General features: G+C 41.1%; 1 protein-coding gene across 5 annotated transcripts; it reads right to left on the bottom strand.

Annotated features, from left to right (window-relative positions):
* Positions 1-32,631: 32,631 nt before the first annotated feature.
* Positions 32,632-41,282, bottom strand: LOC116763384 (serine/threonine-protein kinase Sgk1). 5 transcript variants are annotated; one of them, XM_032651015.1, is made up of 12 exons: positions 41,092-41,282; positions 38,153-38,228; positions 37,345-37,420; positions 36,824-36,928; positions 36,636-36,719; positions 36,404-36,535; positions 36,022-36,134; positions 35,542-35,665; positions 35,012-35,107; positions 34,380-34,535; positions 34,186-34,275; positions 32,632-33,846 (listed from the first exon to the last, which is right to left on the bottom strand). In XM_032651015.1, exons 1-12 carry the CDS (start codon positions 41,123-41,125, stop codon positions 33,679-33,681), a joined length of 1,254 nt encoding a protein of 417 aa, XP_032506906.1. In that variant the 5' UTR covers positions 41,126-41,282; the 3' UTR covers positions 32,632-33,678. The 5 variants fall into 5 exon arrangements, with proteins under 5 accessions (XP_032506906.1, XP_032506904.1, XP_032506907.1 ...); XM_032651013.1 differs by lacking the exon at positions 41,092-41,282 and adding an exon at positions 39,304-41,059; XM_032651016.1 differs by lacking the exon at positions 41,092-41,282 and adding an exon at positions 39,889-41,057.
* Positions 41,283-72,089: the final 30,807 nt, after the last annotated feature.

Genomic DNA, 72,089 nt, shown 5'->3' with positions numbered 1-72,089 from the left:
TTTCAGTTTCCATGGCTGGTTGAGTAGCAGGATGTGCCTATGTGATCAGCACCCCATGAAAGCCTCAGACCCTGAGACTTGAGCAGCCTTTCCTGGGCATAGACTCTGCATGGGTGTGACTACAGTTCTCTGCCAGAGAGAAAGCACATCCTGTGTGGTCTTAGATGAGGAAAGACTCAGAAGTCCCTCCTTGCTTAATTGTATTCCACCGATGCAGCATTTCTTTTCCTGCTGTTTTGGCTCTGTATTCATTGCCGTAATAAACCTTATCCATGAGTATGACCTGCCGTTGAGTCTGACAAGTCTTCCTAGTGCGTCACTGAACTTGAAGCAATAAAGGGAATATCAGGGCTTCCCTGGTGGCGCAGTGGTTGAGAGTCTGCCTGCCAATGCAGGGGACACGGGTTCGTGCCCCGGTCCGGGAAGACCCCACATGCCGCGAAGCGGCTGGGCCCGTGGGCCATGGCTGCTGAGCCTGCGCGTCCGGAGCCTGTGCTCCACAACGGGAGAGGCCACAACAGTGAGAGGACCGTGTACTGTAAAAAAAAAGAAAAAAAAAAAGAGAGAGAATATCAAAACATCATATTATTAGTTCTATCATCTACTGGACAAAATTCCCCAAATGTTCAAATATATAAATATTTACACTTTGGTAATTCACAAATCCAAACATACTCATCTGCGTTATAAGACTTCCTTACCTCAGGAATTGTTTATCTAAAACAATTAAACAATATTTAGCATGTACATATTACCTTATTCAAAAGTATTTTAGTCATCAATCTACTATAACTTTAATCATCTGTTTTTGTATTTCAACCCCTAAGAGATATATAGTAATACGTGGTATTAATGTTTCTTTTCTATGTAAATGTTCTGCTATAACGTTAGTGCATTTTGGTTTGGTTTCTGCCAAAGGAGTAAAATTCCCAATATCACGCTCAAGAAGGTTCTTGCGTGATCATCTTGTGCCAAACATTGTTTTGTCAAAATCTGAGCTCTATGTACATACATTCATCAACAGCCAATATTGTTCTTCACAGTCTGTACAGTGTTCATATTTTTTTCAAGTCACATTTCAATTCAAACACGTACCACTATGATTGAGGTCTTATGAGTAGGCTTGCTAGATTATTACAATTCTCTTGGTCCATCATTTATATGAAGCTGGAGGAACCCAGGTAACTTAGCCACCTAGCTTACAGCTTACTGGGAAATAGGGTTCCATCTCTTAAGCACCACTGGAGCAGGAACCTCATAGATCTTGTTCAATACTATATTCTCAGGACCTAGAACAGTGTTTGCTTCATATTAGATATTCAAAAATTATTTGATGAATAAGGAAATGAGTTTTTCCAGTTAGTAATATCATCCTATATTATAAACTTTCCTCTTAATGAATCATAAAAGAAGCTATCCATTTTTCAAACACCAAATGGAGATGGTCAGCCCGGAGTTACCATCGATTTTCTTACTGTCTCATGGTGTATCTGTTAAGCACCAATCCTGCATAGATCCCAGGACCTTTATCCCCTGATGCAGTGGTATGCACTGATTCTGAATCTGTCTCTCACAGATCACAGAGGTGCCCCAACTTTGGCTTCTGTATTAGTTTCTTGGGGCTGCCATAAAACTGGGTGGCTTAGAAGTACATTTGCTCCACAGTTATGAAGGTCAGAAGTCTGGAAACAAGGGGCTGGCAGAGCCGTGCTCCCTCTGAAGGCTCTAAGGAAAAGTCAATTCCAGGCCTGGTAGTTCTCTGGCTTGTGACTGCATAACTCCAGTCTTCACATGTATAAAGTCTCTCTATGTGTGTATCCATTTCTAAATTTCTTCTTTTTATAAGGATGCCACTCATATTGAATTAGGGGCTACCCTACTCTAGTATGACCTCATCTTAACGGAAATGACCTTATTTTCTAATAAGGTCACATTCTGAAGTACTGGGTATTAGAACTTTACAGAATTTGATGGAAGACACAATGCAATCCACTGCAGGTTCTAATGTACAGCTATTAGTTCATACCCACTGGCTCAGCCATTGTCTCCAAATCATCCTGAAGTTCAGAGGACCTTCTAAATCTTAGCCACCAACCTCCACGTCCTACTGTTGAGTCCAGGTCAAACTTTCCTCCCAAGATTTTTTCCCTGGTGGGGTCCATGGTGACTTTTCCATAGAAAAGCCATGTGCCTGCCCTGAGAGATAACCTTAAAAGGGATTTTCAGTTAAATTCATCTCTCAGGGTGACTACATGGCCTTTGTATATTTTGCATATTGCTCCCCTGTTAAATGTAATGCAAACCAAGAAGAGAGGCAAAGAGCAGTGTCACCTTAAGCCCATCAAAATATCCCAACCCTCTGGCTGCAGCAATTTGCTCATTGATACACAAGTGATACAGACCAGTCAGAACCAGACTTTTGTTTGCATTTGTGGGGAGGAAAGTTCTCTCCTTTCTCTGAACCTGGAGTTCAGAGCATTTAACCCTGAATCTCCATCACACACGGAGATGCTTTGCTTAGAATAAATCTGCCACAGCCAGAAGTGGTGTCCAGAGTTAGACAGATTGGGTCTTAAGACATTCTTTAAGCTTCTGGTTCAAGCCCTATCTGATGACCTTTTTTTTTTTTTTTAGTTACATGAAATTCTCTTTTTGTTCTTTTTTTTCCCCTAATGAAGCCTCTTTGAGTTAGGTTTCTAAAGATATTTAAAAGAATGATAACTAGTGAATACCTGTCATCTGGGGAGCCTACTTCTCACCTTAAACCTTCCCCATCTCCTACCTTAGCGTCTCCTAAAGGGATGATAAAATGTAGTGTTAGGATGATCCTTCTGTGGTAAAACCAGCCTCCTCTTCTTATTGCTTCTCAACTAGGCCTGGTAGCATCGCAATCAAAAGCAAAACGACCAAGACTGGAAAAATATCCAGGAGTTACAAAGATTCTTGCAGATACTAAGAGCAGTGAGTTTAGAGCTGGAGGTGGTTGTGTACGTGCCACCAGCAGGATTCAAACAGAACTTTTCCTGGAAGCATTCCCTCAGTTGTCCTGTCGAGTTAAAAGGAAGTAGGTTAAAGGTTGAGGTAGAGGAGGAGATAAAATAGATAATGAATATTTTTGCACTAAAACTTAAATTGAGAAATAAGAGTGAAACACCAAGAACATATATATTAACTATTATTCAACGGAGTCAAGATCTCAGGAACTTTTTTCTATATAATCATAGCACTGCAAATATTCTGATACAATAATACAATAAAAATCTCAGAAGAAATTAGAGAAAAAGGAAAGATAAATCAAAGAGGTTGGACATAAATCACAGCAATATCTTTTTCGATCCATCTCTCAGAGTACTGGAAATAAAAACAAACATGAGCAAATGGGACCTAATTAAACTCAAAAGCTTTTGCACAGCAAAGGAAACCACAAAGAAAATGAAAAGACAACCCACAGAATGGGAGAAAATATTCGCAAATGATGGGACCGACAGGGGCTTAGTTTCCAAAATTTACAAACAGCTTTTGCAGCTCAATATCCAGAAAACAAACAAGCCGATCAAAAAATGGGCAGAAGGGGCTTCCCTGGTGGTGCAGTGGTTGAGAGTCTGCCTGCCGATGCAGGGGACATGGGTTCGCGCCCCGGTCCGGGAAGATCCCACATACCGCGGAGTGGCTGGGCCCGTGAAGCCATGGCTGCGGAGCCTGCGCATCCGGAGCCTGTGCTCCGCAACGGGAGAGACAACGACAGTGAGAGGCCCGCGTACCGCAAAAAAAAAAAAAAAAAAAAAAAAAAAAAAAAAAAAAAATGGGCAGAAGACCTAAATAGACATTTCTCCAAAGAAGACATACAGATGGCCAAGAGGCACATGAAAAGATGCTCAACATCACTAATTATTAGAGAAATGCAAATCAAAACTACAATGAGATATCTTCTTACACCAGTTAGAATGGTCATCATCAAAAAATCTACAAACAGTAAATGCTGGAGAGGGTGTGGAGAAAAGGGAAACCCTCCTACACTGTTCGTGGGAATGTAAAATGGTACAGCCACTATGGAGAACAGTATGGTGGTTCCTTAAAAAACTAAAAATAGAGCTACCCTATGATCCAACAATCTCACTCCTGGGCATATATCTGGAGAAAAGCATTGTTTGAAAGGGTACGTGAACCCAATTTCATTACAGCACTGTTTACAATAACCAAGATATGGAAACAACCTAAATGTCCATTGACAGGTGAATGGATAAAGAATATGTGGTACGTACACACAGTAGAATATTACCCATTAAAAAGAATGAAATAATGCCATTTGCAGAGAAACGTGGATGAACCTGGAGATTACCATACGAAGTGAAGTAAGTCAGACAGAGAAAGACGAGTATCATAGGATATCACTTATATTCCGAATCTAAAAAAATAGATACAAATGAAATTATTTACAAAACAGAAACAGACTCAGACTTAGAGAATGAATTTATGGTTACCAGCGGGCAAAGCTTGCGGGGAGGGAAAGACTGGGAGTTTGGGACGGACATGTACACACTGTTATATTTAAAATAGATTACCAACAAGGACCTACTATAAAAAATAAAAAATAACTTAAAAGGAAGAGGCTGGAATAAGAAACTTGAAAGTCCTCATGAGTAAAAAAGAAATTGCATGAGCTTTGGAATCAGAGTTGAGTTGAAATCTTAGTTCTATGACTGTAAACAAGTTATTTAATCTAAGACTTCCTTTGTCTGCAAAATGAGGTTAATCATATCTACCTTGTATTGAGGTTGTGACAATTAAATGAGAGCGAAATGTATGTAAAATGTGTGGTAGAGGAGGAACTCAATTGTAATTATCATTGTTCTGTTTTATAAAGAAAGAGTGTTCATATTCAAAGATGATACATTTGATCATTTTAGAATGAATTAGGGTTATGAATTATGTGGCAAGTATGAAATTGTTAAGACCTAAATCCATGAAAGCCTTACGTGTGTAGAATAAATGAGATAAAGCAATTTAACTAGAGTCTTAAAGGAAAAAAGTATTAATGCAACATGAAACATTTTTAGTTCCACCAAACAGGACTACCCTAGGGCAAAGAGCTGAAGATTTTTTAACACACCAATTATTGGCTTTGTATGATCCCTACACTAGGAATCAGTATCTGGCATGAAGCAGCTATCTACTATCTAGCTCATCATCTCTAAAAAGGTTGGCACCAGAACTCTGCCCAGGCAGGATGATTCTACAATAGATGGTGACAGCCTCAGCCAATCAGAGCCCCTCCTTTAAGGTGCCTGAATGGGAGACATTCAGAAACGGATACAGTAAGTGACACAGAAGAGAGGCGCACACAGAATAGCTGTTAAGCAGAAGCCAAGAGGGGTAGAAATCACAAATAAACAAGCGTCAGTCATTAACCACAGGAGCAGGAGAAGTGCCCAGAGGAGGAACTGCTGAAGCAAAACGCTGGGACAGGAAGCAACTGGCACCTGCCAGGGACATGGCTGGGAGTTGCCCTGGGCTCCAGGGAGTCAGGCACAGCCCAGGACCTTTGTCGTGGGCTTGGCGAGGGGGTCCTTCCCGGGGAGACCTGGCTGTGCTGCTGCTCTCAGGGCTTCCTGTCCCCTTCACTTCTCAACACATCCTCACAACAATCCGCCTGAGAACTGAGATACCCCAAATGTGCCTCTGTCTCTCGGGAACTGAGGAGTATAATTGACACCCCTCCTAATTGCACCACCAGGAACTTTGGCTTGAGTGATGCTGGGACGCTCTCCTGTCACCTGAGAGACTGGTGAACCTGCCTCACCTGAACAGCAGATCAAGAAAACAATGCCTGCTCCGACGGAGTCCTGTTTTCTCGATTTTCCCTTAGCAGTGGCTCTATTTGTGTAACACTGTATAGTTTCCACACATTCTCACACTCATTGTCGCGTTTGATTCTCATGGTTTTTTTTGAGGCAGCAGAGCAATGAACGTGCTTCCCTTCTACTGATGAGGTAGATCTGGAGATGTGCATAAGGTCAATGGCTAGTTCGAGATTTCCCGAGATCAGGAAGCTGTTTATTACGGCAAACGTTGGATGACAGTGGAAAGCAGTGAGAACACTGGGCCAAACTGAATCGAAGGAGATACAAACGAAGGCAGGATGGGATGCACATACGGCACTTAAGGGTGGATGTAATCAGAGGTGTCCCAGGCCAATTCCACTCCCTACCGTGACCAGAGTACATCCCAATTATCCACAGGTCTGAGGACTCCCGCAGTCCAACCTGTCTAGCATTTGTCCCATCTCCTTTCACTCTCAAAATTATCCCAATTTGAATGGCAGATTATATGGTCCACTCATTATGAACCTGAAGTATTGTGAGTTTATAAATTGAGGAATATAAAAATGTACTGTTTCTATATATCTAGGATAGAAAAGCATATTTAGAAAAAAATATCTTTTGGAAAATTGTCAATGCAAGCTTCAAAATCAAAAGGTTTGTTTTTTTAAATAAATTTTTAAATTTTATTTATTTTTATTTTTGGCTGCATTATGTCTGTTGCTGTGCGCAGGCTTTCTCTAGTTGTGGCGAGTGGGGGCTATTCTTGGTTGTGGTGCGCGGGCTTCTCATTGCAGTGGCTTCTCTTATTGCAGAGCACAGGCTCTAGGCATGTGGGCTTCAGTAGTTGTGGCACGCGGGCTCAGTAGTTGTGACTCGGGGGCTCTAGAGCACAGGCTCAGTAGTTGTGGCTCAGGGCCTTAGTCGCTCTGCGGCATGTGGGATCTTCCCGGACCAGGGCTTGAACCCGTGTCCCCTGCATTGACAGGCGGATTCTTAACCACTGCATCACCAAGGAAGCCCAAGATATAGTTCTTTTTTAAGTAGACTAATGAATCAGTCAGAGCAATGACTTGAATATTTCAGTTCATGTTTCTGCAGACTGTGTCCACTGCATTTGTGGGATGGGGGTCAAAATTCTGGTCTTCGTATGAGATAGAAATTATACACATCTGCTTCTTGCTATTTGTAAAATATTTAATTGCAATGTCTCGAACTCATTCTATATTCAGAAGGACAATTTTTCAGTAGATTGAGATAAAAGTACTTAAAAGTGTGATTTCATAACAGCTTGAGTTATACTTAAAGGAGTGACTAAGATCGCCTGACTGTAGGAGCAGATGTCGGTTATGGGCACCCATATTCACTTGTCCATTTTTACAGAAATACGTATTTTCTTCGTGTGTATGTCTCAGAATCTAAGTCTGAGATAATCACTTTGCCAAGGTGACTTGAATCTCCTACTTTGGAATCAAGTCAGTCCACATTTTTATCATCCTCGCTGTTATTTACAGCAACCCAATCATTCTTCCAGCTTCAGTTCAACCCTGAAGCCAATCCATTTTATACAACGCCGGAAGGTTAATTTTCCTAGAATACTAGTTTTATTATCACTTCTCTGCTCAAAAATATTCAGAGCTCCCCCACCCTGTGTCATTAAAAGAAATTCCAGACTCATCCCTTTGAATGACCTTCTAAGTGTTCCATTAGTAGATCTCATCCTCTCTCTCCCAACACTCATGCGGCTCTACTATTGAGAGTTTTCGTTTTTGAATTTGATCATACGCCAGGCTTATATTACCATTTAATTTTTGGGGGGGTGCTAGATCTCATTTTCTGAACAGAATTGAGAGGTCTGTGGTGACAACGTCCTGGTATTTTTCCTTCTCAGGCAGAGGCAATTTACAACTGATCTTCTAGACTCTAAGCTTCTTGAGCACGGGAATTAATCACTTTGTCCACAGAATCTAGCAAAACATCTGATGCCAATTTATGTTCAGTAAATTACTGAATTGAACGCGTTAGGGGTAGGTACTTAGTACACAAGCTGAACAATTCACCTTTTGGCCAGCAGATGCCGCTACACTTAAGGTGTTTAAGCCTTAGTTTAGCTATTAAAAGGCTTAAACTATTTTCAAACAGTAAAGGTTTACCTTATATTATTATAAATTTCTAGAATTTCTTTTTCATTGTTTTTAGCAGTAGTGCTTTGACCAGTCCCAAATTGTGCGTTTCCTTCTAATCTTTTTCCATGCAAAGTTTTTTTCGCTGGGCTCACAGACCATGATAATGGTTGTAACGATGCCTGAAATGTATAGAGTGCTTACTATGTGTCAGGTGCAGGACTGAGCACTTCACATGTACTACCTCATTAAAGGCTCATGACATGTCTATGAAGTAGGAACTCTTATGACGCTCATTTTACTAAAGAGGATACTGCAAGAGATTAAGAAATTTAGTAAAAAGTCTCATAGCTGCAAAGTGACAGAACCAGAATTCAAACCCAGGCGTTTAGACAATTTAAGCTTTTCTTCTGTCATGGTATAGTTTTTGTAAACATGATTTTACTAAATTTTTAACCTGAGTGCCTATATGTTTGTTTACCACAAATAATATATTTTAAAGCAGGGTGGGCTCATGCCCTTCAAGATTCTGATAAGCATCTCTTATGCTTATTAGATTGCTACATGTTTTAAATAACATGTATAATTCCTGTGTACAAGGGAGATACCCAGGAAAACTGACTAACTCTGCTACGCTTTTTAACTAGAAGAAAAAGGATGATTGCACTCTAAAACTTTAAAACCCAAGCTCCTCTCTCAGCTCCAAACTGTACTCGAAGTCTCTGGTGATAAACACCATTATAATGATTAGTTTTGGTGAATTGAATGGGAGAAGCTCAAGGAGGCTTCAGGGGCACTGAAAACTTTGCATATCTTGCTCTTGGTTATGGTTTCGTGTGTGTGTGTATGTGTGTGTGTGTGTGTGTGTGTGTGTGCATTCACTAATCCGTACACCTGTGAATTATGCAATTCACTGCATGTAAGGACAATGGGAAATTCCCAACTAGCATCTGGCCTTAAGGAGTCTGGCCTTAAAGAGTAAATTGTGATGGTCCATTTCCCAAATAGGTGGCAAAGGAAACTGAATCACAGACACACATAACACCCCTGGACCTTTCAAACTATTTGGAGAGGTAAACCCCAAGAAAAAGCTAGATTTCTAACTAATTAAGCAGATGAGGGCTTAGAGCATCAAGATTTGCTTTAAGTGTTAATGTAAAGTGATCTCATTTGTAACAACTGGCTAAACAGAACCTCTCTGAGTCAGCTAAAATTAGAACCACGTTTGACCATCACTAGCTCAGCTATACATTTCTGATTTTTAAAAAAGCATTACTAAAATGAGTCATCAGCCAAATGCTTTCACAAGATTGAACAACCGATTAAGAGAAATAGCTTGGCTGGTTTGTGCTTCTTCAATTTACAGGTTTCTAAAAATTGCCCTTTCTGTCAAATACCTCATTTCTCTCCTTGACTTTTCTCTTTCATACGTACTTCATGTTACTGTGTGTCTGACAGTTCATTAAAGATCAAATTTAAAGCCAAGGAACCAGTCAATAAGATACTACAAAGGCCTAGAAGGCTAATCTCTGATATAAGGCTTCCGCACCTTCCAATAACTTACATTTGTGTTTAGAGCTGCCAGGGATTTTTTTTTTTTTTTTAATGTGTAGAGAGACAGAGCAACTGGTCTACCCCAAGTCCCTCAGTGTAGCCGTCCAAATAGTAATAATCATGATAATAATAATAACAGCAGCAGCAGCGGCGTTAGCAGCAAATTCTGTAATAGTTACCATCTGAGGAGGAAAGAGTTGCTTTGGCATACAGTTGCCCCTCTGTATCAGTGGGTTCTGCATCTGTGCATCAGAAGTATTTTTTTAAAATCCCAGAAAGTCCCCAAAAGCAAAATTTGAGTTTACCACATGCTGGTAACTATTTACATAGCATTTATATTGTATTAGGTATTTATAAGTAATCTGGAGATGATTTAAAGTATATGGTAGGATGCACACAGGTTATATGCAAATACTATGTCATTTTATATAAGGGACTTGGGCATCCATGGATTTTAGTATTTGGAGGTTGGGGGAGATCCTGGAACCAATCCCTCACAGCTACTAAGGGGTGATGGTACCTTGTTTCTGTTTGGGAGGACAATTTCTCAACCTAAATATCTCTGAGCTCCCATCGTGGATCAGCTATGCACTTATTAATGATATGCCCTTGGGCAAGTTATTTAATTTCCCTGACCCTAAATTTTTTGTTTCATCTAAAAAACAGAGAAAACAATGTCCGTCAAAGTTTTTGTGAATTGGAAATGTCTTACCACTGTAGGTGTGTCTAATATGTAGAAGGCAACACGCAGCTGTGTTTTCTTTCGCTTGTTCCAGGGGAAGACGCTCCTGACACCTCTTTCTATAAAGGCAACGTTCTACTCTGCTCAGCCTTCACACGGTAGTGCTGCTTGCAGACTGCTGTACACTCAGCTGAGAAACAAACAGGTTTAGCTCTGCACGAGGTCCCTGCCTGCAAGCCAGTAGGTCAGTCTGGTCTCCTCGTAATGTGTATGTGCAGCAGGGTGGATATATTTCTAAAATATTTTATTGTACCAGACCTTATTATTTTACAAATTAATTGGAAAATGAAAATATGAAAGTCGAGAGATCATGTTATAAACAAAGAAGGGTAGGTCGTATAAACAATATATTTGGAACAAAGATGTAAATCCTTAGTCATACCAAAAGCTGTGCATCTCTAGTTTTGATGAGATATTCATTGACCTATTGTAATTCATTTATAAATGAAAAGAAAATTAAACGACATTTATGTGCTGAAGCTGCACCATTGTGTCTAAGGGCAAGGTATGAGTAAGATTTCTATAAAATGTCTAGGTTTGGGGGGAACAGCTTTGTACGAAATTAAAAGACTGGTTATAATGATTTCACTCACCATATATTTAATTACGGAGTCAAGGGCTCTTCAGTTTCACCTTAGGTCCATTTTAAAGATAGAATCCCTCAATAAATAAATTAAAGACCTCTACTGAGAATGAAATATGTATAAAGTACCCAGCAATATTTCACAAAAGGAGGCCAGCAGCATTTTAGGAGCCATCTTGGTAGCAGAACATTCAACTTCGGTCTCTTGCTGCTCGTCTCCTGCAGACAGAGGCCGTGTCCTTTCCTGGCTGGTAGAACAGCAGTAATGTCCTAAAGGGGAAACCTAAGAAGATTCACACGAATTATGTGGACACCTCAAAATACAAGCAGCTAAAGCCCCTTAACACAGTTATCATGTCATGGGAAAATTGTTTCCTACTTTGCTATTGTAGTAACACCGAAAACTTGTCCAAAGAGAACGAAGAAAAGCTCTCAGGGGCTTCCCTGGTGGCGCAGTGGTTGAGAGTCCGCCTGCCGATGCAGGGGACACGGATTCGTGCCCCGGTCCGGGAAGATCCCACATGCCACGGAGCGGCTAGGCCCGTGAGCCATGGCCACTGAGCCTGCGCGTCCGGAGCCTGTGCTCCGCAACGGGAGAGGCCACCACAGTGAGAGGCCTGCGAAGAAACAGGCCAGCAGAGTTATCAACCCAAGAGCTAACAATTGATCATTGGCAAAACTCAAATTCATGCCAAATCCTTCCAAATGGAACATTCAGTTACTGGAGACTGGTGGTGATGTTTCCATTCTAATTTCTTTTCATACTTATGGCATAGACTCAAATCATTTCATATTCTTGATTGGATTTTTTTTTTTTTTTTTTTTTGGCCATTGAAGACTATGAAGACATTATGTTGGGGGTGGAGAGCTGCCAGGCCACAGCTGTCCTCTGAGATGCATGCACCACACCGGAGAAGCCAGATGTCCTAGCACCGGGGGAGCTTGGGCCTATCCCAGTTGGCCATAAAATGACCTCTCTGTGAGGAGGAAAAGGGCAACCAAAATGTAACAGACTGTCTCTCTCTTATAAGCAGTGAGTTACTGACCTTCCCCAGTGAATCATGGAAAACAACGTCTTACATTTCTCAGACACTCCATAAACCATCACAACTGTGCTTTCTGAAATAGGTGGCTCCACAAGAACATTTATGTAGTGGGACACAAAAGCCGAATTCTGGAAAACAGGCTAGGGATGGTACTTCGAAATGCTTGGACAGGAATGGGGCTTGAGAAATGCTGGGAACAGAGCAGTGTGGAAGGAGATAAAGTTACCTCCATGGGAAAACAAAAATATTTATGATAAAGACAACAAGAAGCAAATTCTGAAAAACCCACAGAGATACAAAGAGAATGAACTCTGGATTGCCTGGACCACCTGGGGATATTCTTATTACTATTTTAGAAGTTCCATGTGTGCAAAAAAGATGCAAGAATTAATTAATATAATTAAAGTAATCCAAAATGCCAGAGATCATTTGGAGCTGTAATTAAACTTAAATGCAGCTCTTCTCACACAACCAAAAATGAATATATACATACATAACTAAGTAAACCAAAATTAAAATAGGCAAACCCACAATGGCACACAACTCTTATTCTTCCTTTTCTCTATTTGAGCAATTTGGTCCAAATCCATCAGATGAGGTCGAGCAAGGCAAGTGTCCACACAGGTTAGGATGACCGTGTGTGAAGCGTGTCCATGTGAAGAAGTAGCGTCCCGGTGTAAGTGCTGGAGCCAGTGTAGAGCCAGTTGGAATCAGGGTAGACAGGTGTCACTGTAGGAGGGTAGCCCAGCTCGAGGGGTCAGAGCTTGAGAAAGGTGAGTAGGGCATCCATGCAGGGGAGGGGGCAGCAGGATGTAAGTTACATACAGGGGAATTGATCACATGAATAAGTACTTTAAGGATAAAGAAAGCAGGTTTCTCATTATTAGAGCAAGGAGTTATAATCATGATAGGGAGAAAACCACAATGAATTGAATTGGAATTAGAAATATTGGTGTAAATTTATTCTTTAATCTAGACAGATAAGAGAGATACAGAGCTAAAGACAGAGACAAAGAGGGAGACAGGGAGAGAGACAAGAAGAGAGTGGGGGCAAAGAGAGAGAGACAGAGAGAGAGAGGGCACCTGGCTCTGTCCACTGAGAGGTCCTGGGAGCAGTGATACCCCAGGACCAAGCAAAGCAATGAGCACACTTAGCACCCAAGATCGGTCTCTAAATACCATTTTCCACTAAAAGGAACCAGAGCTTTTTTTTTTTTTTTTTGATAAATGGTTGATTTCAGGGCTAGATTCACATCCCTTTTGCCAAAAAGTAAAGAAATGTTCAAATAATATGGGGACATGACTAAAGTACCTTGAAACCAGATCAGAGAGGACCCCACATACCAAAGTTGAGACAATTTGAGCACCGGAATAAATAATAATAACCTTAGAACCTATTAAATAAAATAAGAAATGAATGTATACTGAACTAAATGAAGGAATGAATCAACTGAAAGTTTGATGAAGAATGGTTTATTTATACTGTCTCGACTCCCTCCTGCCACACGCAGACCCTCATACCAAATACTTATCAAGTATAGGGAATAAAGAGTAATTTTATAGTGGAGAAGTCTATCACACCCATCTTAACAAGTAGTCAGAGTAGTATTATGAGGACTAGTACAATTTGAAATTGTGTGTCATCTAATAGAATGCAACAAGAACCCATCATTTTCGTGATATTCCTGCCAAAGATATGTAGTTTGAATGAGATCATTAGGAAACATCAACAAACTGACATTGAGGGTCATTCTACTAAACAACTGGGCTGAAATCTAATATGTCAAGGTCATGAAAATCGAGGAAAAGATGAGGAACTGTTCCAGATTGAAAGATACTAAAGACATGCGACAACTAAATGCAAGACATGATTCTGAACCAGATCCTTTTGCTAGAAAGGACACCAGGCAAGTGGCAAAATTTAACTGATGTCCAAGGATATGTTAGATGACAGTAATGTATCAATATTAACTTCCTGGGCTTCCCTGGTGGCACAGTGGTTGGGAGTCCGCCTGCCAATGCAGGGGACATGGGTTTGTGCCCCGGTCCGGGAATATCCCACATGCCATGGAGCGGCTGGGCCCGTGGTCCATGGCCGCTGAGCCTGCGTGTTTGGAGCCTGTGCTCCGCGACGGGAGAGGTCACAGCAGTGAGAGGCCCGCGTACCACTAAAAATAAATAAATAAATAAAGGGCATGAAGTTCAGGAGTTGGCAAAAATTGGAGACAACAAGGATGCCAGATTTTTCTGATGGGCTCCAAGGAGAAAATGGGATGGAAGAAGTCAAAAGCCAAAGTCTTCCATGTGAAACAGACATAATCCATCCACAGTAGGTCTCAGAAAAGCTGAGCTTGAGGGATAATAGCCAGTCTCTTCAGTGGATCTGCTAGCTCTGCCCCTCCCTGACCCTAAGGAATGGTGCTAGATTCCTGGGAGTTTCTTCCTGGAAAATTAGCTCCAGGTTTCGATCTGGAAGTTGGTTCTCATCAGCTAAGTGTTACTCACAATTCATTTTAATTTTTCTATCTAGAATTTGGATGCAATTCAGTGAAATTGGTCTGTAATTTTAGGCAAGCACAAGGTCTGGCATGAACCACCTCCGGAAAGAATGTTATGAAGTTGCTACGTACTCACATACTGGTAAAGGGGGTGGACTCGATGTCCACCTGAGTCTAGTAACTGCGCTGCATCCGCGTCAGCACGGGTTTGCATCTGGAATGACTTATTTTCTCCTAACTGGCTGATCCTCAGTTTGGGTAACTTTTACCCTAGCGACCCTGATGTAGATGCTAGTAGTAGGTGGGTTCTGGGCGATCTGGATGGCACAGAAGTGATTTTACCCTCAATGACTGCTTTAAATTTCCCCTGACAAGTGAGGATCTAATTTATTTATTGAATATTTTAACTATCGCTTCTAAGGAAGGATCTTGTGTTCAGCCGTCCCCCACACTAACCCACAACCCACACTGCTGGGGAAATCTTCTGTGTGATGAGACACGTGCCCTCTCACGTGTGAGTTTGGGTGGGGTGGGGAAAGGAATGGGGAAGGCTGGGGGAATGTCTACTTCCAGGCTGTGTCCCAGGCTGATCTGGCAGTAGCTGTGATACTGGTTTAAAATAGATGTTATGAGGCTTTTCCCAGAGAATTCCTTAACTCTAATTTCCCTGAGGATTCTTTTCTGAAACATCAGTGGCTGAAATGAGCATAACTCTTGTCAAGCCTCTAAGAGAATGGGATTTGGTCTCCTTGTTCTGGCAGGAAGTAGCAAGTAAACTATAGACATGGCATCTCTGTATCACTATTACTTAAAATAGTCAACTGAATGGCTTTTTCATTTTCTTGTTATAATCTGATTCTAGGACTCTTGCTTAGTTATTTCAAAGAACTGCAAGAAAACTTGTGTTTAAGTAATAAAGTTTAGGCAGAAATTTTTAATGGAAGATAAAAGAATAGGTTATATCTGTAGAGCATTCTGATACACTTCCAAATGGTTTTATTTTACTCTTAACATTCCTGAGAGACTATCTGAAGTGTGAAATATTTAGAAATAGAAGGAAATGTGGGAGTTACCTGTCCAAGTCTCTACCTGATGAAGGAATTTCCAGTACAGCTTGCCCACTGCCCCCTCCCCCAAATAGTTATAGAATTTGATGGTTAATTTTATGTGTCAGCTTGTCTGGATTCAAGGATGCCCAGATAGCTGGCAAAACACGATTTCTAAAGGTGTTTTTGGAAGAGATCAGCATTTGAATTGGTAGACTGGATAAAGAAGATTGTCTTCACCATTGTGAGTGGGCATCATCTAATCTGTTAAGGGCCTGAAGAGAACAAAAAGAAGGAGGTAGAGTGAATATGCTCTATTTGCTGAAGTTGGGACATCCATCTTCCGCGTTCTGACTTTGGTGCTCCTGGACTTTGGACTTGGACTGAATTATGTCAACCGTTTTCCTGGTTGTCCAGATTGCAAATGGCAGACAGTGGGACTTCTCAGCCTCCATAATCACGTGAGCCAATTCCCACAATAAATCTACTCTTATGTGTGTGTGTGTGTGTGTGTGTGTGTGTGTGTGTGTGTGTATACATCAATAGGATATATATCTGTATATATACCCTATTGATTCTGTTTCTCTGGGGAACCCTAATACATGGAGCCATTCCATAGTCAGTATCAGGATCTCACTGCCTCCTCAGATTGCGTCAAAGTCAGCCTCCCTTTGATTTCCACCCAGTTCTAGTTCTGTCCTGCCACACAGCACAGCAAGATAAGGCTAATTCCTCCTCTGCACAAAATATTTGTGGATAGCTATCATGCTGTCTATCTGGATACCCCTCTTCACTCCCCTCTCAAGGCAAATACCGCCCCAAACCCCTCCTTTCCCAGCTAGACAGTCGCTGTATTTGCTTCTGCAATCTGGTTTCAGTACTTTTTCCACCGTGCTCATTTCCATCTGAATGTTTTTTTTTTGAAATATCTTGCCAGAAAGAAAACTTTCTCCTCCTGGTATTGTTTTATTTGTAAAAAAAAAAAAATGAACCGTTTTTCTTTTGGACACAATATTTCTGTTAATCAGTGTAAGAGCACATTTGATTTTTGGAAGCTTCATTTGCAAGTAACATATCGAGAATGCAGTAAATTAAATAGTCAAATACTCACATGTACTGTTAAGTCCAACTTTTTGACTTTATAGCTGTGAAGTTGATTCTTTGGACTTTTATATGTATTTTGTACCATCTTTCATCTTGTGTGATTCTTTCAATAACCTTTTTGAATTCTAACGCTGTCATGTATAATGTTATAGCTCCTTTTTCTAGTCTCAAGTTTGAATTTCAGGGTAGTGACTTTTTTTGTTCATTTGTTTGTTTGTTTTGACAAATTGACCAATTGGCATTGATTCAAGTATTATCATCCTTGCTTTTCTAACACAGAGATGTTTTTTAAATGTCTGGAAAGTATTACACAAGTGAATGACTCATTCACTCATTCGACAAACATTTCCTGAGCATTTACTATGTGCCAGGCATGATGCTAGGGATTTAATAGAGATCAGATGGATAAAGTCTCTGCCCTCGGGAGCTTGCATTCTACAAAGAGACATAAATAAATAATTGCATAGCATGGTATGATTTGCACACCTTTTTTTTTTTTTTTTGGCCACACCGCGCGGCATGTGGGATCTCAGTTCCCTGACCAGGGATCAAACCCGCGCCCCCGGAATTGGAAGGCAGAGTCTTAACCACGGGACTGTCGGGGTAGTCCCAGAGTGTGGTATGATAAAGGAAGTAAATGTGATAGGGAGACAGAATAATTTCTAGGCGATCTGCTTTATACAGAATAGAGGGAACATCTCTTCACCAAAACGTAGAGCAGGTGAGGCAGCCTTTCAGGAAGAGGGAAGTGCAAGTGGAAAGTCCTGAGACAGGTAAAACCTTGACAGTATGTCCAGGGGTGAGATGCATGATCTGGTTTGGTCTCTGTCTATCTGGTTCTGACTCTGACCTTCACCCCCAGCACAGGACTTGGTGGGTTTGCTCGTGGCTTTACATATCAGAGCACAGTGAGAAGTTGTTTCCCCGGAGCACAGCACTGAGTGGAGAACCCCAGCTGCTCAGAAACCCTCACCTGGAAAACATGGGATGCCTCTCTAATGGACCATTTCACGGGACATTTTCATTTGAAAGAGCGCATGGAATCTGAGGTCACACGCTGAGCAGGCATAGAAACAATGCAAAGGTGTCCCTTTTGGAAAGTCTCAGGGGCTGTTGGAGCTCAGCGTGCGTGTGCCTGTCAGTGCCAATGCTTGTGCACTGCTCCGACTGTACGGGATGCGTGGGACCTAGCAGGCATAGTCCTTCCACTAAACTTCTTACCTGCTTTCAATCTTCTAATGTCACAGAGTTAAGCCAACTCAGCTGCAAAGTCATCTGGAAAATTAATATCATGGTCTCGTGACACCAAGCTCTTGCCCAGATTAGCTTTGGCCTCCAATATTCCTTCTTCCCGTATCATATTCAATGACGAGAACATAAGCCAAGGAAGAACCACCCCGTGGGCTCTTCTCAAAAGTCCATGATACAGAGGAAAAAATTACAAAAATGTGCTCAGAGCTTCAGAAAAAAGAAATATTAATAAAAGCTCAGTAAACATGGCTTTTTTCCAAGCAGACTGTAGAAAATAATATGCACTTATTTTAACGGCACTATTTTGATTCTAGTAATGTTCTGAGAAGGATCTTAACCTCCCTAACCTCCCTTAACCATTTTCCTCTGTAAAAATGAAGAGACTGACATCAGCAGCTTTCAATTTCCAGATGTCACTTAAAGGTCCATGATGGCTGGTTGACTGGAGAAAATATATTGAGGTCAGAGTGAAGCACGTTCTGTTTTCATCGGTCACTCTTCTGACTGGGGAGCGATGGAAATATCAGACCCTCTGGGGTCAGCAAGACCTGACTTGAATCCTGTCTTTGCTGTTCTCTAGCTCTATGGAAACATTATTTGTTCTTACTAGCCCTAGTTCCCTTCCATGACTCAGGAATAAGTACTTACCTGATGAAATAAGATAATGTATTTACAGTACTTAATATATAGGTAGGTTTCAACAGATGCTAACTCTTTTTTTTTTTCTTTTTTTTTCTTGCGGTACGCGGGCCTCTCACTGCTGTGGCCTCTCCCGTTGCGGAGCACAGGCTCCGGACGCGCAAGCTCAGCGGCCATGGCTCACGGGCCCAGCCGCTCCGCGGCACGTGGGATCCCCCCGGACCGGGGCACGAACCCGTGTCCCCTTCATCGGCAGGCGGGACTCTCAACCACTTGCGCCACCAGGGAAGCCCCGAGATGTTAACTCTTTAATCTTTCCTTCCCTTCAGAGATACTTTGAGTTGTATCCAGGAATGTGCACGCACTCAATAGGACAGAAAACTCTCTTCTAACTGGAACGACATTTGATACATTTCCTCTGCTCAATTGTGAGACAGGGGAAGGATCTGAAAACCTGTCTGCAAGGCAAGGCTTCCAACAGTGTTGAGAAGACTTTTCTGTTCATATTGTTTAGATATCCAGAAGTCCATTTTTTTTTATGGTGTCTAAAGAGACACAACCCAGAGAATTAAGAGTCATGGGTTCTAGTTCCATTTCTCCTTTTAACTAGTTATGAGACCTAAGCTTAACTCAATTAAGTTTTGCTTCCTCGTTCATTTGACCAACTGAATTTGAACATCTGTCGTAGCCCAACTCTTGGGGCTATTAAATAAGAATTTCGAGATAGTCACTAGATGTCTTTGAATTGTGAGTAGCTCGTATCTTCATTCAAAGATAACAATGTTATATACTGTGTTCTTTAAACTACGAATTTCTGCCTGTTTTTGAGCCACATTTACTTCTTTTCTTATTGTTTTAAACTTTATGTACTGGTTTTGGGGCCAGTAAAATATGAGTGATGCATTAAAAACATGTGGCCTTTATTACATGGTACTTTAGGCAAAGTATGAATCACCTATTATGTACCATGTACTGTAGTAAGTCATGGTTTTCCCCTGTCAAGGTAGGTATTATTACTATTGTTATTTTACAGAAAAGAAAAGTGAATAATAGAATAGTAAGAGACCACAAGATTATTTGGTGTTGTTCTGACTCCAAATTTCACTGTTTCACATTATTATCCTATAACACAGAGGACACACTTCATCCTGCTGATTGTCAGGGTTAATTTAAACAAAAGAGCTTCAAGGTCTTCCACTATAAACCCAACACCCCCCCAAACACCCAGATATACATGAGGACAAGTTAGATTCTTGATGTCTAGTAAAAAAATTAAAAACCACAATGAAACAAATATTCTCATTCCCTGAGCTAAGTAAGGCAATAACATTTGTATTGTGAATGAAAATGTTGCCTGCCGTATCAGTAAACAAAGGATGTTGCAGTCATTAAACCACTACAGCTGTCCCTCCACCCCTGTCTTGGTCCCCCTCTCCGCGGTGAGCCTTGGGGGAACTCAGGATGGAGACAAACTGGAAACAGATGCGCTGCCCAGGGCTTCCCTGGTGGCGCAGTGGTTGAGAGTCCGCCTGCCGATGCAGGGGACACGGGTTCGTGCCCCGGTCCGGGAAGATCCCACATGCCGCGGAGCGGCTGGGCCCGTGAGCCATGGCTGCCTGAGCCTGTGCCTCGGAGCCGTGCTCCGCAACGGGAGAGGCCACAACAGTGAGAGGCCCCGCGTACAGAAAAAAAAAAAAAAAAAGCGCTGCCCACTGCAAGCTCTCAGCCACTGCAGTCACCCGCAAAGGTGCACCTCAGGGGACCCAGAATGGGAGAGAAACAGGATACTGGCCCTAGGTAGCTAAGGTGTCTCTCAAAGGAGTGATTTCAATGAGCCTGGACACTTGCATCTTCCCAAACATAGAAAAGTGCTAAATTCATTAACTTGAGGTATTTGGTTTTCTTTAATTAACAGTAACCATTGGAAGTTTCTGACTACCTGGTCTTTGTTGTAAAACTCCTATATATCCTGGCTTCTCCCTGACCTCTTCGGAGCAGTCCCTCAGAGCTATCTGAGAGGCTGCGTACCGGGCTTAAGTCCTCAGTTTTGTCCACCAAAGAAAACATAATTCTCAACTTTTAGGTTGTGGGGTTTTTTTCAGTTGGTAGTGTGGTTACTTAATAATTGTGTAGCTCTCTGACTAGATTGCAAACTCCCCGAAGGCAGAGACTGCATTCCTTTTTGTTTGTCATTGTATCCATAGCGCTAAGCACAGTGCCTAACATTGAAAAGAACTCAAGAGATTATTTTTTTTATTAAAGCAATGCTATGTGTATGAATGGGCAAACAATTTTTTTTTTATTTTTTTGGGCAAACTATTAACAAGAAAAGTTTCAGGTGTGAACTCAGCAATTTTAAGTACAACTTACGGGCAAATCAAGCAGGAAACAGATGGCTCCAATACCCCCAACTTGTCCTCCTGTGTTAAAACCCAGACTGTTTATCAGAGACACTTGGTTGCAATTCTGGCGAGGACAGCTATACAGGGCGAAGCATTCTGAGTAAAATGAGTTTATGACCTGAAATTTGGCTTTTAAAAATATTGACTTATCAAAATAAAATTCACTGGCAAAATGTCATGTAAACAATTTTTATAAATAAAAAATCTGAGAGAAATATACTGTGAGCAAAATGCCTCAGTAATAGACGTATAATAAAGGTAATATTTACCCCCTGAAACAGGGAAGACACGTGAAAATATCAAGCAAAGCATTATTGTGTCCACTGGGTGGCGCTGCAGACCGATGTTGATGTTATTTCACACTGTTAAAGGGTGTCAGGAAACTTTAAAAGTTAGGACTGTAATTCCTCATATGTAAAAGCTCCTTCTTTCATTTGATTCTCACAACAGCTCTATGAGGAATGTAGCATATGTATTACTATCCCTTAAACATAGACTTTAGACACCATTAAACATAAGAAACCCCCTTCCAGGAGATTTGTAGCACATTTTAATGGAGATTTTCACTTTAAAATGGCGCATTCACCTCTGAGCTGCATATTCCAAAGTTATTTATTGGTGACCTTTGGTTCCTTTCTCCAGTTTCAAGTGTTCATCTCATAAAAGGACAATCTCTATGGAAGGAAGACTGAAATAGCTGGGCTACACATTCCTGGAGGTGAGAGTTTGGCTCACGGCTCAGTAGAGATACCAGGATGCTCACAAGACACCCTGAAGTCTCTGGTGTCAGAGTCGTGGGCGTCTATTCATTTAAACTTTTCAGAGCCTCAATTTTAACATTTGTAAGAAGGGAATAGAAATATTTTACAATTTACCTTATTAGTGTAATAAGGTAAATGAGTTACTATGTGATAGTGGGAAGTGTTCTGTAAATGTAAGTTACCATTACTTTCTCTGGAAGCTTACTCCACATTCATTAAACTTCTTCCCATCCTTTAATCCTGCTGAAACCATGATTCTCATACAGAAGGCTCTCTTAGCCTCTCGAACCAGAAGGTGACAATTTGATGTGCCTGGTCATTAATTAGCTCATCAATGACTTGCTATATTTTTTGATATTTTCTTCTATTACTTTTACAGTTTTATCTTTCATATTTAGGTCTTTTTCAATCCATTTGATGTTTATGTTTAAATGTCATGTGAAGTAGAGATCCAACTTATTTTTCTTCAAATAATGAGCTAAATTTCCTAATATCATTTGGTAAATATTCTGGTTTCTCCATTGATTTGTGGTGTCACTAATCTCATATTCTATATACCATCTCTCTGTCCCATTTGTCCTTTTGTCTGTCCATATGCCAATAGCATGTTGTTTTAATACTGTTTCAGGTCTTTGTAATATGTTTTAATATCTGGTAGATCTGGTTTTCCATCTCTGCTCACCATTTGCTATTATAGTGGATCAATTATTTTGTGTAAATTTTCTATGAAATATTAGTGAACCTTACTCTTTCATATACATTTCACAATTAATTTTTCAATTCAGCCCAAAAAATCCTTTTAGATTTACATTGAAAATTTACTGAAACCTACAGATAAATTTTTGGAGAATCAATATCTTTGCAAAATTGGACATCCAGTCCACTAACATAAACAATCTTAATTGAGCTAATTTTTTTCTCTACAAAATCCTTGTGCATTCTGTGTTAGGTTCATTAATTCTTAGGTACTTTATAAATTTTGCTGTATCTGTAAACAGAATCTTTTTTTTTTTCCCGTTCTGTTGTCTAACTTTTTTTGCTGGGTAGTAGATACTGGATGAGGCCATCTTGATGAACTCCCAATTAGGTTTTATAGTTTGTTTATCTCTTTGGTATTTCTGTGTATATAATTATAGCATCTGCATCAATAACAATTTTGTCTTTTCATTTTTGATGCTTATATTTCTTATTCCTTTTTCTATTTTTGGTTTTGTTTGTTTGTTTTGCATGGCTGGGACTGCCAAAGCTATGTGGAATATGTTGAATAGTGACAAGGACTCATGTTATCAGAAGACTCTCTCTTTCCCTCTCTCTAACCTCTCTCTTTCTCCCTCTATTTCTCTATCTCCATCTATCTTTCTATCTCTCTCTCCATTGTGTGATTTTCATTTAAACAAAGCTTAAAGAATACTGAAGTAAAGATTTGCATATACTTTATTTAGTAATATCTTTTATACCTTATACTTTAGATTGCTTGTTCACGTATATGATGTCATCATGTTAAGGATTAGCAAGATGGAGAACAATTCTTCCTCTCTGCATCTGGGCATTTAATTCCTGCAAAAAGCTTCCTGCTTTTAAATGGGAAGAATTTTCAAAGGCAATGAAATAAACATGCGCATTGCCGTGTGTTAAAAAACTGACTTCTACTAGGTAGCAGTATTCTCAGTAGGATAATCTGTTAGAAAAATCTTGACAGACTCCTAGAGGCCTCAAGTCTTAACATTAACGACTGTGTAAATTGGTATAGTTCAAAGCATCATGGTCTCTAGGAAGCATCAGACACTAGTTTATCACTTCCTGGTCAGCAAAGCCTATTCTTCTACATTGTCTCTCTTGTTGGAACTTTGCATTGGTCTGTGAGGAAATCAGAACAGTCACCAGGATCCCCGTTTTATGGAAAAGGAGACGTACCAACATGGCAGAGGTTGAGTCTGAACCCGAATCTTCTGGTTTATATCCAGATACACTCCCAGCAACCCTAGGTTTCTTCCATGGATTTGACTGTACTGCTATTAGCAATGATGAAAAAATAAAGAACAAAACTTTTGTGTCACTCACCCTTTCTCTCTTTAAAGAAAAGGTTGACATGGGGTGATAGGCTATTGCAGCACTATGCCAGTCTGGTTTCATTGATGAATAATGTGGTAAAATTCTCCCTTATTTTATGATGCATGTGTATTAAAGAAGCCTAAAAAATTTAATTTGAAGGGTTTAATAATCCTTTGGGATAATTAGAAACACCTTAAACTCCATGAAACCAGAATGTGGGAAAATTTATTCAGCCTACTTTTCACAATTTGCCTGCCGCTGGAAGGGTGGGTGTGCCTGCGAATCTGAGGGCACGTGACTGTTCTCCACGCTTCCAAAGATGCGCAGCCGGAGGAACGGATGGGAAGCTATGTTTTAAGTTATGAAACTTATGGACAGAAGGTTTGCGTGGTTCTAGCTCCTCGCTCCCCAGGCAAGTACCAACAGCACCATTATTTACTGTCTTGTTAAATTAAAATACATTTTTCCTCATCCTGACACATTACCTCAGATCTTCTACTGTACAAAAGAAGTGCTTTTAGTCCCAATTTGGGGAAAAAAGAAACCAAGGCTCAGAAAGACCGGGTTTCAAGAATCAGAGGTTTTCGGGACTTCCTTGGTGGCGCAGTAGTTAAGAATCCGCCTGCCAATGCAGGGGCCACAGGTTCGAGCCCTGGTCCGGGAAGATCCCACATGTCACATAGCAACTAAGTCCGTGCGCCACAACTACTGAGCCTGTACTCTAGAGCCCGCGAGCCACAACTGCTGAGCCCGCGTGCCTGGAGCCCATGCTCCACAACAAGAGAAGCCACCGCAATAAGAAGCCTGCGCACTGCGACGAAGAGTAACCCCCGCTCGCCGCAACTAGAGAAAGCCCACTCACAGCAACAAAGACCGGATGAAGCCAAAAATAAATTTAAAAAAAAAATGACACATACACACACAAAAAATGACACACACACACACACAAAAGAATCAGAGGTTTTCCTAATTTATTAGGCTGCCTTCCTTAACATATCTTTTTTTGGCTTCATGTTCTTTGGAATTCTGGGTGGCTTGGCCAAGCTTTTTCCTTGTTCTTTTATGGAAGACAGAAAATTCTTCAGATTATTATAAACAATGCGTGAGCAAATGAGTGGTCTGCTCTAAAGGGGGCCCCTTCAATGTTCCTGGATGATACACCAAGGAGTCTGCCCACTTCCTTTCCAAAACTGGTGATGGAATTCTGATGGACATTGGGGCCACCAGGTGTGTGCATATGATTAGAAGCTGGGAACAGTCTCTGATGGATTTTGTGTCATTTAATGCCAAACCAGTGTCCCTGTAAACCCATTCCTTCCTCGCTGTTGTATAGTTGGGAGAAGCAGAGCTTTCAATCCCCAGTGTTTGGCGTTTTGCTTTTTGTTGTGTTGTTCGTAGATAATGAATGGACAAGAATGCAAAAGCGAAGGCAAGCCATTGAATTTTACATAATTGCATATGAGATTAGTCTATAACACTTGCAGATGTTTCTGACCATAGACTCATTTCACTTGGCCAACACAGTGGTTTCTGATTTTGATTTTAATTTCAATGCTTTTAAGAGAAAACGCATGGTCCATGGCTCCTACTGTCTTCATCTAATATGATTTCCAGCCTTGGCTCCTGAAGACATTGAGTTTATGACCCCTGGAGCTAGTAGTGATTCCTCCCGCCCCTGACATTTTTACAATTTTACGATACTGGAAAGGACAGGATAGTTGATAGGGAGAATGACTTAAAGGAACATAGGGATGGTTGGAAGGGAAAGTATTATCCCCTAATCAGGTCACTTTTGTGAGAATATTCAGGTATGCCCTAGGCATGAAACAGCTGTTTAGTGACTGGAAAATCAAGGTGGTTCCTAGCTATGTTAAAGTGCAGCCAGAATGAAGTTGCTGAGCTGTTAGGGTCTAAAGCCTGTGGACAAGGCAAAAATCATACATAGTTGCAAAGGGCAACCTTGAAAGTCAAGTCTCCTGTCTCTGTGAGCCTACAGCTTTGTTTGTTCTGCAACATGAAACCAGATTGGTTTGTCTTCATTTCCCAGATGAAGAAGTTGGCATGCAGTATAAGGGTTGTGTTACACCAAAAATTTTTAAGCACTAGACTCACACAAATGAGATTTTGAACTTTTAAAAAATATGAACAATTAAGACAACTTAAAAAAAATCAAGACACCTCCTCTGCTCCCTCCTTTAAAATTCTAATTCTGTGTTATTAGAAACCTTTATGCTTGTATGTGCATATCAAATTTCTAAAAGGATGCACCAAAAAAGCTTACTATTGGTTATCTCCTGCAAGGGAAAATTGGGATGGGAATAACTGAGCAGCGAGGCAATCGTGAAATTATTACTCACTTTGACCCACCATGTTTTTATTGATTTATTTAACCAAGAGCGTGTTATCCATTTATAAATAAAAGAAAACTCTAAGGAAGCACACACATCCTTTCTTCCTCCCTGATTATTTATTCTTTTATTTGCTATAATTTTAAGAGTTGTCACATATGTTTGAAAAATTATATTTTCTCTAAACTTATCTCAAATTGCCCATTATTATTAGGTAGCATATAATTTAATTCAAACATCAGATCATTCTGTGTGTTTGTTTGTTTTTTTTGCGGTACGCGGGCCTCTCACTCTTGTGGCCTCTCCCGTTGTGGAGCACAGGCTCTGGACGCGCAGGCCCAGCGGCCATGGCTCACGGGCCCAGCCGCTCCGCGGCATGTGGGATCTTCCCGGACCGGGGCACGAACCCGTGTCCCCTGCATCAGCAGGCGGACTCTCAACCGCTGCGCCACCAGGAAAGCCCATCAGATCATTCTGTATGTCTCTTTTTCATGATCTTTCAGAGGAAAATATAATCATTGTTTGCAATTCAGACCCCAAATTGTTTCCAGCTTAACCCTAAATAACCTAATTAAATGAATTTTAATTAATTATTGCCAAAACAAATAGATCCGTGCTGACCTTTGCTAGCAACACTGCAACTCACTTGGAATCAAATGGTTTAGGTCTGGCTAGGGAAGGTGATGACTTTGGCCTCTGGAATACTAGGTCTGGAGCTATGACTAAGCCAAAGAGCCAGTAAAATAAGCTTGAGCAGAACTGTGTTAAAATCATCCAGATGCCATGAACAAGTCGACAGCCGCTCATGTGTTTTCTATTTGTGTCTGTAAAGTGACACTATGTCTTTATGATTATGATCCTTTTTCTGCTGTTGACCGGAGTGATTACGCGTATATATTTTCTTTTGAACAGTCTGTAGCTTTTATATTGTTGTTACAGCATCATCATCATGCCTGCTGTGCTACAGTAAGTGGAGAACAGAACAGACCACACAGAAAAGAGGAAACTAAGAACCCTGCCCATCAGAGTCCATGGTTTCCAAGCTATCCAAATACATAAACATATCTGTCTGAACATAATGTTATAGGTAAACACTAAATAAACCTCCAGGGTTGCTCTGAATCTTGCTGCTAAAGTCCTTCATAGAAGAGGTGTGGAAAGCAGAGAAAACATATATATATATATATATATATATATATATATATATATATATAAAACACGTTCTTATAGAGCAAGTATGCAGTGGCCAAAGCAGACTAGGAAAGATCACACGTAAGCCACAAGTGGAGTCTGAGCAATAATAATTGGTTAGTTTTTGTGACTGGCTAACAATTTTCATGCAATGTGAAAAAGCATTTAACCAATTTCTCAAATTGAGCTTAATTAATTTGGATGAGTGCGTTTTTCTTAACAGAAATGTTGTTATGATTCACAACAGGTTAAGTTTAACATCATTTATGCTCCTAATACAAGGCTTGAGGCATATGGAGTAGGATTTTGGGAGCTTTTTGATGGATGAGGTGAGAAATGTCTTAACAGGACGCGGTAGAGATTGAGTACAACGTGTAACATCTCGCCTTGCCAAGTACACTGATTGGTTATCTATCAGGTGATTTGTTACGCTTTGGGGATATTGAAGAAACTGGTGGGTGGTTTTTGTCCTAAATGCTATTGTTGCAGCTGTGACAAGCACTTCAGTAGGTGGAGTCAACTACATTAAAGAAATAAACTACACCGTTTCATCCTTCTTCTCTCTCCATTCCCAGCAACTCATGAAGCTCCACTGATTCATGAAGTTACATCTCTCTCTATCCTTTTATCGCCACCACCAATGGGATGATTGTCAGAAGTCTCCTAAGTGGCTTCCTTATTACTGTTATTTTTTTAATTCCAAAGCTCTCCCCACACTCACAACTCTTGCCAAGAGTCACCAGAACATGCCTTTTGATCACGCCTTTTCCTCATGGAAAACCTCCAGATGCTTCATCTTACTACCTAATGAAATCTAAACATCTCCACGAAACTTCCAAGAACATCAATCACAAGGTCCATCTCCTTATCCAAAATGACTTCTCACTGCTCTTTTTTTTTTTTAGATATTTATTTATTTGTTTATTTTTGGCTGCGTCGGGTCTTAGTTGTGGCATGTGAGGTCTTTCCTGGCGACGCGCAGGCTTCTCTCTCTAGTTGTGGCACACGGGCTCCAGAGCGCGTGGGCTCTGTTGAGGCGAGCGGGCTTAGTTGCTCCGCGGCACGTGGGATCTTAGTTCCCTGACCAGGGACCGAACCCGCTTCCCCTGCATTGGAAGGCGGATTCCTAACCACTGGACCACCAGGGAAGTCCCTCACTGCTCTTTAACATCTTTTTTCCCTCTATAATCTGCTAAAGGGTAGGGGGAATTGAGAAAGGTAAGAAAGGTAATGAGTGGGGAAAGAAGAAATTAATTAGCATTTTTTAATTCCAGTTCCTTCTGACCTTGTCTCACATAAAACTGAGAAAAGATAGGCAGTGGATGCATTTCTCCCCCTAAAGAAACTGAAGTTAGGAGAGGTTTGCCCAAGTCACTACTTGCCCAATGCTAGAAAGCAGATGGGTGGAGCTGGGATTCTGACCTAGGTCTACCTGAGACCCTCCCTTTTTCCAATACCCCATTCATTGTGCTTAGGCAGGCTGCCCCCTGCCTCCCCACCTCTACCAGCCAGACCTGGAAGGCCCTACTTTCTGCCTCACTTTCTAGATCCAGTTCCCAAGACAATCTACCTGAGCCCTTCAGACCTCCCTAAGCCTCTCTGTCCTAAACTCCCCGAAAACTTAGCCCCTTTCCCTGACCCCCAAATTGGATAAGAAGTCCCTCCTCTGTGTTCCCATAACATCCTGTTTCTGTCATACCATGTATTTTTAAGTAAACGTTTTTATTGATATATAACAAACATATAGAAAATTCACATATCATAAGTATTTAGCTTGATAAAATATCAAAAAGCAAAATCACGCCTGAAACCACCAAGATCAAGAAATTACCAGCAGGGCTTCCTTGGTGGCGCAGTGGTTGAGAGTCCGCCTGCCGATGCAGGGGACACGGGTTCGTGCCACGGTCCGGGAAGATCCCACATGCCGCGGAGCGGCTGGGCCCGTGAGCCATGGCCGCTGAGCCTGCGCGTCCGGAGTCTGTGCTCCGCAGCGGGAGAGGCCACGACAGTGAGAGGCCCACGTACCGCAAAAAAAAAAAGAAAAAGAAAAAAAAGGAATTACCAGCACCCAGAAGACCACCCCCCTCACCCCCCTCACTCCCCTCACTCCCCTCACTTGCCCTCTAGGTCATTATCTCCACCTCCCCTCCCCAAAGACAATCAGATCCTGACTTTTAAATGGCTTTGTTTTATTGGCCTGCTTTCAAATTTTATATAAATCAAATCATACAGTGTGGTTTCTATGTTTGTGAGATTTATTCCCTGTTGTTGTATATAGCATATAGCATTTTCATTATAGTATGGTATTCCATTATATTTACTCATTTATTAATTATATTTATGCATTTTACTGTTGGTGGATATTTTGAATTGTTCCCATTTGGGGACTAATATAAATAGTCCTACTGTGAATATTACTGCAAAATTTTTATTGAATATACGTGCACTCTTTGGGGTGCATATACGGTCGAGCGAAACTACTGGGTCATAAGTTAGAAATATGTCCATCTTTATTTAGTAGAAAATGCCAAACAGTTTTTCAGAATGGTTGTACTGATTTACACTCCCACTGCAATGTGTATTTCCAGCTGCATCTCATCTTCAACAACTGATAATGTCTACATTATAATTGCAAATTCTTTATCCCCCCCCACCCCCCTTTCTCTTTCTCTCTCTTTGCCTAGCACAACACCTAGAAGGTATCTTCGTAAAGGTCTGGAGAAATAATAAGTGAATGACTAACAAGCACACAATGGTTTTGCTTCTATATTCTTGTTGTCACCTTTTAGGTGACAACATTTTGCAGAGTATGTAGTGGTTACAAACATAGGCTTTGGGGCCAGACTGTCACGATTTGACTTCTAACCTAACCATGTCCCAGCAAATTACCTTTTTGTGCTAGTTTCTTCATTTTTGACATCACAGGGTTATTCTGAAGATTAAATAAATTTTGTATGAAGTACTTAGAACGTCTGGCATACAGTTCGAGCTCTATAGTGTAAACTATTATTACTGTTATCTAATCCTTAGGGCCTGCATCCCATCAGACTCCCTAGAAATGAATTGGTAGGTGAGAATCTTTGTCATCCCCTCTGTGAAGCCTGCTCTAGGTAGCCAACCCCACAGAGAGCTTCTGGGCTTCTGAGGTTCCCTTTACCCTTCATTCATCAACTGCTTTATACCATGAGTAGGTACCATGTCTCCCCAAGTATATGGCAAATTCCCTAAGCATGGTACTTGACTTATATTCATGGTAGCAGTGGTTTCAAAGTTCCTTTTTTTTTTTTTTTTTTGCGGTACACAGTTGTGGCTACTGTTGTGGCCTCTCCCACTGCGGAGAACAGGCTCCGGACGCGCAGGCTCAGCGGCCATGGCTCACGGGCCCAGCCGCTCCACGGCATGTGGGATCTTCCCAGACCAGGGCACGAACCCGTGTCCCCTGCATTGGCAGGTGGACTCTCAACCACTGCGCCACCAGGGAAGCCCTCAAAGTCCCATTTTAACTTGTGGGAATCTTAGCCGAATGTTCCCCCAAACCCATATTTGACCAGCTCCACCACTGAAAAACTATGGAGAAGTGAATTGTCCCTTTTACCAACCATAATGCTCAAATGTAGTTTCAAATGCTGACAGGGATGTGCCCCACAGCCCTAGATAAAAGATACCTCTGCACATATGCTATTTGACATCATAGTGTTTAGTAAATATTTGTCTTTTTTTTAGTTGATCCCTTTTTCTTTCTGGACTTCCCTGTTCTTGCCCTGTTCCCTTTCCACCCACTTGTGTTTGATTTAATCTCCTCCTGTTTATGTGACACTTGGGACTCCTCTGGCTCTTATCAACTCTCCAGCAATGCAAATCAGATCTTACATAGTGACTGACTGAAGCCATAAACCAAATTTCTACCCTTAAAAAATTAAAAAGCTTTGTAATCCATGATTAACCCCTCTGAGTTATCTATAATTAGATGGGAGAGTCCGGGCTGCAAGACTTATGTTCAGATAAAAAAAGTGATTTAAGTACTTATTGTTCAAAGAGGAACTCTTAACTGTTATTGATCATGAGAATGAGGGGGAGATATGCAGAAAACCTTTTTGTCAGGGCTAGCATCAATCATTACTAGGACTTTAGAATTTCTTTGTCACCATTGTCGATTTTGGCATTTGGGTTTGCTAAGGGTTTTAATATGCAGCTAATGTCTGTAGGGCAGAGCCGTAACTCAAATGCAGAGCTTGATCTGGGGTTCCCCTTCAGCAAGAAGTCATTGACAAGAGAGACAGACTAAGTGATCTCCAACACCTGTTCAACCCTTACAAGCCTTCTGGGAGAGGTGAGATATAAGAGCCATGATAAAAGGGAAAATGATCACTACTTTCCCTGGGGAAATCCCTGTGCAAACTAACAGGTCAAGGTAGAAGGTAGGCTTCTAAGTAGGCTTAGAGCAGCAGCAAGGCCAACTATTGGAGAATCCCGTGTATGCTAGGAAATTTGTGGAAGGCCTAGAAAAGTGAAAAAGTCCAAACAACTTGGACGCAAGATGATTATCTCCTAATATCAAGCCCCTTTCCTTTCTCCTACAGGAAATATTCCAACGGGATGAGCTCTAGGGAAGGCCTCTGAACATCAGTCGGGTGGGCCCATGCAGTGCTGTGTGCACACCAGCTTCAGTGGCTTCTGGTCCAAACCAGGGATGTGCCCCTGCCAGGGTCCTTCCCTGAGCTGACACTGGACTTTTTTTGGCTCTGGTTACTCTCACGAACCAGGAGTCCTGCCGGCTCAGCATTTTGGGAACATAGCCATGTATGACAACACCCTCACCCTCTTCAGTGGCATTCTCATACACTTACAGACTGTTATCCCCGATTTCGACAAACTGTGTTATTGAAAGTCTGTCTTTCCCACCAGGATGTGTAAGGGCAGAGATCTGTCAGCTTTGCTCATTGCTTTATCCCCAGCACTCAGAATAGAGCCCGGCACCAGGGAAGGCACCAAGTATTTGTTGAAAGAATTACCGGTTACTTCAGACAAGCCAAATGTCAAACAGCCAACTTCACAGGGCAGGCAATGAGGATAGGGATCATTACTTCATGGCTGTCCTTGAGAGAGTTAAATTGACAAGGACTTGTTTGGATGGATTTATGGATAATGACTGACATAAATTGGCTTTAGAGAATGCCCTGGCAGCCCAGTGGTTAGGACTCTGTCCTTCCACTGCAGGGGGCATGGGTTCTCCCTGGTCTGGGAACTAAGATCCTGCAAGCCATGCAATGCAGCCTCCCACCAAAGAAAAAAAAAATAATTGGCTTTAAGACCACCCTATTCTCTCTTCGAGTCAGAAGCTGATGCTATTGGAGGATGTCAAGCCACTGAGCTGTAAACTACAGCAGCCATTTCCCTGGTTTTAAATTTTAAACAGATCTACTATTGCCCCCTTAACTGCAATTTACAAAATAACACACATGACACAATTTCTGCAAATATTTTTCAAGGTTTTATTGCAAACCAAAGTTGGTCTATCACACACAAGAAAAGGTGTGTGGTAGGGAGGGGGGGAAAGAATTGTACATTATTATAACCATGTTAATTACAGTACATTAAAATGGTGGTTTACATTACAAATAAGCCTGTAAGTTTAAATATACTAGTGTTATAACCCAATGTACAGACTTTCTTTATACAATACATATAATTATCAGGAATGCAAAAAAGAAACAAAAAAACCCAAAAACATAAATAATGCCCATTTTACAGGTGATATTTTAAACAATGAAAACACCAGGCTCTGACTGACAACTGGGGCATTGGTCCATAAAAACCTTTTCTAAAAATAGAAATATTTGTAGCAGCAATGCTTCTTTAAGCATCTGGATACAAGTCATTGCAAGACCATTTTCGATAAATTTTAGTTATTAACTATATCTTACAAAAAAAAACAGCCTACACATAAATTTATCTTCCAAATATGGAAGAAACAAACAATGTCCCACGTTGTAGTGTCCTGCAAGTGTCACATTGATGCTTATAACTGAGTCCTTCTGTGAGCAAGCATACCACACTCATACGGCGGATCACACAGGAAAGTCCACAAGGAAAAACAGAACGGAAACACTCGGCAACAGGAAGAACTTTGGAGCTAACACGATCTCATCAGAAAAGGCACGTTTCATAAGATGCGTTATCACGGCCCGGACAGACCTTCAGAAGCTCCTTCTCCGAACAGCGTCCTCCTACGAATGAGACCACTGCATCTGCCTGGGGTGGCCCTCTACTGCTCATTTCAGAGATAGCACCACATTGGAAGGAAGAATAAAGGAAAACCTCACGAGCTCACTGAGGAGGATGTGCTCTTCGAAAAGCTTCCAGCAAACAGTGTGCAATAAGATTGCCAAGATGTGCAAGCTTCCAGGGATGTGCAAATTCTCTTTTAAGATGTCCTGTCAGCTGGCAGCTCTGCCAAAAGGCTAACTAAAACATTTCAAAAACGCCCGTGAAATCCTTCACAACCAACCCTAAGACCATTCAGAGGAAAGAGTCCACGGGAGGTGCGTAGGAAAAGCCCAGGAAGGCCTCGGCCGCTTCCTTGACGCTGGCTGTGAGAAGGATACTGTCGGGCGACCGACCGATGGAGTTGGGGACTGGCTCTTCGGTAAACTCGGGATCAAAGTGCCGCAGGTCGCTGGGTCCACTCTGATGCAGGAAGGGAAGAAAACGTACTCCATGTCAAGAATTCACAATGGAGACAAGAAAGGGAAATTCTCATGCAGTCACCATATGGCAACTTCCACCATCAGCAACCATTTCAAGCACAAAACCCAAAGGCCACACAAAGTTTCAACTATGAGGACCATGCTTATTTTCCGTCTTTTGCTACTGTAATTTATAAAAGGTGTGGAAAAATAACGTGAGCTTTGTTGGGACAAAAGTTCTACTTTTTTCTGTGGGTAAAATAATGGCTTACGAATGCCAATTTATTCCTTGAGGGCCCTTCCCCTTCCACCACTGCACACTCGCGAGAGAGATACTCACCACATTTGGGTTAAAAGGGGGAGTAATCTTCTTATTAATGAGATCATCCCAGTTAATTAGGGAGAAGAAGACGTGATTCTTAATCTCCATCTGTTGAGGAAGAAGCAGGAATTTAGAAGAGTGAAATTCAAGAAGGGCGGTGAGGTCTAGGGCTCTACCCATACAGCCCAGGAGGAGAGGAAAAAATGACTCACAAAGTCATCCTTGGCACCAAGCCTCTTTGTCCTGTCCTTCTGCAGGAGGCCCTCCAGGACGTGTCTTGCAGAATTTGTAATATTTGGCTTCAACTGGAGGGGTTTGTTCAGAATGTTGTCGTACATCTCAGCTGTGTTTCGGCTGTAAAATGGAGGCTTGAAAGAAGCAGGAAGATTACTTACTACTTAATTGGAAGTTTTGGAGAGCATCCGTTACCAAGAAAGACTTAAACGTAATATATGAAGCTGGTTTTGACAAAGTTTATCACCTGATAGGTTTTCTTTGACTTAGATTTTTAAGTGTCTACATTTTGCCACCCTTATTAGGGGGTAGATGTTAATAAGCCATGTTTTTCACTCTCACATAGGTTAAGTGTGGTCACACCTAGTAAAATGTGAACTTACAAAAGAAAAAATCCACTAGGTAACGGTTTACCCTAAAATACCTATAGCTTAACCAATATGCCTCTCTCATCAGCATTTGATAAGCATACTGATAGAGGGCAAGACGTGATGATCAGGTCTGCAGTGGGGCTTGTGTGCCCAGATAAGTCTGGATTTTTAAGACTACATTCTAGGGAGAAATGTATCAACCCAGGGCAATATTTCACGATTTTCAATGGGCTACTCACCAGGCCATAGAGCATCTCATATAAGACGGCCCCCAGACACCACCAGTCCACGGTCCTATCATAAGGCTGCTTATGAAGCACCTCAGGTGCAAGATACTGAAAGACAGACCAGGAAAAGAGAGTTTAGAGCCCCTGAAACTAGGCAATCCCAAGACCAGGCATGCACTTTGAAAGGGCTGAGAGACCCGGGGTACACTTGGAGGATATATTTCTTTAAACTACTTCCTGATAAAACTGCTGGCTTTGAGGCTGACTGGCCACTTACATGTCCTGATGTTTTGAAAGCTATTGGGCCCTCCTCAGATATCTTACTTAGGGGTTTAGAACCTTTTATAGCGTGGACCTTACAAACAGCTCACTTTAATTAAAGCAACGTGAGGCCTTGGAATTTCTCATGCCTCCAACAGCCAGTGTATTTTACTTGCACCGAACTGGACTAAATCATCTCCGAAAACAGCTTGTTCTTTCAGTAGTTAAGGGTCACTGCAGTGATCCCTTCCTGGAGGGGTGTGGACCAGGAGTTCGCCTACCTCGGGTGTGCCACAGAAGGTGGATGTCGTGCCATTGTGTTCAATGTTCTCCTTGCAGAGTCCAAAGTCAGTAAGGACAATGTGTCCCTGTGAATCCAGCAAAATATTCTCTGGCTTTAAGTCTCTGTAAAAAAAAAAAAAAAAAAGAATAGGAAAGTAGTCGTATTAAGTTAATTTCACCGCATTAGCAATCCTCCGTAAAGATCACCACTAGGGCTATTGGAAGCACGTTACATCCACTGTAGTTGTGTTAGTGAAATCTAAAAGGGGGTCCTTGTTCTGTTCATCTATTCTGGATGAGGCACAATCCTCATTGGCCAGTTCCCTCGTGGCAGGGAGTCAGCAGATGGGTCACATGCTGGGGACCTGGTTTTAGGTGACCAAGTTCTGCCTAAACACAGATTATTTTAAGGCCCTGTCAAAGGCCGGGCTATGTCTCCTTTACACAAGGAAGGGAGCCTTCAGAGCCCTTCAGCTCACCTATAAACGATGTTCAGAGAGTGCAGGTAACCCAAGGCACTGGCTATTTCAGCAGCATAGAACCGAGCCCGTGGTTCCAGGAAGCATCGCTCCCTCTGGAGATGGTAGAACAACTGGAGGAGATAGAACAGAGTTAGCCTGGGTTGCCAAAAAACCCGGACAATGCATTGGATCTGTCTTGACATATATAGCTAAAGAGGACAATTGCAGGAAGGGGCCCTAAATAGTTTATAAGCCATCTGAAAGCTGGCAGGTTAAAGGAAATACTAAATCTGGTAACTCTTCCCCCACTAATTATCTTTTAAAAACTCTCCTCTCAAATTAAAACAAAGCAGGCTATGCACGGGACAGCCAGGGCTCAGCTCCCATCCTCTCTGCTCACCTCTCCACCGTTAATGTAGTCTAGGACAAAGTACAGTTTGTCAGCCGTCTGGAAAGAGAAGTGAAGGCCCACCAGGAAAGGGTGTTTCACGTTCTTCAGGAGAACATTCCGCTCCGACATAATATGCTTTTCCTAGAAAAAGGACAATTAAGATGTAGTGGCAAATTTCAACGTGGCGCCAAGATGGCAAGGTAATGTCTACTGAATGTCCATCTCCAAGCCCATCTCATACCTCCTTCTTTTTCAGGATCGCTTTCTTCTGTAAAACTTTGACTGCATAGAACGCTTCTTCGGCTTTGTGTCTTGCCAGGAGAACCTGAAATTGAAATTAAAAATCATTTTCCTGTTCACATCCAGGGAGATGTAAAAAATGAGCATATGAAAGACTATAAATAATGAGAGCTTCAGATGTGAAATTACCTTTCCAAAACTGCCCTTCCCGATCACTTTCAAGAAGTGAAAGTCAGATGGTTTAGCATGAGGGTTGGATGATGGGCCCAGGTTAATTTGCTGAGAAGGACTTGGCTGGAAGATAAAAGGTTTCCTTTTAATATCCTTGCTTCAAAGGAAGATTGCGATTAATAAAGTATAGGCAATGCAAAAAGGTGGTACATCTGCAAATGACAGGGGCAGGTCCCCAGACATCTATAAACACGTTCCAAACTCCTTTTCATCCATACATGCAAATATTTCAAATGACAGTATGGAAACTGTATATAATCGTGTTGTTCTTAAGCAGATTACTTTTATGAAGTATGTCTTTTAAAACACTCCACTGACTCATACTTAAGCGCTTATGTCACTTGTTTGCCATGAACCGACGAGGCATTCCTGCCTTGATACTAACTCAAATGCTATTTTACAATTCATCAACATAGGAAAACTAACTGACTCATTTACAAGATTCCTCCACTGATGCATCACGAATAGGGAACACTTACTGGTGGAGAAGGGTTGGCATTCATGAGCTCAGGCTCCGGAGGTTGGGAGATTTTCAAAATGGACTGAACTTCAGGGCTGCAGAGAAGAAAGGAGCAACGTTGAACATCCTAACTCGCCACGTGAGGGCAGACCAACACCAATAGTGAATTTCTGGCTCAACCTTTCCGGGGGATCCAGTGTTTAAAAACACCCAAGTCAATTACTCAGTGAGAGAAAATGACAGCCAAAATGATAAACCCAGTTAAACACAGAGGGTTGTTCTTCAAGGAGAGAGGGGGTGAATTAGGCAAACATGAAGATTTTATCGGGACTTCCCTGGTGGCGCAGTGGTTAAGAATCCCCCCCGCTAACGCAGGGGACACGAGTTCGAGCCCGGGTCCGGGAAGATCCCACTATGCCGCGGGAGCAACTAAGCCCTGCGCCACAACTCCTGAAGCCAGCTCGCCTAGAGCCCTTGTGCTCTGCAACAAGAGAAGCCGCCGCAGTGAGAAGCCCACGCACCGCAACAAAGTCGTGGTGCCCCCGCGCACCACAACTGGAAACAGCAACGAAGACCCAACGCAGCCAAATATAAATACATTTGAAAAAAGAAAATTTTACCTTGCATTTCCAGAACAAGCCAAATCAGCAAATTAATTGTAATGTTTTAAATGTTCGAAATAATTAGAACTTAAAGAGAAAAGGGATCCCCACCCTCGGTAAGTCGTCGGCTTCCTGATCAATATATTGATGAGGATGTCTTTACCGCTGGTAAATGGAAACTTCCCTACTTAATTTTATTTCCCCACGTCGCCCCACCAAACTTACTGTTTGCATGCATAGGAGTTATTGGCAATCTTCTGAATAAAGTCGTTCAGGCCCATCCTTCTCTGTTTCATGAAAGCTGCGAATTAGAGGAGAAACGTTTAGACGGCTTTGTAACATCCGACGCCACACACACCAGTCTGATCCGCGACCTTCAAAACTTTCCACGTGGCGTAACCTGGAAGTCCAGTCGTATTCCTACACTCACCGATGAGAATTGCTACCATGCCCCTCATCCTGGAGTAAGGTGAGGGTGTCCCTAGCAGCTTCGGTTTTCACCGTCATCACCACAGAGAGAGAGCACGAGGAGTTGTCAGGCCCGAGAGGACCGGCTCAGCCAACACTGCGCTCCGGCCGCACCGCCGGCTTTATATGCCTTGTGCCGCCGCGAGGGCGGGGGACCCACAAGACATGGAGGAGGCGGCGCTGCCCGGCCCCGTCGCGACCCCGCCCCCGGCTGCCGCGCGACTTGCCCGGGCGGCAAAGCGGCCGGCGGCAGGCGGTTCCGCCCCCGGCGAGAGGGGCCAGCCCGGAGCGGGGGCGGGGGCGCGGGGGGCGCGGGGACCGCCCGGGCAGGGCCCGGCACAGGGCAGTTGTCGGCCTCGCTCGGCTCCCGGGCCGGAGAGGGGGAAACCGCCGGCGGAGGGGGTGGGTGGGGAGGGAGCGGCCGGGGTAATTTTCCACCTTTCTCATTTATTCCGCCCTGCGAGGAAATCAAGAGTCGCGGCACATCAGGAAATCAGAGCGCTTTCTGCCCTGTGCGAGGCGATCGGGGTGGCTCTGTGCCCGCCCTGGCTTCTCAAACTCTCCGCTCGGATTCACTCCCGGCCCCGGCGCCGACCCTGACACTCTCCCCTAATCCGCAAGGCAGCCTCCGCAGCCCTCGCCGGCCGGCCGCGCACCGCCAGCTGAGGTTATCTGTCGGGCGCAGGGCTGCAGCGCCGGGGGAGGGCGGCCCCGCACGCCCTTATCTCCGGCCCCAGCTTGGGGCCAGAGCGCCCGGCGCGTCCCCGCGTTCCCGCCGCCCTCCTACCCCTTCCCCCATCTCTCCATCCTTGGTACTACCCCAAATACCCAGCCCCTCTCGCCCAATCCGAGCAACTAGTGGAGGAGTTGGTGAGACAAGCCCCCCGCGTGCCGGCAGCGGCGCTTACCCAGTCCGGTCAGCAAGAAGGACTCGCTCCGTTTCTGCGCCTCGGCCCTCTTTTTGTGCCGGGGCCGGAGCAGGGACTCGAGCCGGGCCCTGGCCCGCGCGCCCTGCATCTCCCCCATGGGCAGCGGCGGCCGGGCGCGCAGCGGGCGAGGGCGACCAGAGAACACTGACGTTTCCTTGAAGGAGCCGCCGTGACTCAGGCCGGGCAAGATTTCCTGCCCCGAGTCCCAAAACAAACAAATGGCCCTTGTGCACGGCCGAGCCGCTTCCGAAAACGCCTTTTTTGTGCTTTTGGCCCAAGCCAAGCAAGGCTGAAAAATCCCAGAACTTGGAAGAGGAGGAAGGAAGGAAAGAAAGAGGGAAGGGGGAGGGAGAGAGGTCAGGAATGTGGAGGGGAGGGGGCGGAAATAAAATTCGTCTCTGCACTAAAGGAAAAAAAAAAAAATCTGCATTTCACTTTTTTTTTTTCCCCCTAAAGTAATCTTTGGGAACATTCTGTCCTTTTCCGCATGTAATTTTCCCCCTTGCCTTTTTAATCCCCGCCTTGCCAAAAACACGTGAGGAGGTGGCAAGTTAGGGGACAGACCTGGCGTGACCCTGGGGCGGTGCGGAGTCGGCATCCCAGACCATCGTCGACTCCCGAGGTTCCCTCGCCCGCTCCCCGACCTGAAAACTCCGCAAGATCGCATCCCATTGTCTTCAAATCTCTTAGTTTGTGCTCGTCTTCCCTACCCCTCCTCCGGTTTAATTCAGGGCTGACCCCGCAGTCTTCTTACAGGTTTACCACCTCGATCTTTTTCCCTCAAGTCCCAGATAACTTGTGACTCGTTAACTCCTGAAAGATTAGCCGGGAGCCTCCTCCGCTCCAGAAAGTAAGGGAGGGAGGGAGGGAAGCTCTGCAGAGCAGCGGTGCGGTGCCTTCCAGTAACCCCGCCGCTGGGAGATGCCTGGGAGCTGCAGTCTGACCGCCGGTGGGAGGACTCGCGCCAGCGCCGGCGGGGAAGCCACGAGCACAACGACTGGGCCAGGAGCGGGGAGAGGGCTGCAAGTTACTAAGTTTGCAGGGCCGGGTACCTGGCGCCTGTCAGGGATGTCTGCGGTGCCTGCCCTGCCATGACCCCTTGCTGCCAACGGCCTTGCCATTTAAGGTTGCCTACTGGATCTGACACACTCCGAACTACTAACTGTCAAACCAAGAATACATGTGAAGCGGTTTTTCTTTGGTGCTGGGCAGGAATTTGTTTTGCAAACCAACCACCTTATTTGTCTTAACGTGATCTGTAGCCTCAAGTGCTTTACAGCAGCCTCAAACTGGCAGAAGAGAACACATATCCTCTCTGCTGGAGACTGGCTGGGAAATTCTGCTCAGCACCCACTCTTTAAAAAGCACTTACTATTCCCTGAAACTGACACTCCAACCCAAAGCAAGGTTTAGGAAACTCCAAGTCACAGTAACTGGCCCATTTCTGCTTCCTCTTTCATGGATTCTTCATATAACATGACTTTGTTATTGCCAGTACCCCCATATCCCACGCTCCACTTCCACTAGCCTAGGCCAGCCCTGCTCCCACCCGGTTCCTTCCCCTTTTGAGAAAGCAAAATTTTTGAAGAATGACCAGAAACACCAAACTGCACCAAGATTTCTGCCTGTTTGTTTTTTAAACATTAGATTAAGAAACCTCCAGCGACTCACCTCCTGTGCCCTCCCCATGCCAAGTAACCCCAAATCCTCTGAAGCATCTTTGTTTTACCCATTTCATCCAAATTATCTTAATAAAAGCAGACAAACCTTTCAAAGGGGATTTTATAGCCTCCTCTTTCATTCTTCAGGTTGCCTAGGATATGAAGGTTGGGGATTCCTTTCTGGAGGCTGGAGGTAGAGCTTAGTTATGGCTGGAGTAGCCTCCCTGCTATGTGCCTGATAGGACTGGAAGCTGAGATGATAAGGGAGCACGAGTCAGAGGCGGCTGTCCCAGTCTGTTATGAACCCCACTTTATATAAAAGGCAATTTACATACAGGAAGGGAGCAAGCTGCAAAGTTCAACACTGGGCCATTTATTCTCTTCGTTGCAACATCATCCAGAAAATTACAGTCATCAGTGCCCTGGGTTTAATACACCCCCAGCAAGACACACAAGAAATGTAACTTGACTGATTATCATCACAAATCAGTCCAGAAAAAATTCAAAACACATGCACAGAGTTCATTTTCTCAAAGAGGCTCTGCTCGCATTCCAGGAGGAACGTGGAATTTAAGTTAGAGGGCTCTAAGTGGAACAGAGAAGAGGCACAACCATATGATTTGTGGTTGGAACAGAAAAGTATCGTCTGCTGTGCTCCCTCCTCCCCCGACACTAACGTGCAGCCGTTGGAGACGGACGGTCTGCTAAACTTATCATTTAACGGAGAGAATCAAGTTGTTGAGACTGGCTTTTCTTCCAACCGGATACCTGATGGGTGGAGCAGGGGCCCCCTGTTCTGTCCCAGCAACCTACTAAGACTTCCGAACAGGAAGGTGACACACGGCGGCGGGTGTATGGGGTGGGGGGGAGGTACGCGGGGGAACTGTGTGCGACGCGCGCCTAACTCTTCACAGGCTTTAGGTTGTCCTGTGGCTGCTATTCAAACGCTTGATCTGTTCTTCCTTCCTGTCGCCAGCCTCTTTCTTTGGTTCAGAGAGTGCTCCTACCGGGAGAAATCCGGCCCCTTCCCTCCTACACCCTGGTGGCGAAGTGGCCCGAACTACGTCACCAGTATCTGCTTGTAAATACGAGCTAGAGGGCGCTCGCGTTCTCCGGGAGAACTACTCCCGAATGTATGATTTCCCCCACTTCTCTCCTGGGGTTTAATCAGTTCCAGATAATGCCTCCACAATACCTTGTGAGGGCAAAGAAAATAGATAGACGGCTTGATATGAGATACGCTAATTAGTTCCCCACTCCCCCAAGCCAATCGTCTCATTTATTCCTCATACTGGGAAAACGCAATCAAACTCTCAAATGGGAATTATTCACCAAGATGTAATGTTTGCACTGAAACAAAACAGTTGCCAATGTATGTGTATTTTAATACGAAAATTATTTTAGCTTTTCAAATGGGAATTATTCACCAAGATGTAATGTTTGCACTGAAACAAAACAGTTTCCACTGTATGTGTATTTTAATACGAAAATTATTTTAGCTTTTCTACTTAGTGATTAAGTAAAATTTTTCCTTAATGATGAACTATAAATACTACAACCTGAAAGCTTTACTAAGATATGATTCTTTCCGTTTAATTTAAAGGCGCAGAGAACAAATCCCTGGTACTTCTCAACGTATTAGAGGAAATATTTTGAAAAATATAAGGACTTAACTTTTTTTTTTACTGTTAAAATATTTTCATGTCAACATAAAATGAGATCAGGGTTTGACAAGCAAGTTTCAGAATATGAACATCGATTTCTAAAATGATTTACCTTTTCAGAAGCCTAAATATGAATGCATATAAATCTTAGGGATTTAAAAAAAAAAATCATGGTTTTTTTTCCCCCATTTTAATACATCTGCAATTGACAAACATGCAAATTAATTAAGTTCCCCTCTTGGGCTATTTCTTTAATGTGTCAGCTGTGTTAGTCTTCATTCCTTAGATAAAATGTCTTCCGTTGATAACAGGGCAATATGATGATTTTGTATTGCTCAAACTGTCATAAATTCTATAACAGCCTTGTGCTGCACCATTTAGGTTGCCATACTTATTGTTTTATTGGTGAATGCGTAGGAAATCTTCTTCCTGGAGCATCTCCAAAGATAGTACATAGAAATGTCAGAAAACATAATTATTACTCTAGAGAGCAACAAAATAGATCAGTTTTTGTTGAAGGTTGTCACCAAGTGCAATTTTTTTTTACAGTATTCATCAGATACAAAATGATGATGATAAATGAGCTAATTCAGGATAACTGTTATAGATCAGTAACTAGCAATGGTGGTTAAATGTCTATCTATAGAACACAGGTTCTATGGTGACTATTACCTTCCCTATTCATAATTGTCAAAATCGACATGCATAAAGGAGTTAGGAATGTGATACAGCAGATAACTAAGAGAACACATTATCTAGAATAATAGTGTTGAGTTATTAAAACCCACAAAACTACATGCTTTATTTACACAGGGCTTATTTTTTTCCCAAGGCAGTGATGTTGAATAAGCAAGACTATACACTATAAGAATCTTGGAATAGGGTTTTGTTAAATAATCTACGTGTAGCCGTCTACTCGGCAGACCTTATGTTGTCTTCTGTAACAGCATTTTTTCATTATTAAGGATTAAGCAATTATTGTTATTTTTCTTCTGAGTTGGACAGATGATAGGCAAAATTGTGAGGTTAACAAAACTTACTTTTAGGACCAGATTTATCTCCTTCAGGTAACCTTTCTTTGTCACTGAAGTTGACTCCTATGCCTCTCCCACTTCCCACCCATGGCAGTGGCATACTCTCTGGTCCCCCAAACTCTGAAATATTGCCTCCCATCCTCCTTCCCACTAATGCTAACTGCCTCAAAGTCCTGCTGTCAGCTAATCATCACAGGAGGTATTGAACTGATACATCCTTCATTCCTTCCCTCCTTCCTTCCTGTCCCACTCCCTCCCCTCCCTTCCATTTATTCATTCGTGCAAGTATTTAACAAGCATTTATCAAGTAAGTACAAATATTAAGATCAAAGGACACAGATATGAGTAATCCGGTTATCTGACTTGACAGAAGCACTCATTCTAAGTAGGGAGACACACCCGTAAATTATGATACAACACGATGAGTGTTAAAACAAAGGTCTGAGCAACCTGCCATAGAACAACAGAGAGGGGAATTTTCTACTGGGGAGAGGCAGCAGACTTGGAATTTTTTTTTGTTTTAATATTTATTTTTTTATTTGGTTGCCCTGGGTCTTAGTTGCGACCGGCGGGCTCCTTAGTTGTGGCATGCGTGTGGGATCTGGTTCCATGACCAGGGATCAAACCTGGGCCCCCTGCATTGGGAGCATGGAGTCTTATCCACTGCACCACCAGGAAAGTCCCCAGACTTGGAACTGTTGAGGAAAGTCTCCACAAACAAAAGATATTTGGCCTGATCCTGGAAAGGCCAGCTAGGTACAAAAAAGGGAAAGTCATTCTAGGCAGAGGGAATAGTATGGGCACCAAATTTTAAGGTGCTATGTAGTATCTCTGGCATAATTTGGAAATATGGTCCGTACTCAGACCTTACACACAAGCAAATGTACATGGCTCTCTTGCTGCTACTGCTGAAGTGGATAACAGAACTTTCAAGTGAAATAAAAAAGATCTTAGGGACTTCCCTGGTGGTCCGGTGGCTAAGACTCTGCGCTCCCAATGCAGGAGGCCTAGGTTTGATCCCTGGTCAGGGAATTAGATCCCACATGCCTCAACTAAGAAGTTAGCATGCCGCAACTAAAGATCCCGCATGCCACAACTAAGACCCGACACAGACACATAAATAAATAAATAAATATTTTTTAAAAAAGTCTTAGCTGACACAAATCTGCCTCTCCTCTCTTTCTCTCACTGCCCCCCACCCCAATAAATATGGAATTAATAATGTCTTAGAAAACATACCCGTTTGAAGGACGGCTGATTATTAGCCTGCATAGGCACCTCTGTGTCTGATACAGCTCTAGGCCCGGTGGAGCTCATTCATTCATTCATCCACAGATTCTTCTAGAACTATGCATCAGACATTGCGCTAGATGCAGGAGATACAGTGGTAAACATGATCTCACCTGGTGAGAGGCAGGTGGGGAATTACCTACAAAGGTAGACTGAGCCCTATTGTTTAGAGATCTTAAAAACCACCAAGGAAAATCCCTTTTAAGAAGGAAAACATTCCAATGTGTTTTGAAAAGTTAATTCAAACCAAATGTGATTGATCACTCAGCTATCATTCCTTCAAAGGATATTTGCTTTTTTTTTTTTTTACACTACCCCTACCTCATTGAAAATGAACAAATTTACAAACACATAAAGAAATGTTGGAAGTTGGAATGGGGTAATTTATGTGGTTGGAAGATGGATAAAAGTTAAGACAAGCATAGTTATAACCCAGCATAGGGATTAGCAATCTGTCAGAAGTGATAACACCATGTTCTATGCCCATCCCTTCTGGAAAGTCAGGCCACAGGGAAGTTGGTGGTAGGATGCGGACATGGCTTTGTAGTAAATTTTTAATTTTAATCAGGGAATAAATTAAAGAAGGGAGGCCAGTGGCAGCTCTTGACATGGGAGGAATGGGAATCTAGAACAAACCAACGGGTCTATGTTGGGTTGAAAACTCACCGTATCCCCATCTTTATAACGCTGTCAATGTCTGATGTAACATAATCCAATGAACAAGAAATAAAAATAAAAAATGACTGTCAATTAGAATACAGTATGAAGGGTAAGGAATAGCACATATTCGATAGCTTTGTATTTGGCTCTCAGGATTGACCTGGAAAATGACCTCCAAGGTATTTTCTGTATGATTATGAAAAATAATTCAGGAATAAATTGGACAATTTTTGAAATCAAAATTCAGTATTATCTGTGACTTTCTAAATTCAAGAGGACTATGGCTTTACTGAAAGCTTTATATTTTATTATTATTATTACTTTGGTTTTTTTTTTTTTTTTTTGAGCAGAGAAAGGTTTATTGCAAGGTCATGCAAGGAGACGAGGTGGCTCAGGCCCTGAAAAGCCTTGAACTCCTGGAAGGGTTTCAGCAAAGCATTTTTAAAAGCCAGGTGGGGGGGCGTGTGTCGCAGGGTAGGAGATGGTGCATAATTCTCTGATTGGCTGATGATGAGGGAACAGGGCGGTGTCACAGGGGTTAACTTTATCACTCCTTACTGAAAGCCTTATATATTGTTGACATAGCTTTATTATTGGACATTTATTGCTAGGCATTTGCATTTTAAAAGGCCTTGGTTGATTTAAAAAAATGAATTTGTAATGATAAAATGTCAGGAGTTGTCGCAAGGATCAGGTCAGAGGGCTTTGGGCTTTACTCCCTTTTCTCTGTCCAGGATGAACCCTCATACACACCTACTTTCCCTATGTGCCTCGCAGCCCAGCTCAGAGTTCAGGCAGCACGGGGCTTGGAATTTCTTTGCAGGCTGAGTTCTTCTTGGGACACACATATTAAAGTTGTAACAGACATGAAAACAATATAAAGGGCTCTCTTTCACCCCAACTGTATTTACAAAGTGCGGATAGTAAATAAGGAGCCTGGATTTCCGATGGACATCTTTTGCCAAACAAAAGTGAAACCCGAAAGCTTTCATTTGCTCAGGGTAAATAAATCTCTCTCCAGTCGACTCCATTTCTAACCCTATAATTAATTTAGCAAGAAGCAACAGAAGCTCAGGCCACCCTTACGGGCTGTTTCCTGTAAAGCCTGCCTACAAATTGCAGCAACGAAATAAGATAAATGTCATAGTAACTCGTAGTGGGAAAACCAGGAGGGACGGGTGGCTGGCAAAAGGCTGAATGGCATCATTTTTATGTAAAGCAACTTTTAAAACAATGTTTATGTCACCTCCCACAACAAGCTCAGCAGTGACAGTAATGTGCTGTGATAGAGATCTTTGCAGTACACTTAAGTCAGCTACAACCGAGGCTCGTTACCTGTGAGAACTTAGACAAGGTATTCTCTAAATCTTTATCTCTTAATCCGTATAATGGGGATACTAATACTTAATGTAAATTGCGAAGAAAAGTAATTGAAATTAAGAATTTAAAGTGCTGACTCAAGTTGGAATCTCACACAGAAAATATGACATATCTTAAAAAAAAAAAAGAAGAAGAAAGAAAATATAATGTGTCTATGTTCCTTACCCCACTCCACACACACCACAGCCACAAACAGAACACATCATGTAATGCAAAGGGCTCCAACAAATCAAAATAATAACGGTTATGTGCTGTGTTTAAAGAGCAGAAACAGTGTGGGCCACTTAATCTGCTGGGTCAAGGTCAGACTAGTTGGATGGGAATTCCTTTAAAGGCCTGAAAAGGTGATCCTGTTCGTTTTTTTCAGTCTCCCCCCTCCTCTCTTGGTCTCCACACAGACAATGTTCCAGAACAGGCAGTAAAGAACTAAATGCCATGATAACAGAATAAGTGCTTGTTTACCGAGTGTTTGAAGTAAAAGTTAAATTTAAGGTGAAAAAGCAGAAAGTAAGCCAAAAGCTAAACCAGAGGAGTTTTTAATTGCTCAAGGTGGATGGGAAATAATAGAATGTAAATATGGGCCTGTTGAGAGGGTAGAATCATTGAAAGCAGGTCAGAGAAAGCCAGCAGCACAGAAGATGCTTGTTCTAGGTCGTTTAGCTTACCCTTCAGTTACAGAAAGAGGTACAAGCACCAGCTGATGGTGACCTGTTGTTTTTAATCCTTCAGGCCTCCACAGAGCACCTTTTTTGTGCCGGACACCGTGCTAAGTTCTGGGTCTAACAAGGATGCCCAAGTTGGACAGCGTTGCTACACTCAGGGGGGGCAAAGTCTGAATTTATTTTGTTAAATTGAACAGCACTTTCCCAAAAGCAAAGGTAAGCTTACAGATATTTCTACTTTTCCTAAGGCCCTGCTACGCCTTAATGCCATTAAAATACAGACTTGGGCATGTTGAACCCTTTAGATTATTCATTTCTCAAGTGAATGTGCTAGAAGTTCTCTTGCAGCTCTAATATTGATTGTACAGTTCTGTGATATCTGGGAAAAGATAAATCTAACAAGGAACTTCTGAATGCCCAGAAGCCCCTCATGTGACTTCCTAATTCAGCTAATCCTTTGCATGCCTCTCCCCTCCCTCCATTGTCAGGGACTTTGTGCTACTATTTTAAATCTCAGGTGACTCCCTGGACCTTGAGTTCCCTGAAGACCAGACAACACAAACAATTCAGGTTTCTCTCCTGCCTAACAGTCTCCAATCAAACATCACTTACACAGTGTCACTTATTCTGTTTCCGTTACTTGCATATTAGTTTTATTAGCTGACTTTTTGAGTGTTTGTTATTTGTCTCCCCCAACTAATAAGTAGTCTCTGTGAGCCAGGGATAGTACCTATTTTTCCTTTTTTTTTTTTTTTTGCGGTACGGGGCCTCTCACCGTTGTGGCCTCTCCCGTTGCGGAGCACAGGCTCCGGACGCGCAGGCTCAGCGGCCATGGCTCACAGGCCCAGCCGCTCTGCGGCATGTGGGATCTTCCTGGACCGGGGCACGAACCCGTGTCCCCTGCATCGGCAGGCAGACTCTCAACCACTGCGCCACCAGGGAAGCCTGATAGTACCTATCTTATTTCCAGAGTATCCCTGGTGCCCCAAAGAGTACCTGATCCATAGAAAATGCTTAATAAATGAAATGGTTTAATAATACGCCCCTTATATATTGTTGGGCGTAAGATTTGTTCTCAACCAAATTTAATTTTTTTTTTCCTTCACCAAATAATCAAGGGTATATGTTTCCCTAGCAGTTACTTGACACCTCACTGTAAAACGCAAGACAAAATCAAACTAAACAACCCCCACTCAGGCTTAACTATTATATTACATATTATATTATGCACTCAGTTGCTTCAGAAAATTGAGGGACTAGATTTTATACATGAGGTACATGAAGATTTTGAAATCAAGGCTTTGGGTCCAATGGGATCATTAAACAAGCATACTGAATAACCATTTTTCGAGAGAACTAAAGTAGATGCCGTTTTCTACAGACAACGTTCAATGGATAGTTTGTCAAGTCCAGAGAATCAAACCATCGGGAGGGTAGCCATCTAGGTTTTCATCTGCCCAGGCTGGGAAAATGTCAATTTAGCCTCTTGTTCCAAGGACCACAGATGAATCTTCCAACAAGTCAGAAAAATGTATCCTCCTTTTACTTTCCTTACATTGCCCCTCAAATTCTCCTTTGCCCCCAAATTCTTTGCTGTCTAGAAAGAATTTACAAATGAGAGTCCCATTAGGTTTCATGATACTTTATTTCTGTTTTCATCTAAAAGCCTTCTGATCTCTTCCCATTATGAGCCTTCCCAGTATTTTTAGGGGCTGTACTGATCATATTCATGAGCCTTGACAGTTGACTAAGAACTGGTCTTTAAAGAAAGAGATAACAAGCATAGGTCAGTCAGACAGGCAGCCTGGTGCTCTCAGGGTCTCTTCCTGCAAGCACAAATGTATTAGTTCTCCAGAGAAAGAGAACCAATAGTATATGGGCAGAGAGAGAGAGAGGGAGAGAGAGAGATTGACTTTCAGTAATTGGCTCACAAGATTATGGAGGCTCTCGGCTGGCTGCAGAATTCCTCCTTGCATCTGCAGGGTGGGTCAGCAGGCTGAAGACTCAGGGAATAGCAGTTGCTGTACTTCAAGCCCGAAGGCTCTCTGCTGGCTGCAGAATTCCTCCTTGCTCGAGGGCTGGGGGCGGGGGTGGGGGATGGGGTGTGTGTGTGTGTGAGTTTTTGTTTTATTAAGGCTTTCCGCTGATTGGTTGAGACCCACCGGCATTCTGGATGAGAATCTGATTTACTCAAAGCCGGCTGATTTAAATGTTAATCTCACACAAGAAATAATCTCACAGAAACATCTAGAAGTGTTTGACCACATATCTGGAAACCATGGCCCAGTCAAATTGATACATAAAATTAACTATCACAAGCCAAGCCCTTGTCAATTTGGACCCATATGCATCTCCTTAAATCTCACTTAATCTCCATAAAAGAACAATGACAAGGTCATACTTCCACCTAAAATGATACAACTATCCTGCTTACAACCAAAAACTTACTAATCCTCTCCCTAGAAGAGGGTGCAAAGTCCTTGCAGGATGCCTACTGTTCTTCTTGCCCATGAATTATTATTATATATATTTATTTTATTTTATATATTATTATATAAATAAATAAATAATATTATTTAATTATATATATTAATTTTATTATTAAATATATTATTATTATTATAATCCCATGCCTCCTTCCAAGCAAAATGAGCAACCAGGTGCACTCCTCTTAAGTTCTGCACACAGAGAGGATTTTCCTTCACTACCGGCCTCCAGCTATGTCCCAGAAAGGGGGTATCATATGGTAGCTGTCCACTTCTGTGATCATATCAGAGAACTCAGTGATTATATATCAGTAACTCTGTGGTGTCATCCATCACATGAGGGTATGACACACAGCTTCATCTCACACAGAGATAGGAAAATGCAAGAACCCGCAGACTTGATACTAAGCACTCGCATTTTTATTTCCTGAGGATTCTACATCTTCATTTGTTTTTTTCTTAGTGCTTGGTAGATTTGGGTATGTTTCTTTATTTTTAGGACATTCCTGGCTGGCTTTAATATTTGGGTTCTGTCGTTTTCTAGTCCTCCCACTCTCTTTTTAGCTGATAATTTGCAACCTATTCTTAGTAACCCAATGAAAGTTAGGCACTGCCATCAGTTTACCAAGCAAAACTTCAAAGAAAGCTTACTGTGAAGCGCTAACTACACTATCTGATATCCACTTAATATATTTGAAAATATTGTGTAAAAGTACGGAAGTCATTGTCTTGACACTAGACAATTTTTGTGTGAAATTCAGAGGGTCACCTAAAGCACATTTCGTATTTCACACAGTGGTACCATAATTTGGCAACAATAGGAAGTAGTCAAACACCCCAGATATCAGGATATGACACCTTAGGACTTCTGATGCCTAAAAAAGCCCTGACTTGTTTTTTTTTTTTTTTGTTTTGTTTTTTTTTTGCGGTACGCGGGCCTCTTACTGTTGTGGCCTCTCCCGTTGCGGAGCACAGGCTCCGGACGCGCAGGCTCAGCGGCCATGGCTCACGGTCCCAGCCGCTCCGTGGCATGTGGGATCTTCGCGGACGGGGGCACGAACCCGTGTCCCTTTCATCGGCAGGTGGACTCTCAACCACTGCGCCACCAGGGAAGCCCTCTCCTACTTATTTTTATATCTCAGCTTAAAACCCTAAGATGAAAATTAAAAGCTTCGATCTTTTGCTCAGATGACACATTTCAGTGAGAGATGTTTATTCTAGACTAGTTAATAGGAGTAAATTTATTTTTGTTTTTATTATTATTTCCTTGATCAGAACTTCTATGATTAGCCATTAGAGCCTAATTTTCTAAAAACATATGGTCATCCCATCAGTCGTTTTTGATAGTACAACTTGTTTCTGAGATGGGATTATAGAATCCTTTTAACAAGATTAGTTGTCTCACACACACACACACACACACACACACACACACACAAACTGATGGTTTGGTCAGAAGTTTCAGATATATTAACTACTTCTGTTATTTGTTTTTCTATTTTGTTTCATAATCACCATTTCACAAAAAATATAAGGGACAGCTAAAAGAATAAAAATAAGCTTTTTTTAAGACCGCAAGAAAATTACAAAGAAACTAAACAGATGTGAGCAAAAGATAGGAATCATGAATAATACCTCCCTTTCTACACTAAATAAATATGGTCACTTAGAGAAGTTACTATGTTATTTGTTTATAAAACTCTCTTTACAATTGCCTTGTATCCTATCCTCATTTAGAGGAAATGAATATTCCAAAGAAATAAGACTATTACTATCGTTAGTATCTACAGTGACTCTATTTCACAATTCACAAACTATTGCTTAAAAACCTAAAACCTTAGAATACAAACATAGATCATCATGAGAGACCTATCTGAAATTCATTCTTCAACTCATGTTGTTTATGTATCTTTTAATGTACAAACGTAAATCCAGTTTTGCAAGTTCTATTTAACAAGTCTTGAGTTTACCTTTTAAAAGCGAAAGCATTTTCTTTTTTCTCTTTACCACCTTGTAAATACTGTACTTTTATATCTACAGCCTGCTCCCATAAGCATCACTGATGGCCCATTGCCTTCTGACTTTTGCTTTAATAATAGGAACAAATAACCAAAGAGCAGAAAGGAGCCCAATGTACATAGTTTCTGTCTAAGCCCCACTTGCCACTCTTCTCTGCATCCTTCTTTCTGTCTCTTTCCACTTCCCATATTCTTTTCTTAGGACTGTCATTATTTAAGATCATCAGTTTCTGTAAGGTTGACAGGGACTTTGTAAGATTCCCCCAAGACAAGACTGCTATTCCTTTTCCATCTCTTTTCTTAAAACAGTATAGAGGGTTAGACCTAATATTACACACATTGTGTATATATATACATTATATATAATACACATTGTATACCACTTTAATATTATTAAAATATTAAAATTTTAATATTTAAAAAATACTAGAAAGTACATTTACATAAAGATGTCAGAGAAGAACAAATACACCAGCCACAGCTAAAGTACTTCCAGAAATAATAGTAAAAGTTTCTAACACAAGTAGTCTTGTCAGGACGTGGTGCTGCTGGATCTAACATTGTCTTTCCTATAAGAGCCAATTATTTTTCCTCACAGAGCAATTCTTTCTGATTTTCACAGCCTGCTTTCTGATCATTTATCTCACAACGAGACTGGGTGAGGGCATGTGTTTGGACCATTGTAGACCCATTGCCATTTACAAAAATAACCCAACCACTACTCACTTTAGTTCTACTGAATTTTTGTGTCATGTGTGCAAAGGACAGGAGAGTTCACAGCCAGCACACTAAAAGCTCCTTTTCTCTTTGTTTTAAAGTTTGAAACTATTGTATATATATGAAAGTTGGAGTTTTTATTTGAACAGCACTGACAGCCTCATTTCATGCTGTTCATATTATTGTGAACAGATTCTATTGATGTTAAAAGGATCTTAGGGACTGTGAACATCCCTACAGTATTCCTGATAAACATTTATTGAGCTATCACTTTAATTTTTCACTGGACTCACCTCTACTTCCAGGGCTATCTCTACCATTGTCAACCAGCAGCAACCAGTAAAGTTCTTTCTTAGACTGTGTTCAAATATCCTCGTGAACGTTTTATAAGGAATGGTTCTCCTGCATGTTCTAAAACCAGGTACTTCAGTGATGCTAAGGACATACCGATAAGCAGAAATGAACATGTTCCTCTTTGTAACTTCCACAGTTTAGGGCATCTATTATAATAGCCAACACTGAATGATTATACTAAGTGGCAGACACTATGTTTTAGTGCTTTTTATGCAATTTCTCAATTAACCCTCATAATGACTCTATGAAAAGCTGTTACAATACCCTTATACATTCTTAAGATCTGAGGCTTAAAGAGGTAAACGTTGGTTGTGTGATGCCACATAGCTAGTAATGGCAAAAACAGAAAGCACAATGACCTACTGTATAGCAGAAGGAACTATACTCAATATTATGTAATAATCTATAAGGGAAAAGAATCTGAAAAAGAATGTATATATATAAAACTGAATGGCTGTGCTATGTAACTGAAACTTACATATTGTAAATCAACTATACTTCAATAAAAAAAAAATTTAAAAACCCAACAGAATGAAAGTGTAGGTTTTTCTGATACCAAAAGCTTTGCTTTTAATGATTAAAATAATCTGCCTCTCTATCTGTTTTAAAAACCAGTCGTTCACATATCTGTAGGCAGCAGTCATGAGTTTAACTTGTATTTAGACTACTTTATTCAAAGTTCAGTCTGTCCAGTTTGTTTACCTAAGCTTTCCAGGGAGAAAACTGTTGCTTCCTTGTCCATAGAACCTAGCAGAGTGCAGGGCAGAAAGAGATACACTATATCTAATTTCTGTAAAACAAACCTTGTATCTACCTTAATTTCCTCCTCTTCCCAACTGCTTCACCCAATGGCAAGATCACAAGTCAGTTGGAATCTCCTTCTTCACTTACTGCTATTTCCCCAAACACTTGTGTCCACATTCAAGCTACTTTCATTACAAAGCTCCCCTGTTACCTTTTTGAAGCTGTAGAAAGAGAACCAGAAGAGTTTCCAGGAGATGTGACTTTTCAGCTCTGTGTCTTAGAATTTATGACTAAATATTTAGCTCTGGGCAAAGCACTTAACTTCCTTTAAGTGTCCTCAGGGTTAACACCCATTTAGTTAATCCCTCAGGGCTTGATTGGAAAGATCAGATGAGGTTAGGTATGGGTGAACAATTTGAAAACTCAAGTGTGTTGTGTAATTTAATACTTATAAGAACAGTGCAGCTGAACTATTAATGTAAAATTTTCCTCTAAGTGCCAAAATTTTAATCAGTGGAAAGAGCTGATTGCCACGTGTTTCTGAGGAAAAAAGGTCAGAGTTCTCCGAGATACACTGTTCATTGAAGTCTATTCCAAAGGCCCCAGCCCACCCTAAACCATTTTTTTTTCTAAATCCTTTCGCATTTTCTTTTTGTTGTCAATTTACACCTTCATAGAATAAAGGAGTTTCAGAGTAAGAAAGAATCTTAGAATCAATTGACTTCACTCAACTTCTCACTTTACCAATGAGTTTGCTCGGGGCTCCCTGCCCTAAATTTTTTTTTTTTTTTTTTAATCTTAAAAAGTATTTATTGAGATCTCTCTGTAAGTGAATCAAGTGGCTGTAAAGTGGCATAAACACAGCATTGAAAATCAGCTAAACCCCATTATAAAAATAAATTACAAAAAAAAACAAAGGCAAAAAAAAAAAAAAAAACAAAGGCAGTGAAAGAGAGAGAAATTCTTACAACATTCGTTCAGGGGCTATGATGCAATCTGGATTGATCACATCTAGACCCACAGCTGGATGAGACATAAGGCTGGACACTCTTGGGGCTGAGAGGATTGGTGAGGTTGGGTGAGCAAATGCACACCCATTCCATGGGTCCCAAATCTCCAGGTTCAGGGGAATCTTCCTAGAGCTAAAACATGCATGGGAAACCCAGAGGATGGTACACCGTGTGACTGGGAGAGGTTTCTAAAACGCACCTCCTCTCTTCATCTCCTGGTGATTCCCTGCTGCCTAAATTTTAATTCTATTCTCAACTCTGGGCATCCTGTAGTCACACAAACCTCCCTGTCACTAGGCTCCAACCCAGCCGTCCCACCCCTCCCTTCCTAATCCGTCACTCTCTATCCTGCACCCACCCCTCTCTGTGGACCATTTCATCCCAGGGAAAGCCCGTTTTCATGTCATTGGCCCATTCTCCTTATTACATACAATTTTAAAGTTGTAAATAATTTTTCTTCAAATTTTGTGAACTACGTTTATATTTGAGCAGATAAAATATTTCTGATATTAAGGCAACGATCTAAAACCCTTTTTTCCAATGATACAAATGAACTTCTAGAAATAGACCCACAGACATAAAAAACAAACTTATGGGGCTTCCCTGGTGGTGCAGTGGTTAAGAATTCGTCTGCCAATGCAGGGGACACGGGTTTGAGCCCTGGTCAGGGAAATAAGATCCCGAATGCCAATCAGTGAGGCCCCCCCAAAAAAAAGAATGCTGGGGAATCAGAAAAACAAAATTGTGAAAAAACTGCTAGTTTAGCTTTGAGTCAAACAGCAGAAATAACGAGTAATTTTGGTCATAATCAAGAGGAAGAGAAAGTTGTGAGTTTAACAAAGGGAGAAACAGACTTTGCTCCAACTGTAAAATTTAGCTGACACAATGCGAGGGAGAGGGAGGGGGCTTCTCTGCGCCGAGCTGGAGGAGTCTATAGTCACACGTTTACACATTCACACACTAGGCAGCGGGACCGGCATGAGGATTGGAATTGATAATGTTTTGCTCTCAAACTTAAATGCCAGATGCGTGTGACTCTAACTTTATTTTAACTTTAAACAGAAAAGTTTTGAAATGACATTTTGCTACTCCCTGGAATAAACAACCCGTCCTTGAACTGGGAACCCTCTAAGCCATTGTAAACGGTTAAAGTCATGCAAAACTAAGTGCGTTTCTGCTTTATGGACCATTGCTTAAGAATGCAATATTTTATCTAAACGAATAGGCGATGTCTAAGGTTCTTTCCAGTTTGAGGGTTTTACGTCCAGCCATATGTTTACTTTCAGGAAGCTTATCAGTGCTGTGTCTGGGGACCCAGATAACAGAAGATAGTGAATGATGAGCTTCTTGGTTCAGAGAGAAGAAAAAAACAAAACGAAACAAAAAAACAAGTTATGGGTTCAGAAAAGTATGAAATAGTAAGAGCAATGACAAAATAAAATGTATTCTTTCAACCCATAGATTGTAGACCTTATATATGGCGGGGGGATGAGTGTTCAGGTTTGTATAAATGACATAATTCTTTCTCCAAGTTAAAAGAGCTGTCATAAATTGACCACTAACTATACGCTAGACAGAGTTCTAAGTACCTTTACCTGAATTATCTCCTTTAGTCCCCACAAAACTGTAATCTATTATAATATTCCATTTTTGCACGTGAAAGAAATGGAAGCACAGAAAGGTGAAATCATTCCTGCAAAGTCACACACAGGTAATAAGCATTGAACTTGGTGGCAAACTCAGGCGGCCTTACTCAAGAGCTCACAGCACTAATCACAGCAGAAAGTAAAGTGTTGAGCAGTTTCCTGCTGCTCCATGCGTGGCTCACTGGGAAGCATGGCCAGATGGTCTGCTGGTCAGCACTGATGTGAGTCCAGCTGGCTGAAAGAGATGCGGTTCAGAAAACTGAGGATGATTGTGGCTTCCTGATCTAAGATGAAGGGAATAAATACCAAGTTTGATTTGGAAAGCTTTGAGCAGCAGAAGTAGGGGAAATCAGAAGCAGCCAGGAGCGTGCCCCTGTTTTTTCCAAAGCCTACCTCCATCTCTGATCCCATGGGTGGCATTATGTGATATTTGGAATTTCTCACTGTGGGTAAGGTGGCTTTCATTACTGAGATAGCTACCTTTTTTAGTTAAGACCTGAGTAATGAGGTCAGTCTACTTAAGAGATCTTCTTGTATCCACAGATTTTTACCAAATGGTTTATCTCTAATGGTAAGAGGCAAAGTCTACACTGGCCAACAAGTGTCAGATGGAAAGTTTTTGTGTAAGCAGATTGTGTTTAACTTTTCTCACATTTCTTTTTGTTGGCAGGGTGAGGGGGTTAGATAATTCCATATCTTGAGGAATGAAGCAACAGTTTTCTGGATATTAAATATGAGAGTGTTTTGCTTTTTAAGAATAAAAATCTAGAAGTTATATTTTCTCCACTTTGAAAGATCTATGAAGTCCTCCCTCTCCTTATATTAACACAATGATCGAATTTTATGTATTCTCTGAAACACTGAAATATTTCTGTAGTCCATATGTTTTCAAACTATGCATCTTTTCATTTCTACATTTGGTACAAAAATTACTGCTCCCGTATAAATATGAATATACCTCTTGATATTGATTTCTACATCCCCAGAAATTTGGGCTGAATTTTAAAATGTGATGAATCATTAAAAAATATAGGGCTTCCCTGGTGGCTTAGTGGTTGAGAGTCCGCCTGCCGATGCAGGGGACACAGGTTCGTGCCCCTGGGAAGATCCCACATGCCGCGGAGCAGCTGGGCCTGTGAGCCGTGGCCGCTGAGCCTGTGTGTCCGGAGCCTGTGCTCCGCAAGGGGAGAGGCCACAGCAGTGAGAGGCCTGCATACTGAAAAAAAAAAAATATATATATATATATATATATATATATATATATATATATATATATATATATAAAGAAATAATGATAATCCTGAAAATATAAGGGAAAATTTAGTTTCCCTTCTGGAAAAAATTTGCACAATAATGAATCTTCCTCTTTAATTTTTGCTTGAAAGAAACCTAGACATTTTGAACATCCCAAGGGTAGAATTGCATTTTGTTCAAAGGTGACTTCAAGTAAGAGCCCAGGGAGAACATTAAGGAGGTACATTTTCCTACCTGGCAAAACAGGTGCCCAGTTAAAACCGTGGCCCTTGCAAAAGAAACCTTATTGTTTAACTGCTTCATTATCTGACTTCCTCTAAGTAAAGACCATTATCTGTGTTGCCAATAATAGTACCTGGAAAAACACACATTCTGAAAGTGTGAGGGAACTCATCCTACCTTGAAATTCTCATTTAAGAGGATGTTACAGGCTACTGAAGGACCAGCAATTGAAAAACAAAGGTGGGCCAAAACAAACAAATCAGGTTTTAAGGCCTAAAAACAAAGATAATAGGAAAGAGCCTAAACTTGTGCAGCCTGCTTGCTTTTGTCAGAACAAATGCTGGGAATGCACAAGACAGTCAAGTCCAATGAAAAAAAGTGTGGGTGGGAGGATTATAGGTGGTTAATTTTCCATTTCTTTCCTATGATGAACATATGCTACTTTCATATTATATTTTTAAAAAAAGCTTTTAAAAAATTACTTTTGTTTCTCCAACTACCATATCTGCATATGGCAACTGAGCACGCCAGCCCCATCCTCTGGTAGTCAGGCAGAAAGATAATGGGTATGAAAATCTAGGCAATCTCACCAGATTTCAGGGTGAGCTAACCCTCAGTAATTCCCTACTTCAAAACAAAAGATTTTTTAATTTAACTTCTATCTCTATCAAGCAATCTTGACTAGTTACCTCCAATATTGAACTCTACTTAAACTGTGTATTGAGACTATACATTAGATTAAGTAAGTAAAATACTCTCTGATGATGGCTGGCTTTGAATGGAAATAATCCATTCACTGAAATATATTTACTGGAGGAAATGATGGAACCATTTTATCACAATTATTTCAGGAACTGGGAAAAGTTACCCAAAAAAAATTCATACTATGACTAGAATATTGTCTTGGTAAACAATCCATTTGCAGGCTTATAAATGTGCATGTTGCAGAAAGCTGTGGAGTTGCTTTAGCTTGTGTTTACACCTAACAGAATTGAAGGCATCTAGGAGAAGTTTTAGTTGGGGTGCTGATGTCCTGATGAAGAAAGGGCGTGCTGCAGTGTAGAAACTACAGCAGAAACAATTGCATCCCTCAGATTCAAATTCTAAGAAAACTACTAATAGACTAGAAGAGTGTTTAACTTCCTAAACCTCAGAGTTCTACATCTTAAAGAACATTGATTCTGTTCTAGACACATCATAGTCAAACTGATAAAAACCAAAGATTAAAAAAAAAAATTAAAGCAGCCAATGAAAGACAACATATTACATTCAGGGTAACAATAATTTAAATCATCACTGACTTCTCATCAGAAACTATAGAGACAAGAAGACCATGGAGCAGTATCTTTAAAGCGATAAAAGAAAAAAAAAAAGTCATCAACTTAGAATTTTATATCTAGAAAAAAATATCCTTCAAGAATTAAATAAAAATATTTTCATGTATAAAGCCATATCATAAAGATAAAAGAAAACTGAGAGATGTCATTGCCAGAGAATCACTGCATTATAAGAAACACTAAAAGAAGTTTTTCCAGGCTAAAAGGAAATGATTTCTGAGGAAAAGTGGATCTTCAAGAAGAAATGAAGAACATCAGAAATGGTAAACCTCTCAGAAAATACAAAGGATGGTTTTCCTTTAGATACGTTATACCATTGGTTTAATTTCATATGTAGAAGTGATATATATTACAACCAAAATGTAAAGCATGGGAGGAGTAGTGGGATAAATAGACCTATACTGTTTGAAGTTTTCTATAATGGTCTGTGAAAACTTAGTTATTAATTGTAATCCTTAGAGCCACCACTAAGCCAATAGATAAATTAATATTGAATTCTAAAACATACTCAAATAACTCTAGAGAAGTCGTAAAAGGAAGGATAGCAAACGAAGAGAAGGGTCATGAGGAAAACAAATATCAAGATGGTATAGTTATATCTAACAATTACATTAAGTGTAATTTAATTCCAAGCAAAAGCAGAGATTGTCAAATAGTCTTTAAAAGGAAAACTTAACTATATGAGGTCTATATGACAAGCACTTTAACTATAAGACACAGATAGGTTGAAAGTAAATGGATAGAAAAGATATATCACATGAAGTGTAGGTGTCAGAAGGTTGGCTAGGCTATATTAATGTCAGAAAAAAAAAAAAAAAAAGACTTCAAATGAATACTTTTACCAGAGATAAAGAGGAACACAATTCATCAAGAACTTACAACAATTATAAGAGTGTATGTGCTTAATATCAGAGCTTCAAAATATATAAAGTAAAAATGGACTGAATTTTAAAAAGCAAAAGATAATTCTACCACCATAGGTGGAGATTTTAATACCCATGTCTCAGTCATTGACTGAACAACTACCTCTCCCCACCAAAGCACTAAACATAGACCTTAGTCTAAGAATTGATTATTGGAGAGGATCTTTATTAAACAAGCTGCTACTACAGAAGTGATACTATCTTTGTAACCCCATTGAAGATACAATAAAAATTTTTTTAAGTTTTTAAGATGAGTACATCCAGAGCATTCCTATTACTATTTCTGTACACGTTCTGCAGTAGTTTTTCTTGTAATGTAATTTCTCCAGCTCCAAAAAGTACCTAAGCAGCATTTTCTGAGTCTGGCCTGTACAGATTCCCTTCTAATTCCATTCTCTTTGCATAACTTTAAGAATCACTTATCTATTTATTTATTTATTTATTAACATCTTTATTGGAGTATAATTGCTTTAGAATGGTGTGTTAGTTTCTGCTGTATAACAAAGTGAATCAGCTATACATATACATATATCCCCATATCTCCTCCCTCTTGTGTCTCCCTAGAAATGCAGATCAAAGCTACATTGAGATATCACCTCACACTGGTCAGAATGGCCATCAACAAAAAATTTACAAGCAATAAATGCTGGAAAAGATACGGAGAGAAGGAAACTCTTGCACTGTTGGTGGGAATGTAAATTGATACAGCCACTATGGAGAACAGAATGGAAGTTCCTTAAAAAAAATTAAAAAAAATCATTTAATTGTTATGTTTTGTTCTACATGGCTCCTTCACAGCATACATGCTGTAGATCTTAATAGTAGTATTAGTCGGTGGACAGCTTGTTTATTTTGTGGCTGTACTACTAATGGACCACAATGATGGCATAAATAGGCCAATTCACTTTCATGTTTCTTCAGCTTTCTTCAAAGGACATAAAACAGACAGAACAATTGTTTTGACAGATGAAATTGATAATAAGTTTACTGTGAGCCTGGTCTTTGAAAAAAAGACAGCAGAGCGCTTTTCCCTTTCCAACCCCTCCTGCTTCTGCTAATAGGCATAGTCTCTGACTCTCTTTTATAAAGAAAAGATTAAAGCACCAATTTAGCCCATGCTGCTTCTCAGAGGAGAGCTGCTTCTTCCTAGGAAGAGTGATGCAGAACTGAGCACGCAGGTTCTCCATCCCCCTGCCAGTCCTGAGGTTCTCTGCTCATGAGCTTTGGATGTCAGTTACCCTCTTTCAGCATCTGATCTCATCTATCACGTGTGCCCCTCTATTTCATAGGGTTGGCCCAAACACGAAATTAGGTTTTTGTGAACACACTGAGATCTATACAAATATACAAACCGTGAGGCCTAATACAAATATTAGGTATCACCACAATTCTCCACTTAATTAGACCCTATTTAATTAGAGAAGGTGAAAGCTCTAGAATCACCCTCCTAATTATTTTGTCTCTTTTACTGAACCTTCTCGTCTCAGTTCTAGTGTCTTTACTTGGTGTCATTAGGCCTCATGGTTCAATGTGTTTGTGGAAGAGAATGAAAAGATGTTATGTCTTCAGTTTCCTATAAAAACATACCTATCCTTGGTCCGAGTGTAATTTTTAATTACACACCTGAAGCATATTCTCCGATCTCAGAAAGTAACATTCCTCTGACTGTGATTAGATTTATACTTCGGGATTGATAGTGCAAGTCATACTTGCCCTCCACTGAGTATTTGGAATATGACTCACCTTCGGATTTTTAATCCCTTCGTTCCCTTGGAAGAGACACTTGGATCAGTATATTTACCCACCTTATCTTATTTCTCTGTCCTCCACTCCAGGAAATAGACTCATGCTTTGTTCCCCCAACACTTGATTATACTTCACAATTCATCAAGCTGTACTTAATGGTATACATGCTTTAGAAATTGAAAAAGAAGATAAAATAAAGAGACTTATAAAAAAGTGATTGTGAAATACATTCAATAAAAAAGTGATTGTGAAGTACATTCAAGTGTTGGACTATGTATAAAGAAACAAACAGGCAAAACCAAAAATTTCCCCTAAACCTTGCCTTTGTGTGGGGCTTTACCACCACATGCTTTGTATATATCACAGGGCCAGAATGTATTTTTCCAATAATACCTGAGTCATCATTAGTCCAGAAGGTTCTTGGGTCAGGCTTGGACAGGATGTTGGCATGATTACATGGCTCTTTCACCTTGAAAACAGAAGGAGAAAAGAAATGATGTGAAAAAATGGCTTCACTGTTTCAGTTGTTTCAGGCCTACAGCTCTACAGAAAAGATTCCAAGGCTGAAACTAGAACATAAAGTGCATCTGTGACCTGATTAGGGTGATCAACCATGCCTGCTTTGTCCAGGACTATGCTGGATGTGTCACTGAAAGTCCCATATCCTGGGAAACCCTTCAGTCCTGGGCAAACTGGGATGGATGGTGACCCTATGCCTGAAGTGGTTTCACTGCCGGGGCTCATGGGGGCTGGAGTTCAGCCTCCTACTTTGCTCCCTCATTCTTGTGCCCTTTGCATAACACAAACTGCACAGCTGGCCGCAGAGGCCCTGCATGATTAGCAAGCATTTTCATGTAAGTATATCCATCACATAAAAAGCATTTTGGGGAATTCCCTGGTGGTCCAGTGGTTAGGAATCCGCATTTCCACTGCAGAGGGCACGGGTTCCATCCCTGGTCAGGAAACTAAGATCCCGCGTGCTGTGTGGCGTGGGCAAAAAAATAAAAATAATAAAAGAAAAAGCATTTTGGACTTCTACGTAGCCGAGATCGTACTTTTAGTATATATGCTTGGGAAAACACATAATAAGAAAGAGCTACTTTTAATTCAGTTGCACTTTAATATGAATTCTTCTTTTATAATTATAGCAGAATCTTTCTTTTTAAATAGTAGCACATACATATATGCAATATGTATTACTTATTCAACCTAAAGACTCTGCCTGGTGCACATCATATCCAACTAATAGAATCTTTCAATAAATGCCAGGGAACAGTAATGATCCTTTTTTTCTTTTTTTGCAATTTTTTATAATTGTGATGTGTGACTTTCAAACATATATTCAATTGGGGAAATATAAATCTTAGTGTTCAAATGGATGTTCCAATTATATATATTTTGTAGTGTGATAATTTGATTACTGTGAAAATTCTCTAGTATTTTACTATTCAATGGGTAAATTCCTTCCATTGCAGCAAGAATGTCACTAAGTACATTGTTCAGTTCTGTTGACATTTTCTTTCCATAGCAAATCTCTACTGATGAAGGAATCAGTGTGTTCATTTACAATCTGGCACAAGCTCTTTCTCTTGTCCTGAACTAATACCAAGGAACGTGTAGAAATCAAGATCTCAAAGGGCTCTTTGCACCCTTATGTTCATTGCAGCATGATTCACAATAGCCAAGAGGTAGAAGCAACCTAAATGCTTATGGACAGATGAATGGATAAAGAAAATGTAGTATATACACATACAATGAAATATTATTCTGACTTAGAAGGAAATCCTGTCGTATGCAACCACACGAATGAAGCTTGAAGACATTATGCTAAGTGAAATAAGCCAGACACAGAAGCACAAATACTGCCTGATACTACTTATAAGAGGCATCTAAATTAGTGAAACATGTAAAAGCAGAAAGGAGAGCGGTAGTTGGCAGGAGCTGGGGGAAGGGGAAATGGGGAGTTGCCATACATTGAGTATAAAGTTGCAGTTATGTAAGATTGAGTTCTAGAGATCTGCCTAGCAACATGTGCCTATAGTTAACATTACCGTACTGCACATAAACATTTGTTAAGAGGGTAGATTTCATATTGTGTTCTTACCTCCCCTCCCCCGACAAGAACATCTAGGAATAGATCATCATCCTATGTCTGTTAGTATATCAGATACACACATAAAATGTTTCATACATAAATATGTAAGCGGTCTACATTTTATTAATGGATTTCCTGGTAATGTCGCTGGTTTTAATTGATAGGAACCGTCATTTTAGGAGTCAAACTGTGAAAAAAAAAATCATTAAAATATAAATCTCCAGCAGAAAACAAAGAAAGTATAGACCAGCCCCATTCCGTGGATACCAGTTTGAGTGGCAAAGCAAAAAATCCCTCAAATTTCACTAAGCAGCCCCAGTCTAAATTCCTTCAAAGGAATTACCTCTTCCACTAAGTATTACCCCCTTTGTTAGAAAATTCTTTGCAAGTTGAACAGAAGTTTGGATCCTTGAAACTTTCCTCACTGGTTCTAGCTCACTCCTGAGTTACATAGAAGAGATCTACTTTCTCTTTGATAAAATAATACCTAGAATATTAGAAAGTAGCTGTTATGTCTCACCTCAGTCTTCCATTCCCAGGTTAGCTGGCCCTCTTTCCTTCCACTGTTCCTCATGAAATGGTTTTAAGTTTCTTTATTGAGATCACTGTACCCCAGAAGACATCCTCTCTGGCCTGTGAGCTAATCGCCTAGGAGCTTCCAGGTCAGGGACAGGTAATAGTCCCTGAAATAAGGAATAGGTTTTGAGGAGCAAATCCGGAAGGATTACAAGCATTATTTCCAGATGTGAGTAATTGAAATGTTTCTAAGAACCTATAAATCTAACAGAGTGAAAGTAAAAAATTCATTGCTATTTATCCACACTTTTTTATTTGGAAAGTCCTAGTTGATTTTATAACTATGGACCCATTTGGGAAATTTGCCATGTATGAGCATTCTTCCTGCATTCAGCTCTAATTATCTTGTGTTTCTGTGGCGTTTGTGTCAAATAAACATCATTCCTCCAAATCTCATCTACTTATGAATAATTCTTTATCACTATTTGTTGGAAAAATCTTCTACATAGTTTGAAGTTGTTCCCGTTAAATTCAGAGTCATCAAGAATGACTTCCTGCTCATTGTGTTATTATCATGGAAGTATTATTATCATGCTGTTTTTTCCATGATTCCCAAGCACCAAAGTACCCACGGCAAGTTACCTATAGAGCTCATGGAGCATATTTTTAGCACAAGTTTATGCAAATTCATTCATAATTATATATACTGCAACTGTTTGTAAGCAATGCCCTAAAACTCACTCCCATAGTTTTAGGTACTTCACAGAAGTAAGAAAAGTCTATATCAGATGTCAGTCCTTCTGGGTCGTCACAAGACCCTTCACAAGTGGCTTCACAAGACCCTTCACGAGACCCTTCGTGAAATCCACAGTGGGCTCTTTGGTTTTTTCCTTCTTTCCCATATCTGGTTCCATGATGTTCAGAAGTAAGAAAGAACACTTTAGAGAAATGAAATTTTGCTTCTCAAATTGCTCTAATAAGACTTTAGAAATGTCCCTTGGACACTATCACAGGATGTAAAACCGTCCTGCAAACATTAATTTTGAATTCAGTTCTGTGTATCTGGGAGGAAGAAAAGCCTTTCTTGATATTTTCTCTTGGATGTGTTTATTACATCCGAAATGTATTTATTAAGCATTTGTTTAAGATGCTACCCTGGTTTTTATAAGGACACAAAGGAAACTTGATCATTTGGACTTTATATTCTGATTTGGGAACAGCACATAGACATCCACAAAGCCATAATGCAGCCTGATACTAAATACCTCCAGGGACTTCCCTGGTGGCGCAGTGGTTAAGAATCCACCTGCCAATGCAGGGGACACGGGTTCAAGCCCTGGTCTGGGAAGATCCCACGTGCTGCGGAGCAACTAAGCCCGTGTGCCACAACTACTGAGCCTGTGTGCCACAACTACTGAAGCCTGCACGCCTAGAGCCCGTGCTCCACAACAAGAGAAGCCACTGCAATGAGAAGTGCACCGCAAAAAAGAGTAGCCCCTGCTCACCACAACTAGAGAAAGCCCGCGCACAGCAACAAAGACCCAAAGAATAAATAAATAAATTAATTTAAATAAATAAATTTTAAAAAGTACCTCCAAGAAGAAGTACCTCCATGAAGAAAGTGGTATGGTTATTAATTTTGATCAGGGTTTAAAGGAAGAAGCAATAGTGTAGGCAAAGCTGTTAAGCAAGGCTTCACGGAAGAGGGAGGATTTGACAGGTTTTCAAAATACTGGCGGGACTTCCCTGGTGGTCCAGTGGTTAAGACTCTGCGCTTCCACTGCAGGGGGCAGGGTTTCCATCCCTGGTCGGGGAACTAAGATCCCTTATGCTGCGTGGCGCGCAGCCAAAGAAAAAAAATACTGGCAACACTTGGATTGGTGAGCAGCCAGTAGAAAAGTATCCAAAGTGGGCGGAACAATACAAATAAAGGTGTGGGAGCGAAACCTAACAAGGTGTATTTAAGCAACTGTTGGTTGAACAATTTCATGGGAGTAGAAGGCTCCTGGGAGAAATGACTGGAAACTAGGTGGAAGCCAGATAGTGGATAGCTTTGAAAGTCAATGAGTGCTTCACTCTGAGGAAATTCAAGAGCCCTGGAAGTTTGTGTGAGACGCCAGAGTCAGAAAAGACCCAAAGTGAGGAGATTAGGAGGCAGCTATACCATCAGAAGGTACTGGATGAGAGCAGGGTGAACATGGGGACTGTGAATATGGGCAGGAAGGGATGGACGTGAAGGGCAGCTGGCATGATTTGGGAAGACTCGATAGATGGCTGAACATGAGGGAAGACAGAGGAGTCCAAAATATTTCAGAACTTTGGAACTTGGTGTGTGGTCCCAGCAGTCCACAGTCGCTGGCAGCTCAAGGGACGATCCCGTACTGTGTTTAAGCTAGCATGGCGGGCTATCCAAGCACATGTGATCCCCTGTTCATGTGCTAGGTCTTCAGTCCTCCTAGGAGTACTTGCTCATCTCTAACCTCCTCAGACCAGATCCCCTTTGGGTGCCTAGTGGTGAGGTTTCACTTACATAGTCATGGGCAGGTAGGTTTCTCTGGCCTCAACCTTTGGGCTACAGTCTTCCACCGCACACAGGGCAGGATGAGAATCCACCCCCACTATCTCACTAGAGCAAACATCCCACAGTCTGCAGATCTAGTATCACTAACCTCCACCCTCATGAAGATGACAGTTTGGACAAGGACAGCAGAAGTCTGATCAAGAGCCTAGTGGAGGAATCCCGTCAGAGATCACAAGTCTTATCATGCAGGTCTCCACGAGCTAGTGACTCATCCTCATTCAGTTGCTTAAGGATAATTACATCCATATAACATGGAGAAAAGGGACTATTCTTGGCCCCTGAAGATACTGTGATGCTAAACAACTAGATAACTCTTCTTCCTTTGTGGCTTTAATTCACTTGTGTCTTTACTGGGATTTTATATTTTTCAGTTTAGCCCTTGTGACTGTGAATTGCTAAAGGCAATTCACCACCCCACCCATTTTGCTTATTTATGTCTCCTGCCTGGCCCAGCAAGTGTTTCAGTTTCATAAAGTCAAGATATCCAGGTTAAACCTCTATTAAATTAGATGTTTTCTATATTCTACACCAGTGGTAGAGTTCAGAGGATCAGTGACTTGGGGGGCTGGAAGACACTGTTTCTCTCCTTGCTGCTTACTTTATGGACGAGGAAACTGAGGACTAGAGAGTAATGTAGCTTAAGTTAGTGATTATAGAGTCCAAGTCTCCACTGTTACATTTCAGGATGTCGGTTGAGAGCTGATATTGGTTTCTTAAAACTTGGGTTTATCCTCAGTTTTGAAAATAATTTAATTATACATTTCATTTAGTAAAGATTAGTGGATAACCTGTGGCATAGTAGGTACAGTACTAGGAGCGACATGCTTAGATGGGAAGCAGGTGGATGTGTCCCTGACCTCATGGAACTTATTTTCTAACGCTGGTGATTGAGATGACCATGATGGAGGCAACAAATAGGGTGACATGAGTAGGGAGTGGGGCAATATATGGTCATTTTAGATGCTTTAAAGTAGTCCACCTTCTTACATATTTTAATAATATTGCCAGAATCAACAATACACATCTGCATTTGTAAGTTAAAACACAAAGCAAAGCAGGCACATGGAGTTGGTTTGACTGGAATCCAGGTCAAACCTTTATAAATTCTATACCAAAGCATATAATTAAATTCTTAAGTAAAAATTATTTAGGGTCATGGAGTTTGGCGATCAATGCATGTTTACTGACTATGTCATTGATTTGGTAGGACTCAAAAGATGTTAAAGTGGCCAAAGTGAATATATCATAGAATCATAGTATTTTGAGGCTAGAACAGATTTAACAAATGACTTAGTTCAGCTCCTTATTTAATGGATGGGAAAACGGATTCTGAAGGAGGAGGTAAAGTGACCTACAGAAGGAGATACAGAAGTTATTTATATTGTTTACAATACATCCACCATGGTTAAGAGAAACTTCCTTGCATTTATTGTTTATTTTAGATCAAAGTTGATAGAAATAATAAGATATAGCTGTTTAGAGCATGGGCTTTGGAGTCAGACAGACCTGGAATAAAATATGGCAGCCCCACCCTTGACTATGCATGTGACCCTGGGCAAGTTACATAATCTCTCTTCGGCTCAGTCTCCTTCCTGGAAAAATTGGCAAAGTTACAGTTAGATTTAAGGTTAGATTTAGCTTCTTCTAGGGTTCCGTCATTGGTAGGAGTTCTTATTATCCATGATTATATAGTCAAACATGTTAACAGGAGTATCATGGCTTAGAATGGAGGCTGGAAGGGAGAATCTTTTGGTAGAAAAAGTTTACTGTGTTAACTGAATTATCTATGTGCAAACAATATCGGCAAAAGTAAAAAGACTTCTCTCTAGGCATTGTGCTTGCTGAGCACTCAGACTGGAACTTTCTTTGCTTGGACAACTGCATCACTTTCATCTCCTTCAGATATCTATCTGCTCACACGTCAGCTCCTCAGGGAAGCCTTTCCCAACACCCTGTTTAAAATGGAAACTTCTTTCCCCTTCCTGCTTTATATTTCTCTACGGCACTTAACACCATCTCATAGATAATTGTGTTCTTCATTTTTTTGAATGGTCTCTTGTAAATTTCATGAGTCCTAAAGGGGTGCTTGGCACATAGTAGGCATTCAACAAACACTTGCTGAATGATTGAATTATTAATCTCTAAACAATTAAAAATGAAGACTATAAATCCCACTCAACTTAAGCTATTTGAGTGAAAAGGATAGTCGTTATGGCAAAATGCAGTAGTTTAAAACGTGTCTTTATTTCCTCTAGTGTTTTAACCCTTCTAAATTCCTGGTGTTGGGGGCCTGAAGTGATTTAGAGTGGGGTCAGCTCGGAGTAGCTGATGCTCCTGTAAATAATTTGGAGTGAAAGAAACTTCTCCCCAGCCCAGCAGTAAGGCTGGGACCTGATCTGATATTTAGCTCCTGACATTACCATTCAAACCACTTTTTTTCTTTGCATAAAGATGTAGAAAATTGTTTCGGCTATACTCTGCTGCTAAGTTATATTTATTGGAAAAATTATTAATGATTGGCTTTTCATTTTTCAGGTTATTGTCTGACTAACACACCATGTAGCTGGGAAAAGATAATCTTCAAAACTCTTTGTATAGATTCAGACTTCATTCAATGAATCATTTGGATTTGTCCATGACTGATCCATGTCTAGTCCATGATTAGATTTCTCTTTTCTCCGTCTAAGACACATTGCTTTCCAGTGGTTTTCAATCATGACTACACACTACAGTGAGGAACTTAAAAAATACATACCAGAGTCAGGGCCCAAGACAAGAAGAGAAGAGACTGGGGAGTCAGTATATTTTTAAGCTCCCCAGGAATCTCTAACATGCTTAAACCAACTTCTGCCACACAAAAGTAACAGGGATTAAGTGGTATTTATCTACTGCGTACAGGTAAGAGACTAAATATGGCTATTTCAGGGTCACTGTACCATCTAAAGGTAATATAAAGAATGATTCCCAGGCCTGAGTTAAATGATGAACAAACATTCACTCCTAGGCTTTCTGGGCAAAAGAGAAATGTTTTGAATCTCTCGTGGCAAATGACAGTATATTTCTTAGTATTTTTCTCCTTGAGCTTACCTCCAAAAAGGTATTTGACAGGAGGAGAAAAAAAAGTAGAAATCTGGATCTAGATTTTGTGTGAGGTTCTAGGAGAAATATTTCCATTGTTTACCTATACAGAAGCTATGTCGGATTCAAGGCCAATACGATTATAATTTGCTCTGTGCTATAATTCTTAATGTTTAATTTTATTTTAATACAAAAGGCTGATATTCAATTTTCCAGTAACACTTTAACCATAGAGTCTAAATCGTCCAGTGCCATTGCCAACAAATGCATGGTTTATTTTTCCCTTTGTGAATGGAACTAGACATCTCCATTTAAGTACCTGCCGCTTTTCTCATGCAGTAAGTTAACCGTACAGTATATAATGGTCTACAGGTCTAAAAATATTTCTTACATGCCTTGGCTTGCACAGAGTGCTTCTGCAAAAACAGTTAATAATCTGCCCATCCCAAGAGTCCAGAACGTTGAGTTAATTTTTTTACAGAGGTTCCCAGATGTGCTGGAAGACTCACTCATAGCAAATCCAGCCAACAGTTTTTTAGCTCTCATTTGACCTTTCTTGTATCTGATATGAAACATATGTTAAAAACAATACATGACAATTATGAAATGCATTTTTTGCATAAGCAAAACCACCGTGCATACATCTTTTGCAAAGTTTTGAATGGCAGAGATTAAGGTTTTCATTGCGAAACTGTGTTAGCATTTAGCCAAGTTAATCATACATCTTGACAGTAATTCTTTATCCAACATCTTTTTGGTATTCAGTGGGTAGGTCATTAGGCCCATGGAGAAATAAGTGGGAGACTGTCCAGGGAAGGAAAAACATCTATATAACTTGTGGAAAAGTGGATAGTTTTACTAAGTACTAAATTTCAACTTTAAGGGGTGCAGGTTCTGAGCCCCGCCAGATCACTTGAGCTCTTAACTTCTGGGAAGTAAGCAGAATAACAACGTGAGTCTGTGCGTGTTCCAAGAAGATCCTGCATGAGTTGTTTCCCTTTGCAGGTATTTTCCATATGCAGCTTTACTTTTTCCTTTTCTTTCTTTTTATTTTATTTTTTGGTCGCGCTGTATGGCACGTGGGATCTTAATTCCCTGACCAGGGATCAAACCCTCACCCCCTGCACTGGAAGCATGGAGTCTTAACCATTGGACCACCAGGGAAGCCCCTTGTCTTTTCTTTCTGTATATATTTTCTTTCCTATTTACTTTTCAGTGTGTTCTAGGAAATCCTTACATGAATTTCGTATTTTATCATTCCTTATAGAGATCCTGTAATATATATGAGATACAATTGTGGATCCAGAGTTTGGCCAAGGATCAAATAGACATCCCAGATAGTTAAAGGCAAGAGACTACTATTGAGGAAGCAATGGTGCTATCCTTAGCTGTCTTAAAAAGGAAGCAAAGGTCACTGCAATCTGGTATTGAAGTTTTCCTAGACTTAGAATATCATGCATTTCAAGTCACACTATATTTTAGCATAATAATTACTAAAGATTTTTAATGGCTGTTACAATGGGCCAGGCACATTAATTATCTCATTACTCAGTTTATCCTCAGAACGACCTCTGGGTTGTCTCCTTTTGGGGGAGAAAGAAAGTATGGACAAGTTAACCTTTAAAGTCTTATCCAGGGAGGTGACATCAGCCAAATGACAGAGTACGCCCCTCCAAGCTCCTGTACC

The sequence above is a fragment of the Phocoena sinus genome, chromosome 12, assembly GCF_008692025.1.
Source record: "Phocoena sinus isolate mPhoSin1 chromosome 12, mPhoSin1.pri, whole genome shotgun sequence".
Classification (NCBI taxonomy): domain Eukaryota; kingdom Metazoa; phylum Chordata; class Mammalia; order Artiodactyla; family Phocoenidae; genus Phocoena; species Phocoena sinus.
Note: the sequence above shows the minus strand (reverse complement) of the source record. Positions and strands in the feature narration are given on the sequence as shown.

Bases quoted from the DNA above. Each gene is read 5' to 3' on its own strand.
- LOC116763384 (XM_032651013.1), bottom strand. From the start codon at position 39,421: ATGGGGGAGATGCAGGGCGCGCGGGCCAGGGCCCGGCTCGAGTCCCTG. The intron at 38,229-39,303 runs GTAAGCGCCGCT...TCTAATTCGCAG, and splicing joins CTTCTTGCTGACCGGACTGG to CTTTCATGAAACAGAGAAGG. The intron at 36,536-36,635 runs GTATGAGATGGG...TCCTTTTTCTAG, and splicing joins CGATCCTGAAAAAGAAGGAG to GAAAAGCATATTATGTCGGA.